This window comes from Musa acuminata, chromosome BXJ3-6, assembly GCF_036884655.1.
Source record: "Musa acuminata AAA Group cultivar baxijiao chromosome BXJ3-6, Cavendish_Baxijiao_AAA, whole genome shotgun sequence".
Lineage (NCBI taxonomy): Eukaryota > Viridiplantae > Streptophyta > Magnoliopsida > Zingiberales > Musaceae > Musa > Musa acuminata.
This window is the reverse complement of record NC_088354.1, coordinates 41,156,837-41,226,551: the sequence shown is the minus strand read 5'-3', so window position 1 is coordinate 41,226,551 and position 69,715 is coordinate 41,156,837. Positions and strand designations below refer to the sequence as shown.

The 69,715-nt window shown below is 38.9% G+C and overlaps 7 protein-coding genes and 3 long non-coding RNA genes across 14 annotated transcripts in view; 8 read left to right on the top strand and 2 right to left on the bottom strand.

Annotated features, from left to right (window-relative positions):
• The window catches only part of LOC103989986 (rac-like GTP-binding protein 3), a 4,752-nt gene extending 2,840 nt beyond the window's left edge, over nucleotides 1-1,912 (top strand). The window contains exons 6-8 of one of the 2 annotated variants that reach the window (XM_065153447.1): nucleotides 80-145; nucleotides 367-470; nucleotides 1,891-1,912. In XM_065153447.1, the coding sequence (XP_065009519.1) occupies nucleotides 80-145; nucleotides 367-470; nucleotides 1,891-1,897 (177 nt within the window). In that variant the 3' untranslated portion in view covers nucleotides 1,898-1,912. Of the gene's footprint in view, nucleotides 1-79; nucleotides 146-366; nucleotides 471-648; nucleotides 966-1,890 lie in introns of those variants that run through there. The other variant, XM_009408973.3, reaches the window with a different exon arrangement.
• A 2,927-nt stretch (nucleotides 1,913-4,839) lies between these two features.
• Nucleotides 4,840-12,504, top strand: LOC135641171 (selenium-binding protein 1-like). Its single transcript, XM_065156285.1, has 7 exons — nucleotides 4,840-5,177; nucleotides 6,907-7,102; nucleotides 9,516-9,743; nucleotides 10,836-11,067; nucleotides 11,148-11,255; nucleotides 11,352-11,624; nucleotides 12,082-12,504. Exons 1-7 carry the CDS (start codon nucleotides 5,057-5,059, stop codon nucleotides 12,364-12,366), a joined length of 1,443 nt encoding a protein of 480 aa, XP_065012357.1. The 5' UTR covers nucleotides 4,840-5,056; the 3' UTR covers nucleotides 12,367-12,504.
• Nucleotides 12,505-14,229: 1,725 nt separating this feature from the next.
• Nucleotides 14,230-15,711, top strand: LOC135640491 (uncharacterized). The gene is made up of 2 exons (XR_010497348.1): nucleotides 14,230-14,468; nucleotides 15,356-15,711. It is a non-coding gene; the product is annotated as an uncharacterized LOC135640491 (long non-coding RNA).
• Nucleotides 15,712-16,528: 817 nt separating this feature from the next.
• On the bottom strand, nucleotides 16,529-18,870 carry LOC103989988 (protein JINGUBANG-like). Its single transcript, XM_009408975.3, has one exon. It carries the CDS (start codon nucleotides 18,053-18,055, stop codon nucleotides 16,874-16,876), a length of 1,182 nt encoding a protein of 393 aa, XP_009407250.2. The 5' UTR covers nucleotides 18,056-18,870; the 3' UTR covers nucleotides 16,529-16,873.
• Nucleotides 18,871-22,191: 3,321 nt separating this feature from the next.
• On the top strand, nucleotides 22,192-26,986 carry LOC103989989 (uncharacterized). The gene is made up of 5 exons (XM_009408976.3): nucleotides 22,192-22,567; nucleotides 24,097-25,027; nucleotides 25,230-25,325; nucleotides 25,642-25,778; nucleotides 26,505-26,986. The coding sequence occupies exons 1-5, from the start codon at nucleotides 22,326-22,328 to the stop codon at nucleotides 26,689-26,691; spliced, it is 1,593 nt and encodes a 530-aa protein (XP_009407251.2). The 5' UTR covers nucleotides 22,192-22,325; the 3' UTR covers nucleotides 26,692-26,986.
• Nucleotides 26,987-27,254: 268 nt separating this feature from the next.
• LOC135639813 (protein FAR1-RELATED SEQUENCE 5-like) lies at nucleotides 27,255-31,732 on the top strand. 3 transcript variants are annotated; one of them, XM_065153742.1, is made up of 7 exons: nucleotides 27,256-27,692; nucleotides 27,911-28,013; nucleotides 28,910-30,778; nucleotides 30,848-30,907; nucleotides 31,115-31,227; nucleotides 31,386-31,516; nucleotides 31,648-31,732. In XM_065153742.1, exons 1-5 carry the CDS (start codon nucleotides 27,619-27,621, stop codon nucleotides 31,175-31,177), a joined length of 2,169 nt encoding a protein of 722 aa, XP_065009814.1. In that variant the 5' UTR covers nucleotides 27,256-27,618; the 3' UTR covers nucleotides 31,178-31,227; nucleotides 31,386-31,516; nucleotides 31,648-31,732. The 3 variants fall into 3 exon arrangements, with proteins under 3 accessions (XP_065009815.1, XP_065009814.1, XP_065009813.1); XM_065153743.1 differs by having other exon boundaries at nucleotides 27,255-27,692; nucleotides 27,801-28,013; nucleotides 31,386-31,732; XM_065153741.1 differs by having other exon boundaries at nucleotides 31,386-31,732.
• A 7,515-nt stretch (nucleotides 31,733-39,247) lies between these two features.
• LOC135639567 (uncharacterized) lies at nucleotides 39,248-39,995 on the top strand. The gene is made up of 2 exons (XR_010496984.1): nucleotides 39,248-39,470; nucleotides 39,566-39,995. It is a non-coding gene; the product is annotated as an uncharacterized LOC135639567 (long non-coding RNA).
• Nucleotides 39,996-41,879: 1,884 nt separating this feature from the next.
• On the top strand, nucleotides 41,880-42,820 carry LOC103989994 (uncharacterized). The gene is made up of 2 exons (XR_010497041.1): nucleotides 41,880-42,105; nucleotides 42,252-42,820. It is a non-coding gene; the product is annotated as an uncharacterized LOC103989994 (long non-coding RNA).
• A 3,810-nt stretch (nucleotides 42,821-46,630) lies between these two features.
• Nucleotides 46,631-47,520, bottom strand: LOC103990240 (uncharacterized). Its single transcript, XM_009409317.3, has 2 exons — nucleotides 46,881-47,520; nucleotides 46,631-46,710 (listed from the first exon to the last, which is right to left on the bottom strand). The coding sequence occupies exons 1-2, from the start codon at nucleotides 47,518-47,520 to the stop codon at nucleotides 46,631-46,633; spliced, it is 720 nt and encodes a 239-aa protein (XP_009407592.3).
• A 2,798-nt stretch (nucleotides 47,521-50,318) lies between these two features.
• Nucleotides 50,319-69,429, top strand: LOC103989995 (probable histone acetyltransferase HAC-like 1). Of its 2 annotated transcripts, none has more exons than XM_009408983.2 (17): nucleotides 50,319-50,724; nucleotides 51,304-51,691; nucleotides 54,505-54,613; nucleotides 54,864-55,179; nucleotides 55,277-55,771; nucleotides 55,973-57,753; nucleotides 59,958-60,254; nucleotides 60,359-60,634; nucleotides 62,563-62,691; nucleotides 62,832-63,032; nucleotides 63,218-63,360; nucleotides 63,450-63,762; nucleotides 63,985-64,124; nucleotides 65,453-65,531; nucleotides 65,711-66,100; nucleotides 68,641-68,858; nucleotides 68,963-69,429. In XM_009408983.2, the coding sequence occupies exons 2-17, from the start codon at nucleotides 51,522-51,524 to the stop codon at nucleotides 69,075-69,077; spliced, it is 5,172 nt and encodes a 1,723-aa protein (XP_009407258.2). In that variant the 5' UTR covers nucleotides 50,319-50,724; nucleotides 51,304-51,521; the 3' UTR covers nucleotides 69,078-69,429. The 2 variants fall into 2 exon arrangements, with proteins under 2 accessions (XP_009407258.2, XP_009407256.2); XM_009408981.3 differs by having other exon boundaries at nucleotides 50,320-50,724; nucleotides 55,271-55,771.
• Nucleotides 69,430-69,715: the final 286 nt, after the last annotated feature.

Below are 69,715 nucleotides of genomic sequence, written 5' to 3'. Positions count from 1 at the left end.
CTATATCCACTTGAGTGTGAGTTCATTGTGTTTCAAGCAATGATAATTGCAGCTTTTGATCCATGCTTCTTGATGCCAGGGAGAGGAACTCCGTAAGCAGATCGGCGCTGCATATTACATAGAATGCAGCTCAAAAACTCAACAGGTAGGCTTTGAATTTTACTCTCATCATTCTCTTTTTTTTCCTGCAGTCATTGGATATTTCACGTATTTTATAAGTTACCAACCAGACCTGGTTTCGTAATCCTGACTTGTTCATTATGCTCTGACTTGTCTCTGCAGTATCAGATTCCTAGACTTTTAATGCTTGTTGTGAGCATGCTTTTACAATCAGAACAGCCTTAAAGCTTCTTTTCCCTTCTGCAGAATGTCAAGGCAGTTTTTGATGCTGCCATCAAAGTCGTTATTCAGCCTCCCACAAAAAGAAAAGACAAGAAGAAGAAAAAGTCACGACATGGGTGTTTGATATTGTAAGCAAATCCCCTCTCAACCGTATTGGTCTCATCATGTTTTCATTTGTTACACTTAATGTAGTCGCTGATATGGTTGCTAGGTTCTATAAGTTCATAATAATGCTAAAGGAGTAAATAATAACTTCCATTTTCTGTACAAAGACTCACATCGAAACAAGCTGTGTTGCTACTGCAGGAATTTCCTACGCGGAAGGAAGCTTAAGTGAAAGTGCTCTCAGTAGTTAGTAGATTTAGGTTGAATCTCTCTTGCATTTATATCCTAATATATGAAGATTAACGATGAATCAGATAAAGTTTGATGATGCTGAAGTTCTTCTAATCTGTAACTGTGCACCTGATCATTCCAAAGAAAATGGGCATGTTCATGTTGCAAGAACAGAATAGTTGGTTTTTCTGTGGATACGAGCACATGATGTAACTGGGTCATTTTCCAATAGTTGCGCTGTATTTGATATGTAAAGGAAAAGTTAATAACATAAAAAGACTTCCTAAGTTTAGTGTCTGATGGAATAATTGCAACTTCCTTGCTGTTTACTTCTTTATATCTTGCTAAGAGAAATTGCTGTGGAACTCTCAAGGATATTTATCTATAATTTGAAGGAAGGTGAGAATCTTCAGTTTTATTTTTGATTTAGCTCAACATAACTGATACATCAATCATCTTGAAAGGATACTACCTTAAGTTTTCTTCTCTGCTATATAATTGTGAATCAGTATCAGAATACAATTTTGATTTCTACTTGAGCTATGCTTTCTGGAGCTAATGGATATGACCACCATATAATGTTGAGTAGCAATTGAGAAAAGTCGAGCAATGAATAGTATGTCTCGATTAAGTAATGCATGAGCAAATGCTCAGCTCAAATTTACATGATCATGAAAGGAACTTATTGTACTCATTGCACTTTAATCCAAAAAAACTGTAAGAATAATATGTCTTACACAGATACCACAGATAGAGCATCCTATACTACTTAATAGCACAAATGTTTTGTGCTTACCTGTTGAGTCAAGCTAATAATGCCAAGCTTGTTCCAGTTATTAGGCTTCTAATTACAGGAAGAATTGTCATCTGACTTTGAATTCTCTCCTTGCCAACAATGAATTTTCTTTCAAGCAGTAGCTCAGAAACCATTGGATCTCTGCAATCAAAATCATTGACATTGATAACTATCCTTTATTCAAGAAAATAGATTGTAGCTTCATGCATGAAAAAAGAATCATACACAAATTGTTGTACCAGAAGAAAAATGACTTCATCTGAGGCATCTCACTGAAGTAATTTAACTAGATTTTATGTTGCTTTAGTTGAATTGCTTTTGGAAACCTTCTCCTCCATGAGATCATATGTATCATGACCACTTTGCTGGTCCCTCCCTCTTCCCCCCAGTCATCAAAGTGTCTTTTGCAATTGCAGATCATGATGGCAGGGACCAAATGAAGAAAGGTAGAATAAAGATAAGACCATGGTTATCAGACTTAAGTGGTGCTTATGATGATTAAACAGAAGACCTTTATCTCAATCTGTTCAATGGAGAAGTAGGCAGAGAAAAAAACTTCAAAGCAAAGATTACTAGATAACAGACATCTTTGCAGCACATTTGAGCCTTCATCAACTCCCGTCAATGCTGTGCGATGAATTCATGCTACATATAGATCCCTCACTTGGAACACAAGTACTCTTTCTATTAACTCAAAGCTGGTCTGTAGCCGACTCCTTCATAGGATTCCCGACTTGGAAACAAGAAATAGTGGAGGTTACCTGAGGCAGATGCATAAACCTTCTGTCAACAAAGTTTCAAGTGTCTGTAAGTTTGTGGCCACGCCATGTGCTTGTGATGTGTTTGCTCATTACGGATTCCAGCGCTGTCCCCTGCGACTGCAGCACTCCCCCACGGCTTAACTTGCAACGTTGGCCATGAGCTTGTTAGCCAGCAGCAGCTGACGAGATGCTTTTGCTCTGTACGCCTCACTGCTTGAGCTGTACTGATCGGTCGTGTTATGGACTGTTGGAAAGTCTCTCGGGGCAATCAACGATAGAGGAGAAGAATGCATTTGAAGTGTTTGCTGAATTGCCGATTAGGATGAGGAATCGCACTCAAGTAATTTGACCGGGCAACAATCGAGATTAGTTGACCGGCGAGTCTCTGCACCGGTGGATGGATTCTGCTCACCTGCAGTGACAACAACATAGTGGGACTCGAGCCATTTTGTTACCAAAATAAAATATTCCAAGGCAATATATAACTGACTGGGAGGTGGTAAGCGCACCGGTGAGTGTTCGGATCTCAGACGCGCGGGTGGATTCTGGTCACCGATCTATTTACCGCCGATTGAAATTTTTTTGAAGCCACTTACGGTGAGACGGGGTACGGTAAGCTCACCCCGTTGCTTCTATTAATGGACTACCGCAACTTAGGCCTAATTTTAACGGGCCTAAACAGTTAACAGGCGTGGATATCTTACCGGGTCTGGATCCGTTAGGGCGTATGTAATGGGCTTCGCAATTTGCGGCCCGTTCTCTCTTCTCTAAAAAGACCAGATTCGGGCCACCGGAGGTGAAGTTAAGTTCTGCGACAAGAATATTCTGTTTCCCATCAAGGCATTTCAGCTTCCAGTTTTTAAAGGTGAACTTACCGGTGGGATTTTGGACCTTGTTCTCCTTACTGCCCCATGTTTAGGGCCCATATTAATGATGGGCTAATTTGAGCCCGTTGCTCGAGCCCGCCATATCCAACTGCCCACCGCAGGTGTGGTTTAGGCGGTGTAGTTCGAACGATTTCGTGCAAATATATTCGACTTCGGAGCCACCGTGTTATTTATTGAAGGGTTAAGATTAATTTTAACCTTTATAATTTTAATTATAGACCACTTAAGTTTTTATAATTTACTTATATCTAAAATGATCCTTATAATTTAAAAACGTAACATATAAGTTCTTCCCATCAAAGTTAATAGACGTTAGAGTTTGCTTACGTTAACTCATAATAAATTATTAATATAATAATATATATATAATTAAAATTAAAAAAATTATTTTAATCCTTATAATTTTGGTTATGATCCACTTAAGTCCTTATTATTTTGCTTGTGTCTAAAATAATCCATACATTTTTTAAAACATAGTGTATATAAGCCACTCTTATATATTAAATCGTAACAAGCTGAACAAATGGTTCCATCATAAGATACACAACTTATGCAGTATCAAGGGATTTCAATAGGTAAACTTATTTTGTTTTGTGTCTCTGTATAAAAGTCAATCCCTTCTTTACATACAGGAGAAAAAAGAAAATAACACAAAAGACCTAACTTAAACTTCAGATGGGTCGAGTCGAGAATCCCTCTCCCAACGTCGACCTTTTTTCATATGAATCGAAGGTCCGCTTCGACTCGTTCGATAAGGCTTCTTCCCGACCCAACCTGATTTTATCACAACATCTTCAAGATCCTAGCACTATTAATTTTACACCTTTGGGATCGAACCTAGGTGTGCCAACTTCTTTGCCACGATGTTAAATTTCACAACATAATGTATATAGCTGATTATTCTCAACAAATTTTTTTTTCTAATTAGTCAAACATTAACCAAAAGAAGGGTGAGGAGTTTTAAATGTTTATGGTAGCGTTTTCTTTTACTTCCGATAAGGAGAAGGAAAATATTTATCCGGTTTGTTTTGTAGAGATTTTAGCTTGCAACCTCATTCGATTATATGCAGTAATGATCCGATGATCGAACGATCATATCAACTTGGATTGACGGTGGTCACCATATATGGGCGGAAACCCCTTTGCCAAAGAACATCGTAGAGTGAGTTGGTGTGCTTTGACAAGTCAGTCATGAAAGCAACAGCGTTGACTACAACACTAAAGTCCAATGGATGATAGCAAATTCTACCAAGAACAAGACGGTGCTGAAAGTTCATCCTTAGGTTGCCATTGTCTACTAGTACTTAAATGTTTAGATAAAGCGATAATGATAAAAATAAAATAAAATAAGATGCCATCGAAACTCTAATCTTCATTGAGAATATTAAAAAACAACATTTAAAATATTTTTATATTTTTCTAACTAAAATAGTTTAATGTTTGTTAACCTTTATTTTTTTTTATGGATATTAATTTAATATTTACATACGTAGTTTACTTCAAATTTTATGATGACAAATATGCTATTTTCAAACATGGCAACAGTAAAAAAAAATACATATAATATCCGAAAAAACCATAATTATATATTAGCAGTGTCTCTTACCAAAATAAACCTCAGCATACCTTTAGGCAGAGGATAAATCTTCCATCGTTTTCTTGTTGTGGCCACAATTCGATCCGGAGACGACACGGCATCCCTCGGATAAGAAACCGGTGATCCCGCCGTGACACGTGCTTGCCTCAGGGTCACTACCCCACTGTAGCTGGAACGGTGTGCGACCCGCTGCATCTGAGACCTCGCTCCCATTTTGGGGTCCGTGCCGATCTTTCCTCGGGTACTTTGATCGGAATCAAGGTGTTCGAAGAGGCATCGTAAGTTGAGGCTTCGATCCGGAGGGTCCCCGGCTTGGTCGCGACCTGAGAACACCGCGATGGCTGGTGCTGCGAAGGTTCAGGGTTGTTGCGCCGACACTCGCCCGGGCTATGCGTCCCCCCTCGAAGCCATGTCGGGGCCGCGGGAGGCCTTGATCTACGTTACCTGTGTCTATAATGGTAAAAAGATCGAGCCTTTTGGTTGTTTCTCTGAGCGATTTTTGAGCTTGGGGGAGTTACTGGTTTTGATTCTGATGTGTTTTCTCAGTAGGCTGTTACGTTTTTGCTCTCCATGTGTTTAGACGAGGAATCTTCATATGCATATTCCTTGTTATTAATCCTTGCGGATTCAGTCGTCTCTTCTTTTCTTTTTGTTTCAATCGAGACGAGAAGTTCCTCACAACAATATCACTAACAAAAACAAATTCGTAAGTCTAACCTACTTAAATTTTTATTTATAATTTTATTAAAATATTTTTAGATCTTCCTCTACCTTTCCTCGTACCAATACCGCATCTAGAAATCTTAAACTATGAGTATCTCATCTTATCCTCTATCCTCAGTTGAAGCGATACTTACTTGATCATGAATAAAAGTATTTTTTTTTCTCTGTTCTAGTAACTCTATACATCCAACAACATAAATTTTTTGTATATATTTTTTTTCTTAACTGTCCAATATTCAAAAGTTTCTCACCAACAAACAAAATGAATTATATTGTTGGTTCGAAAATAAAAGGTCTTACTTTTGTCATAAATGAGAAGGAATAGGTGATGACATTTTTAGTAACTATGCACTTTTGATTTGGCACCTGATTCTGTTATTCATGCATGACGTCAGGTGTTCAGGGCCATCAAAAGCCACCTTGCTTATTGATCATTGATGTAACTTCTCTAGCTGTCAGAGGTTTGATTGAGATTTGGCTCCTTCTTTGACTGTTCAGGAGTGCAGTCCTCATGATATGTATTCCCTTTTCTTAAGGGCATCATCAACGTTTTCCAACATATCAGGAGATTTTGACTTCTTTCTTGTATTTATAATCTTGTGTGAAATACATACTCGGAACAGGGATTTCTGGGGTTTAAAAGAATAATCTTTCAAAATTGGCATTCGTAAGTTCTTGTTTTTGTTTTTTGTTCTTAGTTTTTGGGAGTTTATGGGGTTTTATTTCATGGTTGTTTAATGCTTGATCTCCATTGTCGCTTTAGCGGAATCTTGCAGGTTTTCTAGTTCATTCCTTTTGAACTTGGTAAGCATGCATGGTTATTTATAGCATAACTAGATGCATAACACCAAAAGTCATCAAATCAAGCCCAACCGGCCAATTTGATGAGACGAGGAAGAAATCTAATTCTATCATTATGAAAAAATATTGAATTGAGAATCACATTGTATTTGTTCTTGCAAAGCATAAACTAATGTAACACCCTCGGTTGAACTTATTGTAGAAGAAGCAAATTTTGAATTAATTGGATATGAGCTTACTCCTAAGGAAACTTTGTCTCCTTTCTTAAGCATTTCCCTTTATACTGAGGATCATTAACAAAGTGATACTTGAAGAAGTTATACATGATATATTAAGATGAATTTTCTTTTATCGACTGTATGATTCATAGTTAACTCTTTATAGTTTTCTTTTCCTAATTAAGAAGAACCTATTGTGGTCTATTCGTGTTTATATTTTCTACTACTTTTAGTTCTGGACTTCAGCATTAAAATATTTGTTTAATAAGCTTTGCTAGAGTGCTAATAATTTTTTCCTGTGTTTGCGCTATTCACTCTTGTGTCCAATTATAGTTCTAATTAGAAGAATCAGCCTTTTCCACGACCGATAAATTTTATGCTGTCTTAAATAAAATGTCTTTAGTCAATGGATTTTACAACAAAGATATTCTCTTCAACTACACAGGCACTGGAATAGAAAAACCGGACTACTTGGCGACAGTGGATGTTGATCCTAACTCCCCAACATATTCCAAAGTAATTCACAGGCTTCCCGTGCCCAATATTGGTGATGAACTGCATCATTCTGGTTGGAACGCCTGCAGTTCTTGTCATGGTGACCCTTCAGTAGTTCGGCAATTCTTGATTTTGCCTTCATTGCTGTAAGCCTCTGTTGTGTTTTGCTTGTTTTATATTATTGCTACTTTTACATGTCTTACTTTGATGTGTTCCTGCAAAGAAGATAATTATTTGTTAGATTATACATAAATGGTGACCAGCTTAAACGATATTCTAAGCTATTCTTTGACTATTTCAGTTATAGAAGTTCATTGTCAAACTATTTTTAGTACCCACAAATATAGTCTGTTTTATTTCATTCATGCTAACCATCACTGAGAATCATTCTTAGGTAAAGAACTAATAAGTCTGTCAAATTTTCAAGTGTATTTTACGAGTAAATATTGATCCTGAGGATTAATACAATTGTAAAGAGCTAATAGGTCTCTTTGACTATTTCAGTTATAGAAGTTCATTGTCAAACTATCTTTAGTACCCACAAATGTAGTCTTTTTTATTTCATTCATGCTAACTATGTTAGGTTATCGAGGAAATCCATTGATCAACTAGGGAGGCACATGGTCTGCCAACTTTTCAAGTGTATTTTACGAGTAAATATTGATCCTGAGGAATAATACAATTGTAAAGAACTAACAGGTCTCTTGAAGAAGATTATGAAAGTTTCCTTTCATAATAAAACTTTGATTTGATTATCATTGTCAATGAAAGTGGTGTTTTTGCCAATTGATAAGTCAACAATTGTTGTCATCGGCGTGAGCACGAGAGTTCGCGAGGAATTATCCGCTTTGGGTGAGCCTACAATTGAGCCCATTTTTGTGGCCTCTGAGGGAATAAATGTGCTTATCTATGCCCCCTAGCAGGGGAGTCGAGGCCTCACGGGCCCTCCTTCCAATGCTATATAATAAGTCAGTATTTGTCATCATCAGCATGAGCATAAGGGCTCGTGTGGAATTGTTCGCTTTGGGTGAGCCCGCACGATTTTGCCCTTTTGGGGTGAGTATAGGGTGATGTGGAGGGCTTGTAAGGCCTTGGTTACCTTACTTCTTAATTGATGTGGGACTAAATATGCTTATTAGTGCCTCCCAATAGGAGAGCTGAGGCCTCGTGGGTGCTCTTTCTAGCGTCATATGAGAAGTCAGCATTTGTCGTTATCGGTGTGAGCACGCTAAAATGTGACAACATGTGGCCAACGGATCGATCGTCCTAGCAACATGTTAGTCAAATCTGGTTGACAAGTGGCAGTCGGATCCGAAGATGCATGGTCATAACGGGTCGTATGTGGTCAAACGTCTAACCATCTGACCCTTTGATAGGTGCAATCAGACGACGTGGGCTTCAGAAGCAGCAAACATCACACCACACTCTTGCCTAAAACGTCACATGAACTCCTCTTACAATCGATGATCTCGAACATAACCATTCCCGAACCACATATAAAAGGGACCTCGAGGTACGCATTCCACATATTCTCTTGCTCAATCTCACCAACTAGTCCGACTAGTCCTCAACTCTTTGACTTCTAAAACTGATTTGATCGTCAGAGGGGTATTTGTTGGGAACGCCCTTGACTTAATCTTGTAGGGTCACGCCTCGGTGAACTACGAGTAGGACTTGAGATAGCTTTGGAATGAACGTCAATTGTATCTGACTTACCTATCCAGCTCAGACAACAAGAATCTGATGTAACACCAATAAAAAGAGTCTAATTGTTATATGTATTGATTGGTATACTTAAGATAAATTTACCTAAGAGACTCTAGAAAAAGTTTGAAGTGCTTAGTGGTATCGGTTCTTCAATTTTCTATTGACTTGAGGTTTTGCTTTCTGCCACCTCTACTTTGGCATGACTTGGTATTTGCTTAAGTGCTTAGCTCTAGGAACAGTTTAAGTGCTTAGAGGTAGCAACTCAAGTGCTAAGAGAGAGTAGAAAAATAATATATTTTGGCATGCAATTGGTGTTTTCTGGCACCTATTCTTCAAGTGACTATCAAGAGTCAAGGTCATCAGCAAATGGCTGTTTGATGTTAAAAGAAAGGGGATTGAGGAGGCTCCTTCATATGCTTGGAGATAGAGGACCAAGTAATAGTTGATTGAAAGTCAACTTGTGTTCTAGTTATCACATCTGGTTTTCAATTGCAAAGGATTGTTTGGTTTGATCTATTTCCCATGTGGTTCTGCCTTAAGGTTCAAGATTATAAATACTAGTCAATACTGCCAACATTGGTGTTTCTTGTGCTATTTCCTAAAGTTGTTTATTTTATTTTATAACTCCTAAAGTCGAGAGATTATATATATATATATATATATATATATATATATATATATATATATATATGTATGTATGTATGTATGTATGTATATACATATACATATATGAGTCCTTCCTGTGATGGCTGGTTCGGAACTACACCGAATAGCACTCCTAAGCTACCTGCCATATTATCTACCATTCATATATTTTTTATCAATGGGCCTAATCATTTTTGTGTTTTTCAGATCCAGTCGCATATATGTTGTTGACACTGCAAAAATTCCAAGAGCTCCATCATTGCATAAGGTTGTTGAGCCCACAGATATTCTGCAAAAGACTGGGCTAGCATATCCTCATACCTCTCATTGCCTTGCGTCTGGTAATATAATGGTCTCTTGCCTTGGAGATAAAGAAGGAAATGCAACGGGGAGTGGCTTCCTGCTTCTTGATTCAGATTTCAATGTGAAAGGAAGGTGTGGTGTTCACTGTTCTCTTTAATTTGTAACTTGAAATCTAGGCATCTACCTTAGTACGTTTTGATAATATCTAGACTTAGTTTGTTTAGTACATTTTTTTCTTGGTTTTAACCATCATAAAGCCACTGATGTCCTTTTCTTTATCCCATTTTATAGTAACAAAATTGGTGATGTTTTTGGTTACTTGGTAAGTCTTTTCCTCAGAATTTGATCTGAAAAATCATTATAAGGATTTTTCAAATACACTTTATGCTTTAGAATGTTTTATCCTTCCATCTGAGGAAATATGCATTGATAAAGCATTGATTATTCAGGTGGCCATGAGCCAACCCTTACTCTGATTGGCTTGCATTGTATATGATTTACATTGTATATGATAAACTCCCCAAACAATAGAAAACTGTTCTTGATTAAATTGGCAATCCCCTAAAGGTAGAATCTTGAGAATCTTAATGAAAAAAGGCTGATGTCTGCTTGAATTTGAAATTCATGATTTTGTGATTGGGCGTCCATCTTGCCTATTGGTTGAGCACAGAACAGAACGGAATAACCAATAAATCGCTCTCGTAAGAATTAGTATCACAGAAAATGAATCCTGATCACCTGGGTTCTTCTGATTTTGTAGAAGACGCTTCAATGGTAAGTTCTAACTGTATGAGGGGTGTTGGAGAATGTTATTGTGAAGTTCAAAAGCATCTTTTGTTTAATTTAACAGAATGTTGTCATGAAAACTAAAAAGAAATTTGGTTTATATTGGAAACTGTCAAAAGCAGTAACATGATAAGCAGGTCCTTGCTGCAATAAGCGAACTAAAGGTCCTAAAGTATTTTGATTTTGTCACGCAAATAAGGAATTATCCAAATCGGTTTTTGGTGCTTCTTTCATCATTATACCTGTGTTGTCTGGTTTATGCATGTGATGAATATATCAAAGTGCACTGGAATTGAGATTAAGCATTCAAATGAGCTTGGACAATCACTTATGGTGATCATTCTGATGAACGTTCATATTCATTTCTATCGATTTGTTTCACTTCACTTCCTTGCTGCCAATAATGTTTGACCTTGTTGTCTAATGCAATCCATACAGGTGGGAAAAACCAGGTCATAGTCCTTTGTTTGGCTATGATTTTTGGTACCAACCACGTCACAAGACCATGATCAGCTCATCATGGGGAGCTCCTGCAGCTTTTTCAAAGGGTTTCAACCTACAACATGTTTCAGACGGATTATATGGAAGACACTTGTATGTTTATAGCTGGCCAGATGGTGAACTAAAGCAGACATTGGATCTTGGAAATGCAGGGCTCTTACCCTTAGAAGTCTGTGTTTGTGTTGTTCTTTCTCAATATAAGAAACTCCAATATATTCACATTCTGAAAAAAATTGCTATTCTTGGCAGACACGATTTCTGCATGACCCATCTAAAGACACTGGCTTTGTTGGCTGTGCTTTGTCCAGCAACATGGTGAGATTTTTCAAGACCACAGATGGTCTCTGGAACCATGAGGTTTGTTTTGCCATTTGCTTTTCTAGCTTTTTTGCGATTCTGCCTGCTTTTCGATGGGATACCAAGTACTAAGAAATCTAATATCTGCTTTTTAAGGTTGCCATATCTGTAACTCCACTGAAGGTGCGAAACTGGATTCTACCCGAAATGCCAGGGTTGATCACAGACTTTCTCATCTCTCTTGATGATCGGTACCTCTATTTTGTCAACTGGCTTCATGGAGATGTTAGACAGTATAACATTGAAGATCCTTCAAAGCCGGTGCTGACAGGACAAATATGGGTTGGAGGTCTCCTTCAGAAGGGAAGTGACGTAGTCTGTGTGTCAGAGGATGGGGTGGAGTCACAATTTAGTGTACCTGTGATTAAGGTGAGTACCTTCTATCCGTGTCTATTTACATTCTAGTTCCATATTTAACATTTATACCATTATTCTGCATGCATCATGTGTTCATTTTGAATTACTAGTTTTGAGTCTTCATTTCTTTGATTAGAAATAGGCATGAAGTACATGCTTATAGAGGTTTTTGAGATTCCTTTGTTGCCTATGAGTGGGCATTTTAAAATGAACTGGTAACATGGGAAAATTGGAACCAATTCTTATCTTAGTATATGCTTCTGTTAATTCAAAGACTAAAAGAAGCATGACAAGCTGTAAAAAATAGAACTGACAACTTGTTTGTGTTGTAAGTTTTCTTTGGTGGGAATTGCATCAACTGTACGATTTAATATTCGAAGAACTATAGTTTCACCTCGAGAACCATACTTTTGCCGTATAGGACTGTAAAGGTTAGAGCTTGTCACATTGACAACTACTCTTTTATCAGGGAAATCGACTTAGAGGAGGACCGCAGATGATTCAACTGAGCTTGGATGGGAAGCGGCTGTACGTGACAAACTCACTCTTTAGTGTGTGGGATCAACAATTTTATGGCCCAGATCTCGTGAAGAAGGGATCTCACATGTTGCAGATTGATGTGAACACCGAGCAAGGTGGGTTGACCATAAATCCAAACTTCTTTGTTGACTTTGGGACAGAGCCTGATGGACCTGCACTGGCACATGAGATGAGGTATCCTGGTGGAGACTGCACTTCCGATATTTGGATATAGATGAAGCAGCTTCGGAGTAGAACTCGGTTATCACTGTAGCAATTTACGACATCTTTATGGAACAAGGTTAATGTACTATGTGATTTCTGTACTTGGTGTTCAGGCGATTACGAGAAAGGATTCTCACTATTAGCTTCTCGGTGCTGGAAACTTTTGTTGGCTGTTGATAATCTCTTGAATGAGTAGTTTGATGTGTGTACTGCCAGTTTACTGGTTTATGTGCGCATTACTGCATGGATGTTGGTATGCACACTCAGAAACTATTAGCCAAACATATTTTACTGTCTCTAAAGTCTGGATCAAAGGAAATGTGAGATGTATATGGGAGTGCAGTGACTGAATACATATTTTGGTCTACTTCATGGATGTTGATATGCACACTCAGAAACTATTAGCCAAAAAAATTCAAGTCCGAATCATAGGAAATGTGAGATGTATATGGGAGTGCAGTGACTGCATACATATTTTGGTCTCTTTGTGATTTCTGCCAGACATCTGTTCCTATGAACTAACTATTTTGATTAACTAGATTTTCCATATCTCTTATGTCAAGGCATGATGAGACTTAAATAAAAGGTGCTCTTGTTGTCATTGCTTTCTCTTTCCTGCTTCTCTTCACCATTCGCTCTTACTTCTGGCACCATCATTTTGCTCATTGCCAGTCTCGTTATTGTTCCCCGTCGATCGACATCTCTTTGCATCAGAGTCCTCCTCCGTCTGCCACCTGAAAGCTCAAAATTTTGAGTCCTTCCTGAAAGGAATGATCTTTGCACCTTGGGAGGATCGATGACGGATTTCGGTCGAATAGTATCCTTCCCTTTGCTCTTCGGAGCAGCATTTCGCTTCTTCGCGTTGCCATCTCTGGGAGCTCCTAAGCTTGCTTCTCCCACTCACAGAAAGGATCGGATGCCGATGTTTCCTCTCTAGAGTTCCACGACTCGGCATAATCTCACCGTCGGACATTGGTCGCTTGCTACGCTGGAATGCAGCTTGGCATTCCCTGGTAGCTCAAGATGGCCGGAGAGCCAACAGCGATTCCGGTCGTCGAGGCTGGAAAACCTTGCGGCGCACTCCACGAAGCCTGGGCATGCCGGGAACTGATCCAAATGTGTCAGGGCCAGATTGCCTGCAATAGTTAGCCCTCCCATGGCCTGAGGCAAGCGTCGACGAACGTTATCCAGCTTGGAAAGATCGCCTTTTGGAGACGAATTCCCAGAAGCATCCGTGAATTGGGACCGCGGTGAGACCTCCTCGCTCGAGTCGTCGATTCTCTGCGAACGTGCCCCGAGCTCACGGAAGCCGCAGCTCTTGGCAGGGGCAGCTGAATTAGACGACTGCGACGACATGAAGGAACTCATTGCCGACCCAAATTGGCTGTCGGGATCGATCGATGGAATGAATCCATCACATCTCAAATTTTGCTATGTGCTAACTCTCTCGTTAGTATAAATTTTGTGGACAATACCAACTTAATACCTATATTCTTACCAAATTAATACCTATATTCTTTTTTATCATCTTTTACTTAACCAATGTGATCAAAGTAATTAATTTTTAACATATTACAAGGCATGTAAATAATAATTCTCATTCTCTTGCCTCTGCAGGTGATTTAAAGCTGTATCCCCTACCGGGGGGCCTCCACCAACGGTTCTTCCCCATCGAATGGAGTTTGGCCACGGAGTCGGATTCCCGTGGGCTCCACAGGTGGCCCCGCATCCACGCGAATTGCACAGATAATGCCCTTCGCGCCAGACTTGATTTACGAAATCAGTCGCGACACATCACCGAGAACCGACCCCGCCTCATCCGCCTAACGCCCCGCTCGATATGCACCACGTCAGCCTTTCGTTGTGTCGGAAACGGAAGTCGTTCGAAAGCCGATCTCCCAATGCAACCGCGAGGAACGCCGTAGGAAGAATGGAAGGCAGGAGGAGGGTCGCGCTTTCCTCCTCAGTCCTCTTCCTCCCTTCGGCTTCTCCTGCCTCGTCCTCCAAGTTCCGCACCCTCTCGCCACAAGCAAGCAAGCGTGATCGAAGCGATGCCACCGCTACCACCACCGCCCTTTGGCTCGTCGCCCAGAACTCATTGGGCGTCCTAAGGTACTACTCCTTCCCTATACCCTCATATAAAAAAGAGAACCCTCCTCTTTATGTATCTTGGTTACAGCAAAATTGGGTAATTGTACGGTTCGAGAGAGAATTGATCTGTGAAATGAAATATTAAAAAGTTCGGTAATTAGGTCTAATACTGGAGTGCATTGAAGAACATTTAGAAAAGGCCAGATTTTGACTGGAACTGCGAGTTAATATTATCCGATTATGACCTCCACAGGTCGAGTAATAGTCTGCTGCTTAGCTGCAAGATTGGCAGGGCTCCTCGATGTGTTGGTATTCGGTTCTCGGTTCTGCTCTATGCATGAGCAGCGTAGAATGTACATGTTTTGAATACTGTGGCACTCTAAATTAAATGTAATTTTTGATGATTGTACATTGTATTATGTTTTTTAATTAGTAATCATTGTGCAGTTCGTAGTTTGATCGATTCATTGGTCACTTAACACTTCATCAAGATATCTACTTCACCGGGATATGCATCATCATTTTTCATTACTACTGTCATATTACGTAGTAGAGTGCTTCTAAAACATGTTTGGGTGTAATCTCCTTCTCTCTGTTTTTCATTTTTGTAAATCCTACTAGTTTCATCATTATTTTTATGTTTCATATACAAATTACACACAAATTGTCGAAACAATTCACTTAGTGTTAGATAACTAAGTACTTCATCTCAGCTCTTTTTTGTTTTCCATTTCCGATTACCGACTGAAATGTTTTCCACCTTTTCCGTGCTACCATTTCAAGTGACATGGGGGATCCCCATTTGGTTAATTGAATCAAACTAGTAGAAGAAAGCAAACGAGTCAACAGATTATCTGAGAGTTGGATCTTGATTTAATGTCTATAATTGGTTGGTGTGATTACTGCAGAAATGTTGTTTCATCTGATGATGAACTACTTGGTGAAGGCTGCAGCATCTCCAACTTGTATTTGACAACACTCGATCCAACTGCCAGGATGCACTGATAGATGTGAAGGTCATCTTTCACCCTTAGTTAAGTTCCCACTCAGATCTTGCAGCAAGATAGATCCGGAAAACCCTACCAGTGCAAAACTTACACTCACAGGAAAGGTATGATAAAAGATTCTGGTAAGAAAAAAGTCTCCAAATTGTTTTCTAGTTTAGTCTGCTGCATTTCATTCTTTTGTTCTTTTTTTTAAATTATTCAGCACTAATTTATTCAAATTGTTAATTATGTGGATGACAAAGAAATTTTTGTTGGAATTACCAGAGTTAAACTCTTGGACTTAGATATATGGTCATAGAAGATTTGATACAGGTTTCAAATTTTTTGTCTGATGAGGCTATACATCTGAAAACATATATATCTTTGCTAAAATCAAAAGGGCAAGTGTACCACTTCAAAGATTTATGACTTGATGCCTCATGAAAAGTTCTCACAAATGATCTTAGGGTTTCTGACTGACTCTAAAGGGAACATTTGGTGCACAGTTTTGTTTCATCAATGTATAAATTGCACTACCCAAAGTGTCTAGGTGGACACTCTACCTAAATGTCTCGGCACCACATAGGTTCATCTATGATTTATGGAGTTATTACAATGAAGAGATTATGTAATGGTTTCACAAACTTTTGGTTAATGGACATATTCCATTATGGAGGTATGCTTAGAACTTAGGTTTAAAGTTGTGGGTGTAGAAGGTCTTCACAGATTAAATTCCAAATTTATCATTCATATTGTGCCTCAACTTGATGTGAGGCCTTTGTATTCTGTAGTAAGCTTTAAGAGTGCATCTGTTAGTATCATAAAACTTTGGACATCAGGCTTTTGATTCAATCTATCTTACTTTAAAGAAAACAATCTACTCTCTCTCTCTCTCTCTCTCTCTCTCTCTCTCTCTCTCTCTCTCTCTATATATATATATATATATATATATATATATATATATATATATATATATATATATATATATATATATATATATATATATATATATATATATATATATATATATATATATATCAGACATAATTGATTCATCATTTGGGCCTACTTTTGCAATACATATGCATCACATAAAATAAACCATGAAGGGTGTGACACAGTGATGATGAAGTGACAGTACAACTAATCCTTGTTGATATGCTCCTCAAAAAGGTACCATAGTGATAGACCTCGGCCATTTTATCATCTCCTATCATCTATGTTACGTGGTTTCTGGATAACATGTGGCCTTAATGGTTCAGTTCGTTCAATTAGTATTACTTTCAACTGTGGCCAAGCCAATGGTAGATGGCCGTAAACCCTTTTTTGACTGTGGCCAGGCATGGCCATGAACGTGGTCAAGCATCCCGTGGGGAGGACGATGGAGTATCATCTTCGATCTAAGAGAAGTTGTACTTCCAAAGCCAGGGAGGTGTCCTCCTAAGAGAGAGAAGGAACTGAGAGTCTCCACAGCTTTAGATCACAGTCCAAACCTCCACTGAGAACCAGGCATGTACTACTACTGCTGCTGCTGCTGCTTTCCAGCACTACCATCGCCAAGCTCTTGACCGGCCCTCCGTGGCCTTCCATTACGGCCAAGCAGCTGTGGCGCCCCTTCTGCTCTCGTCCTCTCCTCCACACCCTCACCGTCGTATCCGCCGAGCCGCTGCAGACCACGTCCCCGGCCGCCACAAGGCACAGGATGGCCCTCCTGTGTCCCCTGAGCTCCCCGGTGGCCGCCATCCCCCCGCTGCCCCCTTCCCACACCACCACGGAGCGGTCGGACGCTCCCGAGTACAGCACTCGGTCGTCGGCGCTCAGCGCCAGCGCGTTCACCGCCGACCGGTGCCGCTCCAGCGTCTGCACCAGCGAGTGCTTCCCCTCCTCGCCACTCCTCCTCCACACGTTGATCTTGGCGTCGGCCGAGCCCGTGTAGACGTGGCCGTTCCGCGACACCGCGATCGCGTTGATGGCGTCCTGGTGGGCGCCCGCGACGGACTCTATGCACCTGAACCCGGAGGTGCGCCACACCTTTAGAGTTCGGTCCCAGGAGATGGAGTAGAGGAGCGCGCCGTCGTGCGAGAGCGCGAGGCCGGAGACGGCGTCAACGTGGTGCACCCAGGAGCACTTCTTGTGTCTGCGGACCTGCACATAGTTCTTGGGCGACAGGAAGCTCAAAAACCGGTCCATGGAGGTCGGCAAAACTGCTTTCAGCTTGTAGCAGCGCTGCTCCCTCTGGTTTATCTGCCACACGCGGATCTCGCCGTCTTGGTGAGAGCTGAACAGGTTGTCACCTGACACAAGAAGCGATTTCACCGGGCTCTCTGTTTGAGCCACAGTGAAGCTCGCAGGATGATCAGTCCTCGCTGTGGACGACGAGTCTAAAAGAACAGATGGCCAGACTCTGATCTCTTGGTCGGAGCCGCCGCTGTAGACGGACGTCCCATGAACAGCGAGGGCAGCGACGTAGCAAGCGTGAGCTCTAATGGTGGTGACGCACTGGTGGTGAAGACAGGGATGGCTATGGTAGTGAAGGGAGAGGGATTTGGGCGGAAGATGGTTGCAGTCATCATCATCATGATTGCCATTACAGGGAATGGAGCCACGAGGTGCTGTGCCCATATGTGAGAAAGAGAAGAAGGAAGCATCGAAAGGGAGGCCAAAGGAGATGCAGAAAGGAAACCTCGCCTAGTGATTTGGGGCATGTATACTGTCCTATATATATCTCATCATCCTTCTTTATACTGTAGGAAGAAGAGAGAGTGTTGCTAGAGAACAATCACAGCACATGCATCAAGCATGAGTGGGGGATGTTAGGTCAGTGTTTGCCCTTTGTCTGCTAATCTTAGGAGTGATTCATGCAACATAATGCAAAACAATCTGAAGCATGATAAACATGGGAGTCACCGGAGCTCATGGAAATCTGCTTAATCTCTTGTTGGAATCACTTAGAACAGTGTTATGGACAGTGCCACGAGTACTAAGAGCACTGCTCGGTGCGCACTTGATGTTGCCGAATTGACATGGTGGCAATGCAGCAACACGAGAGAAATATTTCTCACACTCTGGTCAAACATACAACCCCTAAAGCTTTTATGGTGGTCAAATCGCTTTCTTGACATCATTCATTCTACCAACTGTGCCACATAATTCACTGAAATTTAGAAGTAATAATTAAGTGATGACACCCAAATTTATTTCTGAAATTGAAAGAAAAGCAATATCTTTGTTCTTGAGAAGTATTTGTTGTTCATCAGCAAGTTTGTTCTTGTATTTATAATTATCAGTGTCAACACATCCTCTAAGAGGAGGAGTATGTGTTCATCTTTCAAAGTCTCTGATTGTTTCCCCCCCAGAAGAACACCAATATGCTAAGAGTTCTCATTTTGCAGCATGGCACATTTGTCAAAAGTGGTGACTTTCTTCCACTGTAGAATACTGTTAACTTTTGCTCCACTGATGAACAAATCAACTTCATTTATTTGTCCTTCAAGTGTAGATGCATTTACTTTTTCTTCCTCACAACTATCAGAAATAATTTTTGTTATATTTATTATTATGTTATGTTGTATTAGTTTGTGTATTTTTCAGATTGAGATCATTTTGTAGATGAGTTAGTCTGAGAATCCAAGTGCTAATTTGTGCATTGTTTTATCTTAAACACAAAGCCTTATTAACCCATCTATAAGATAGCATTGGTCAAAGATAATCTAACTTTGATTAGGTTAAGGACAATTCAACATTTAGCTTGGAACATATTGCTAATTTAGGAAGTTCTTTTAGTTGAGCTACTCATTATCAGGTTAATGAAATTAGCTTGGTTTGGTAGGTGAAACTCCTATCTCTCCTCTCCCCCTCAGAAAAGAAACAAAGCCTACCATTCCAAAGCTGCAGAACCATCAATTTAGCATCAACACTGTCCTCTGAGAAGTTCATCAAATCATAATCCAATGATTCCTTGTTTTGTTTCCAACGCCAATCTTCTGTCGCCAACTCAACTTCCATTAGAATGAGTTGCTCTCCACCAAGATCTTGGCATCAGGTTGCAGGTCACACTCGGTGCTTCAAGCAAGCATCTTCTCACACTGACACCTGAAAAGAGCATATCTCCCGGTTAGTGATCAAAATCACCATGAATCCATTGCTGTGATTGCTGCCAACACCACCACTTTTGTTGGCAGGCATCCTTCTTTTGCCACCAGACATGGTCAGCTTTTCTTATCTAGTGTGGAGTCCTTTTGCTTCCACTCTTTCAGCAGAAAGACTCCTCTCCCAGCCAAAGACAGGGCAGTCATGATGTCATTGCTTCCATTTTCCAATACCAACCTGCAACCTCAACTCCTTTGCACTGTTGCAGATATTTCCATGGAAGCATCGAATATAGTGGCATTGTGGCAACTGCATGAAGAAGACATAGAAGTTGTATGGATGTCGCTGATATTCCCAATCTAATATAGTATTTGGGATCTGAATGCTTCACTCTCTACTGCGTTGGATCAGATTAAGTGTTGATGATGTCTTGGATTGGTTATCCTTTAAAAAGATGTTATAATTTGAAATCCAATATTTATGCATCGCTATCCACTGAGCAAATCTATTCATTGCAAGATATTTACCTCTGCATGATTCTTGTCCTTTGCCACCAGTGCTGAAAGATTGGTTACCTCAGAGGAGATCTGAGAGCACTTTGTGCAGAAGCCTCTACCTGTGACACTTGTACAATTTTATTGTACCTAACTCACCTAAAAGGGATTTGGCTGGCCACCAGGAGAGCTGCATTCCAAAGTAATAATGGTAGAAGGTGAAGGTGGAAAGGCACACATATGGATATCACCCAGGCTAATAATATCTTAAACACAAGCCAAGTAGTAACTGTCTGAGCAGAAAAGAACATACACAACAATTAATAGGAAGAACAAAAGAATCCCCTTAGATTGGTGTCAAGAAGTCCCTTCTTTCACCAAGTGTTGAAAGAATCTGAGGTTTGTTGAAGTCTATGATGAGCCTGACACAAATGACAAGCATCTATGTAACCATTTTGTTGCATTTTGGCTCCCATCTTCTTTACTGCAATGTAGATCATAATTCTTTGCACAAGAGTTAACTGATAAGAGTTGATTCAAATATTTTAATGGTATCATGAACTGAGAAGCAGCTTAATGAACTACTACTACTACTATTACTACTTATGATGACCTTCTTTGAGAACTAAACTTGATGAATACAGTTCACTAAATAACCTACTTAACAAAAGAATTTATACTGATGCAAAGAACTGTCAAAACTTGTAGATGAGAAAGTTTGATAGTAGAAAAGGGTTTTGCTAGTTCAACAGCAAACAAAGAAATTTTTGTCATTCAAACATGGGCTGCTCTATTTTACAGTTTGACTTAATGCAATCAGGGCTGCAGCTTAGGTTGTTTGGTTTGACTATAAAATTCCTATTAAATTGTTTTAGCAGATTCTTTTTCTTGCAAATTAATGAGCCCATTCTATGCTGAATTTTATGTTCTCTCCCTTTTTTTGACTCATTAGTTGCAGTGATAGGGTGGCAGTGAAAGCAGCTAAGCTAACATGAGGAAAGATATGTTTGCTTACATTTCACTTGAAAAGAGTTGCTGGCTGAACTGAAAATTCCATATTATCTCAAACCTCAAGAAGAATGCTTGAATAAAACACAAGAGATCTTTAAACCTATGCACTAATGTAACTATTCCAAGCAACAAAAGTAAGGTTTTTCTTTTCATGTACTTTCTATTTTTAATTTCTTGTAATTTACCATTTCATTGCTTATGAGATGACTGGAGAGTTATGATTATGAAACAAACATAAAGCTCTGCAGAATCTGATGGGCACATCCAGAAGAGAGAATTGTGTTCAACCAATTTGCAAAGCAAAGATATGAGAGGTATCCTAAAGAAACAAATAAAATTACTAGTTTCTTTTGTGTGGATTTTAGTATATATATCATGTAAACTTTGGTATTGTTCACCAAAATTATCTGCCTTCATTTTCCAAAAGATTGAGAAATCTGCCAAATCATCAGTTCAAACATGCTGATGTTTGAGATACTTCAAACAAAGAGAATGCTGCATTCTGGTCTCATGTTGAGAAGAAAAAAAAGGAGAGTTGCATATAAAATTTTGATAAATAAAAAGAGAAAATTTATATATCATCAGGAATAATAGAGTAAGAAAATCAAATAAATTGAATAAATAATCTTCATCAGTGATTAATAATAATGTAAATTTAGTGAGTATCATAAATTATAATATTTTTTTATTTTTTTGAAAAACATTTAGTCTCAAATAGATTAAAGAATCAAAGTCAAAATAAATAATAGTTTAGGGTCAATGCTAATTATAGACATCTTATATGTCGTTTATTGTAACAAAATTATTTTTTGTAGTCTAAAAAAACAATAGTTTATGATCAATAGTAAATCTTATTGAAACATTAATAACATTGTCGGTCTTATTTCGATTAAAGAGTTGACTCAAAGGCTAATGGCCACATCGCCATTAACCCCTTCCTTAAACCTTGCCACCGACTAGTCCGAGGAGTATTAGAGAAAAGAGCAGTCCTTCCCCTTCTTCTCATCCGTGCTTCAGTCACCCACCTTCTTCGGCGACGACTGGCTAGCGGCCTTATGCTTAAATGGACCCACAGGCTCCTCAGGGTGGATCGCGGGTATGTTGGGTTCCAGGTAAGCAATGTAGTTGTGCTATTAAAAAGAGGTCCTTCCCTCGAGAAGAAAGCTAAGCTTCGCCATTAGCAGCAGTGAGCAGAAGAAGAAGAAGACCGGTGCCATAGCTCGCCCTGTTCCTCTCTGGCTTCCTTTTGAGGATAACGAGAGCGGTAAAGAGAGAGAGATATTCTCTTGGGTATCCCAATGGCGCGCGTCGATCCGTCCATTGCCGCCCCCGGCCGTCTTCTTCGGCTGCTCATCTACTGTGGCATCTTCCTTCTCCCCTTCTTCTTCTCCGCCTCTGTGGATGCCTCGGTGCACAGCTACGTCGGCGACAAGTTCGGTCCGAAAGGCAATGCCTTCGTTCTCCACGGCGGCAGCGAGGGCCTCTACGCCTCCCTCCCCGATCCCAACGCCACCGCCGGCCCCGGCGACGCCTTCATCCGGTATTCCCCACTTGTCCTCATTTCTTTCTACAGATCCGGGGCGCCTTTCATTCTGTTTGTGGGTTTTAGGGCTTTGTGGGGATTCGGGATGTCGAAAGACGGGAAATTGGGGTCGTTGGTGTAGGCTCGAGTTGTTCGTTCGGAGATCTGGCGCTAGGTGGTGCTTGGCTCTTGACATCATGGGGTTTCATTAGACTCAAATGCAGTTGATCTCTGGGTCGGTCAAAGACTTGCTTTAGTTCGTAGAAAGAAAGTGCAAAGAAACGAAACCGATCCGGTAAACTATCATTGTAGCTCGATTCTGGTGTGCGCAACTGATGTAACACTAATCCAAATATCAAAATGAATCATCACATTGACATGGTAGGCAGTCATATGTCGATTGCCGTCGTCAAGTTTCCATGATGCTGAACTTTTTGCATAGATCTCTAACTTCAATTATTTTAGATTCTCCGGATAGCTCTCTTCCAGCTCTGAAGTCACATTCCAGAGTATTCAGGTGTTCAGATGTGGGTTCCAAGTTGCTGATTTGATTTAGTATAATTTGGTCCGGATTTTAATGTTATTTAGAACACTCAATATTCAAGCTGTGTTCATAATGGTATGACGTGAGATCTGGGAAGGAATTTGTCATCTGAGTTTTCCAGTAATCTAGTAGTACTATTTTAAGTTGAATACTGTTCGATAGGTCCTTAGAGTTATTCTAGACCATACGAGATTGAGAAGCAAACATTGCTCTAAAGTCGCTTAGTGGTCAAGAAATGGGGAAGTTCTATGAATTGAGGGAGAAGTATTAATGATTTTTGAGAAGTGATTGGTGCCTCGTACTATCATCCTGTTATTTTCTTCCTTCTCTTATTCTTCTTATTATCTTTATGTAATTCTTTGCATAAGGTATCCCTTGTTATCTCTTCCTGTGGCCCTCTACACAATTTTATTTTCATCAATAATCGGTAACACAAAGGAATTAATGGAAAAGTATCTATATATAGTACTAATATCATGTCTCCTGATTGAAGATCTGATGAACATTAGCTAGTTCATCAATGAGAGGTTGAGACGTTTCTCTCTGCTGCCAATTTTGCATACTGGTACAGTTTCTTGGTCATTTAGTGTTTTTTATTTCACTTAAAACTTGGGTACATGCCCTAATGAAAGCATTGGCGATATTAACTGAAATGCTTCGGCAAAAAGTGGTATTATATATCTGCACCCTATCCTAGTGACTAGTGTTGTCCTAAAAGGACAATTAAGAAGGTGAGTTTTGGTGAGGCACCAGGGTTTGAGGCATAAATACAACCCTTCTGTGCATCACTGGCCAAACTTCCTTTGGCAGCAGACGTTTGTGCGGTACTGCCATTTTTGATATTATGAAGGGACAATTAGCTTGCAGGATAGGCTTCTTAGAGATTGTGATTTACTGTTTTTCTGAATATGATGCACAGAATATCCCTGTTCTGTACCACGGCAGACACATTTTGACAGTTATTGTTCAACATTCTCATGGTTTCCCTTTCTTCTGCATCCAGCTTTGAGAAGATCACATTCAGGCGGCCTGAGCAAGCTACTGAAAATAGTAAAGACACTGATAACGTTATGGTACAAGCGATTGTATTTGAGGTAGAAGATCGGGAAACAATTGGTGGGTCAGCCTATGGTGGTCAACGAGCTGTCTGTTGCACAGCAGATCTGGCAAAATTAGGTGCCTGCACTCAAGGCACAGTTATCTATCGGCCCTCCACTCAGAACCCTAACTGGCCACAAGTGCTTGTTGCTAGTTTCAGTGGAAAGGATCTTGTTGCGACACTGCCATCCCACAGTATACCCATCACGAGAACTGGGATGTACAACCTGTATTTTATATATTGTGATCCAGCACTCAGTGGCCTGGCTATAGAGGGGAAGACTGTGTGGAAAAATCCCACTGGCTACCTGCCAGGAAGGATGGCCCCTCTCATGAACTTTTATGGATTAATGTCTCTTGCATTTGTGATACTTGGGATATTTTGGTTTTCACAGTACGCGAGGTTTTGGAAAGAGGTTCTTCCACTTCAGAACTGCATAACACTAGTCATTGCATTAGGCATGTTTGAAATGGCATTGTGGTACTTTGAATATGCTGAATTCAATGAAACTGGACTCAGACCAATGGGGATTACCTTTTGGGCAGTAACCTTTGGTACAGTAAAAAGAACAGTGTCACGAATCATTATTCTGGTTGTTTCAATGGGGTATGGAGTTGTTAGGCCTACTTTGGGCGGCCTCACTTCTAAGGTGATCATGTTTGGAGCAACATTTTTCCTAGCATCTGAGATACTTGAGTTGGTGGAGAATGTAGGTTCCGTAAGCGATCTTGCTGGAAAAGCAAGATTGTTCTTGGTTCTTCCTGTGGCACTCCTGGATGCATTCTTCATTCTTTGGATTTTTACTTCTCTTTCAAAAACTCTGGACAAACTCCAGGTATTTGCAGCTTTCTGATTTCAACTCAATTGCTGTCACCCTTTGGTTAAACTTACATCATTTGTTTGTTGCATTTGCAGTCAAAATATATGTTTGATTCTCCTCGAGTTACTGTAGTTTGCATAATTTATACCAAAAGAATCTTTTGCTTGAATATGTCTCTAGAAGTTGTTTAATAACTCCTGTGTTTGTTCCCTAACAGGCAAGACGGTTGATGGCTAAGCTAGACATTTACAGGAAATTTACTAATGCATTGGGTGTTGCTCTTGTTTTGTCCGTCTGTTGGATTTGCTATGAGGTAATAGTCACCTATTTTGCTTCATGTTGAGCTAATTTAGGTTGCTTTAGACAGCCATGTATAAAATATACAACATTAGAGGGCACCAGTTGTTCTATGGTCTTGAGAGTTAATATTCTTGAATTAAAGGAATGTTAACTCAGCTCTTTGGTGTATTCTATGTTGTATGATTGAGTATCTTGGGTTTACTCTTAATATATTAAAATATTGTCTTAATTGGTTTTCGTGTACCATGCTAGGTGTTCATTTCTACGATTACAGCCTCTTTGATTGGTTGTGTTACCCCGAATGATTAGGTTGTATTGTTTTTCCGCAGCTGTATTTCAAATCAACTGACATATACAACGAGCGCTGGCAGAATGCTTGGATCATTCCTGCCTTTTGGCAGGTCCTCTCCTTCTCTCTTCTCTGTGTGATCGCCGATCTTTGGGCACCCTCCCAAAACTCAAAGAGGTAAAATCCTTGGATTTTGGGGATCCTGCAATTTGCTTTTCTTCAGAAATTTTATGTCTAGGACTTTGTTCCGGATGTTTCTCTTAATCATCTAAATATTGTCATAATAGAAATATCATTTTAACAAAAATGAAATGGTGCCTCTTGTCCTATTGTACTGTCGATGATAATACTGCCATTCATGAACATCTCTGTTTTGGAACAGTAGTATCCATAAATTCTATCATGACTCACCATTATTTGTTAGCTTGTATGAGAACTCTTTTCAACCTGAATTTAGGCTGTGCTAAAGTGTTGCTGTACACCAGAATATCTATTTAATCTTGATTTCAAAGATATGCTAAAGAATGTTTCCCTTGGGTCTTAATATTTACAGCAATGGATTGGACAAGAATGACAAGAGAACAAGATATCTGTCATCTGTTAATAGCTAGTCTCTTTCCAAATCTACAGTAGTAGTAAAGATTTTAACTGAGAAGCTGGATTGTTGTTCAACAATCCAGTAGTCTATTATTAAAAGAAAATTAGGGTTCCAGACCATATATCTGGATATTAAGGACCATGATGTTTGATTGACTGAAAGATTGCTTGCGAATGAGACCAATGATTATAATCAACATGAGATATTATACTAAATGTCTTTTTTTTTACAACCTCTGGTTTATATACACTCTTTTCTCTTTCCATTTTTCTTATAGGTACTCATCGGTGTTTTCTTCTTTGCAGATATGCTTACTCGGATGACGGAACTGAAGATTTCGACCGAGAGGATTCGCTCTCTCTAATAAAACCAGGACCAATTCCTTCAAAGGATACTCGCGGTTCTTTAGCTTCGATCGATGCTAGAGCGGCCGTGACCAGCAACACTACGACCTCAAACAATGGAGACATCGAAGAAGATAAAAGGGAGTAGCAACACAGCAAGCAGCATCAACCTGTTTTGCAGTAGCGATTTCACGTTGTCACAGGATTCCATCAGCTTCCATTACCCAGCAGCAGCTTATGTTAAAACGAATCCAATGAGATCCTCCATCTTTGTACTTTTTTTTTTTCTGTTGTTACAGGGACTGGCATCTACCAGTATGTATGATACTTGTTTTATCTTCTCATTTCTTGGCCCTTTATTTTTCTTTTCTTGTACCAAGGCTTTGTATTTAATTCTCATATTACATGAATGTTATTACTGAGGGATGGTAAGATTTTTCGGATGATGGTAGTCTCCTTCTATTAATCGTCACTGTTCATCAGATGTGCTCTCATCTGGCGCATCTCGGCCGTCGGTTCCACCTGCAACTGCGGGGCCCACAACCCGAATCATGTTTCACTCGATATAAATGGACGGTTCGGATGAGAGAAGTAGAGGGACGAGCGGTGCAGATGAAGGACACTGCAAAATCTAGTAATAGATGAGAACATATTATACGACTGGACGCGTGGCGGACGTAAGGGCGACTAAATCGTTTTCTTAAACGGAACTTGCAGCCGATCTCCTTTTGCTGCTTCTTCCCTGTCCCCGCCCCCGATCCACGGGATGAGATAAACCCTAGTTCCGTGGAAACCGTAAATCACGTGTACTTCGCTGACTGAATCCGTAAGAGAGTCTTCGATCCGGTGTAGCACATCGATATTACCGATGATTGCCGACTTAATTCAAGCTTAGGAGTTTCTCGTTCCGGACGAATCCGTCGATCGCTTTCGTTATTCGGTTGGGAGAAGAGTTCCTTCTTTTCTTGATGTTGCTGTGAGATAAAGCGAGAGGCCGAGGTCGTAGCCACCGAATGGACCACAGACGTGCCGATTGCTGAGTCCTTCCATCGGCAGCGGCCGTGACGATCCCCAGATGCCGATCGAGCAGGATAAGGACCAGGAGGTGCAGGCCGGCAATGGCGAGGATTTGGTGGAGGGCCCAGTCAGGTAAGAGCCATGCTTCCACTTCTTACCTCTATACCCTTCTAGTCCTCGAACTAAGCTTCGAGGACCTCGGCATTACGGCATTACAGTGCATAATTTCTTTTCTTTTAGGGTTTGCATAAAGAAGACCCTTATGGCTGGATTGTATGTCATGGAATTTTGTGGAGAGAGATTATCTTATGATCTGAAACCGGTGACTAACCAGTCTTCAACGTTTACAGATGCCATAATTGTGGAATCAGCGCAAAGCTTACATGCCATATGCGAAGCGGCCCAGAGGGACGACGAACACTATGCAATGCATGTGGAATTGCTTGGAGAAAGGTACACGTTTAGATTTGCTTCAAAGCTGGCTACGATGAATTCATTGTTCTGAATTCCCCTTTTCTGTTGTGTATTGGCAACAAATTGAGATTTTATTTCATCAGTTCTTAATGACTAATTTCAATTTCGCTTTTGGGGTGCATATAGTATTGGTAGCGTAAATGGTGAGCAACTATGTACTGCCAGCATAAGCATCGAACAGCTCACTTCATTGAGCTAATAATTAAACAGCCGGGTGAAAAGCTAGTTTTCATAGGAGAAGCTAGTGAAAATAAAATGTGATGTAATCACCTAGGAGGATAGACCTTGATGCTTTGATCTTCTTAGCTTCTTTAAGTCTTTGTCGATAGGTGTTCCACATACTTCTTTGGTTCTCACGTGGTAAAAGTGTAACCTGTATGCCCCATAGATCCGAGAAACACAAGAATGTTGTATGCATGAAAATGTATACTCCAGAAAGTTATTCATATGCATGTATTCTGTTGCGTGATCTTAACAAGATAGAGTCCATTCAGTTGAAGGGTGTCAATATCTTCTCCTTCATTGATTATAATCTGTGGAATAGATTTTGGTTATATTCTCATGTGTCACTTGCAATTAACTGGAATTGTCATTTTTAAGACTCATTTAATTGAATCTTTCCTTCATGCAAAATATAAAGCTTGTACAGATCTTTCGAGTCTCAATACCTATTTTTCTTAATATGCCAGAAACCCTGGGGCTTTCTTCCACCCACTAGTGCATCAAGTTTGAGCTATTAAGAGATCATTCCGATTGATCTGAAACAAATAATATTTGTCATCACTCTGGATGTCAAAATATTTTATGGCTTTCTCTGTATCTGCCTTTTATTTTTGACTTACTGTATGCCTTAATGCGGGAGTTTGGTTGAGCAGGGAAAACAGAGAAAAGTTATAGACTATGAAGTTCCAATGAAGGACTTGGTAAATACAAAAATGGTGCCAGAAGTCGATATGGAATTTGAAAATGAAGACAAAGCATATGAATTCTACAACAGATATGCTGGGATGATAGGATTTAGTGTACGGAAAGGTTGGATAGATAAATCATCTGACAAAATTACTCGATCCAGAACACTTGTTTGCTCAAGAGAAGGATTTCGTAAAGACAAAAAGGGAGCCAAGGAAGTAAAGAAACCACGACCAGAAACTAGAATTGGTTGCCCAGCACGTTTGACCATTAAACTTAGACCTAGTGGTACATACCGTGTTACTGAATTTGTGCCAGACCATAACCATCAGCCTGCACCCCCTTCAGCTATGCACATGTTAAGGTCTCAAAGGGTATTGACTGAAGTTCAAGCTGCCGAGGCAGATTTATCTGATGATTCTGGAACCACTCCAAAATCAGCTAACCAGCAAACAGGCAGACAGGTTGCAGGTTCTCGAAGTGTCAGATATCTTCCCGTAGATCACAGAATGGGTCTTCGCACAAAACGTATGAAGCCTATGCAGATGGGAGATGCAGAAGCTGTACTGAAGTACCTACAAAACATGCAACTTAATGACCCATCTTTTTTTCATGCAATACTAATTGATGAGGATGATAAATTGACCAATATTTTCTGGGCAGATGCGAAGTCTATGTCTGACTTCAACTACTTTGGTGATGTTGTTTGTCTAGATACAACTTACAGGGTGAATGGATATGGTAGGCCATTTGCACCTTTTCTAGGTGTCAATCACCACAAGCAAATAGTTATTTTTGGTGCAGCTCTCCTGTATGATGAAACCATGGAGTCTTTCAAGTGGTTGTTTAATACTTTCAAGATTGCAATGCGTGGAAAACAACCAAAAACTATCCTGACGGACCAGTCTATGTCGATAAGCAATGCGCTAAATGCAGTTTGGCCAGGTACCAGTCATCGTCTTTGCGTGTGGCAAGTCTATCAAAATGCTGTTAAGCATCTTAACAATGTGTTCCAAGGTTCAAAGACTTTTTCAAAGGATTTTGGTAGGTGTATCTTTGACTATGAAGATGAGGAAGAGTTCTTGCCAGCATGGCAGACAATGCTAGAAAAGTATGATCTTAGAAACAATGAATGGTTGGCAAATCTTTTTGGAGATAGGGAGAATTGGGCCTTGGCATATGGCCGAGAAACACTTTGTGCTGATATGAAAAGCACGCTACAAAATGAAAACTTTAGTTTGCTAAAGAAGTACCTGACACCACAACTTGACCTGCTGTCGTTTTTTAAGCATTACATGAGGGTGGTGGATGACCATAGATATGCTGAACTGCAAGCTGATTTCCATGCGAGCCAAAGTGTTCCAAGAATACCTCCTTCAAAAATGTTGAGGCAAGCAGCTTCATTGTATACTCCTGCAGTGTTTCAAATGTTTCATAAAGAGTTTGAGGTATTCATGGATTGCATGCTATTCAGCAGTGGTGAGGTTGGGACAATATCAGAATATAGAATCACTGTTGGTGATAATCCAAAAGAATACTTTGTTAGGCTCGATTCAACTGATTGTTCAGTTGCCTGCAGTTGTAAAAAATTTGAATTTGTTGGGGTTCATTGTGGTCATGTATTAAAAGTACTTGATGTTAGAAACATTAAAGAGCTACCAGAACGGTATTTCTTGAAGAGGTGGAGAAGGGATGCTAAGACTGATACAGAGTCCGACCCTGGAGGGGTTACACTTGATGGCGACCCTAAGTCTCCTGTAACAACTCTAATGCATGCACCCTTCTCCTCATATGTTCATCACCTAGGATCTCGTGCAATAACTCAATTTAGTGAGGTAATGCTGCTACTTGTCTTGGCTATTTAATATTCAGTAGTACTTATGTTAACATTCCAATAAATCCAGGAATCTCCAGCTTCTGATTCACATCAACAATTACTCCATGGCGCTGCTCAGTTAAGTCAGGTAATATCCACTACAACTAAAAATTGAATTCCATAGTGCTGAGTTGGATGGAACATGCAAGTCGTAACCAATGGTTAATTTCATAAAGCAATTAAGGATATTTTATATAGTACAATTACCATTCATGTGTTTTTTTTGGTCATCTAAGATCAAACTATAAAGTCTATACGCTGTGTTATTTAATCATTTTATCTGAATGCCTTGCAGGGTTATACAACACCAAATCTGCATTCACAACCAATTTTCACTAATTCTCAGTTGAATCACTAGAGCAACCACAACCTGGGCATAAATCTCAACTCCAGATTGCTGATGATAATGTAAATATTGCTACTCTTTTGAGTTATGACTGGCCAACTTATTTACAGTTAATGAGAATAGCATGATTTAATTTTGGCCAACTTATTTACAGTTAATGATAATAGCATGATTTAATCTCGATTTGCAATGATTTAATATTGTGCTTGTCCATTCGCAGGTGCTACACTGCAGATCATTACTTCATGATGGTATAAAATATGGGTGTCCATCTCATCGTTTTGATTTCTATCCCACTGAAAAGAGCATATATGCTGCACAACATCTGCTATATTTGATTGGCAGAGGATGGTGAGTCCCTAAATCTGATGGCTGCCTCTGTTGAGTGTGACGTAATGATGATGCTGTTTGTCTTTGTTTACATATGCTGGGTAATCATAGTTGCTAGCACTAACTGTAAGAACCAACACTGTTATGTGTAGCATTATGTGGGATGGCAGCATGCAGCTCCTGGGACAGTTGTATGTCTGTGCAGTAAATAGCCCAGTTCTGACCTTAGATGACTCAGTCCAGTTTTTGCTTCAAAAGGAAAATGAGAATATGTTACCTTCAAAACCCTATTACAAACTACAGAGCAAAAATAGGATGTTAATTCTCCATCCAAATGTGATCGACTTGGGAATATTTGGCAAATGAGGCAAGTCAGTGGACAGATGAATCGTCCTCTCTGAAGGTGTAAACTTCCATCCACTCCAACAAAAAGAAAAGGAGTGTGAAAACTTCACCAACGAAGGTGAAGAGTTCCTTTTTTTTCTCAAAACCTTTACAATTCATTCAGATTCAGTAACAAGTTTTGTTATATCCATATAAATTATTCTAAGCACAAATCCTGCAACCCCAAGCTTACAAGGGGACTCAGTGCAGCTATATTGTTTTCTTTCATTCGTTCGTTCAAACATGAAATGACCAAATGACACATGATCGATGGACTTGGCTCGTATACATCGTTCTGGACCATCATCACACTCCAGTAGATGTGGCCGAAGAGAGAAACTTCCCCTCTCATCATCACACTCCTTAATCAATCATGGTGATGTTTGGATCAATTTAACTTTGGGCTCCCGATCTAACTTTTTTTTTTTCGATGCTCTGATTAATCACGACACGAAATGAAAAATAAAATTTTTTTAAATAAAATAATAATAATTTTTTATTATTTTATAATAAATCTAACTGAAAAATAATATTCTTTTAACATTTTTTTATATATTATACTGGGATGTTCGAGTCACGTAGATCATTGCATGACCTGTAGTACTCCCCCGTACTAACTCTGCTTGATAGGGATCAATACTGTTTTGGAATAACCCCTTAACCTCCTCTAAAACTATATATATATATATATATATATATATATATATATATATATATATATATATATATCTCTTTTATCGAGGAGCGTCATCCAACTATAATATATATCAGTGCCCTCATTGTGGCTTCTAATTGCAGCATGGTAGCATCGAATCGACAACCTTCTCTACTTTTGCGAATCCTCAGGCATCCTTCTCACTGTTATTATACGTACAACCATTTGCTGCTTGTTTACTTGCAACATTTGCCTCGCACACTGTTGTTCAAAGATGTAAGCAAGAAAAATGAACAAAGATAAATCTGCATCTGATGCAGACTATTTCTGTATCATTACATAAATACATTTTATTTATTTTTATATATATACAAACACACACACGTTAAAATAAAATGTTACATCTTCTCCTTTAACCAAAAAAAAAAAAGAGAAAAAAAAACGGATTATTGGATTCATAACATCTTCTTCAAACTTTCTAGCTCAATAGAAGAATTCTTTAAACCAGTGTCGGTATCCTCCTGCTTCGATCTGATTCGCCAATCTCATTGCCGGCACGAGGTAGCTTCGATCTCTCCCTTGTTGCCACTTCGAACTCTCTCCGTTCATCTAGTAGAATTTGGCGAGACCGGCATTCTTCACTGCAAAATCCCTTATCTCCCCTGCAGTATTATCTCATTCCAATCACAAAGAACACTTTGATAGATTCAAAGGTTTCATTAAATAATACATACATACATACATACATACATACATACATACATACTCAGAGAGAGAGAGAGAGAGAGAGAGAGAGAGAGAGAGAGAGAGAGAACCTGTACATGTAAACATCATTGGCAGGGCTCAGCTCCCTCCTGCACAAGCAGCATTTCTTCAGTAAGGCCAACCATGGCAAACCCTTTGGAAGATGGTAAGCCTGAGAGTTCAGATTGCATGTCGTCGTCGTCGGCATCATCATCATCATCATCTTAGCTTTCACCACAACATTGGCTCCTTGCTCCTTGTGATGTATGAGAATGCGAAGGCCTTCAATGCCCTCCGATGGCTGCTGTTTCATGTACCTGAGTCCTCTGTTGCTAAGATGGAAGCTGCTGTCATCTCCTGAGAGCATCTTGAGAGGAAGAAGGTGGGGAAGCACAAGTCTCTGAGCATGAGATGAGGGTTGCAAGTGGAAGCTATTGTGGATATTTGTGACCACTTTATGTCCACAAAAGAATTCATCACCTCTTTCACATGTCACAATAGACCTCTACATAGCTTTGTTGTGCCTTTCGTAGCCATGGATGCAAGACTAGAATAAGGCTGCTAATTGCTTGCCATTATGTGCCTCATGAGCCACGTGACAGGTACTATTTAGATATAATGATGTATATTTGTGTGGGTTGGTTTTGCGTTGCTTGCTAGATTTCATTCAATAGCAAAATCTTGTCCACAAGTGATGAATATAATAATGATAGGTGAAAGACTTAAGCTATGTATTAAAAGAGCCAACCCAAATTAAAGGGTTATCGAATATTTTGTGCTTGATGAATTAATGATGCATACAGGTAAACTAGATAGAAATTTTCATTTGCATTACATAGAAATTTGCAGAGTTAAGAAAGAAGCAAAAAAAAATTCCGATAGTGTTACTATCAGATTTGATTTGGATCTAATTTTTTCAAATTGGTCTTAAGGTAAACTCCTTCGAACGATACTCGAATCCTACAAAATTATATTGAGGGTACCGCGAATGATATACCTTCGAAGCTTAAGTCAATAATCAAGTCATTTGGATTTTTTTAGTATCTTAAGATATTTTTAGGTATCTCTTTTATAGTGGATACTTTGGATCGTTACGTTCAATCATTGTGCAACCCGTGTACTAACGGGGGTATGAAGTTCAATCGTAACCACCTCAAACTGTATCGAATCCGAGAGTGTACTATCTATTTTCACGAGGTTTTGACAGGTCATGTGGAGCTCGTTGATCGTTCATGTGAGACTGATGTATCTTCCAAGCGATATCGATAAGTCGATCGCTTAGGGTTGGCTCATCAACCACGTGACCTCATTAGATCGTATGGATGATCCAAGATGAGGCTAACAAGCATGATGCTGACATATCAGCTGCGTCATTTTTCCCATGGATAAGAAGATAAGCTAAAGGAAGTCTCTTTACTGCTACCAACTCATGAAGAAATCTGAATGATACATCAGAGCATAAAGTGCGGAACACACTGTGCCTCAGACGAGAACAGCAATAGACTGTGCATGGAGTTTGGAGTCTTCTTCCTCTTTGTCACACCCTTCTGCCCATCAGTGTCAGCAGTGGGACAAATGAGAAGTGGAGCTGTTTCTCTCTCCGATGGACTCATGTGTTGCAGCCGCACCAAGTTGTTCTCGTCTCCCTGTAGGATTTGAGTCAGGTTGTCGAATCATTTACATGGCTCATCACTATGATTTGTGCAAGAATATCTCATTTCCAGATTTATTAGCAGCCTTCGCGGTCGAATAACTGCTAAAGCCAAACTTGCCATTATTTTGAGCTCCCATAATTATGGAGTTCTTTATGTTAGATTGAATAGTTGATAGAATTTTCTTGTTTGTAAAGAGAAGTTTGGCGACTTATGATATCCTAAATAAAATGACAATAAAAAGTGAATGTTTCTTTAGGATTTTCTGATAATTATCATTAGTCGAGTAAGATTAGAGACGAGAGTATATTTTTTTAATTAAAAAAATCTAAAGTGTTTCAACCACCTTAGTATAATGATTTAATCTCCTACGGAACTTATATACATTTAGAAACTCAAAATGTGACTTCTAACGTACCTAAATATATTATCAAAAAAATTATTTTTTCATATAATTCTTAAAAGTTTTTAGGTCAACTAATTGATGATTTTTTTTCCGAAAATAAACTCCTCTAAAATCCTTTGTAAACCTAGATGGTTCTTCATCATCTACTAGATCTCAATGTATCATTTCACAATAATAAATTAATAATGTAAGGTTTGAGGTTTGAGATCTCCATCACCTGTTTAAGGTTTGAGATCCTTCAGCATCCTACATTTTAATGAATTTGTGTTACTTGCAGCTGCTGAAAATATTCAGTTCATCCATTCAGATCAGCTAAACCTAGTGAATCCTGGCTGGATTAGGCTTGATCTGTAGAACCCAGATATGAAGCCCAAATAATTCCCAACTACAAACTCACAAAGAAATTTCAATTAATAATGGAATGAAAGCAATTGATTTACCATCATTTTACTAACATGTTTACAACACATAAAAGTATTTTTTTTGTTTAATTTTGTTTCCAAAGGATAATTTCATCCTGCAGTGAGTTGGATGTTAATTCATCAATGAGAGACTGACAAATAACAAGAGAATCATCAGTTCACTGAAGATATAATAAAAGAGGGAGGAGTAAAGTGTGTCAGCATCCTGTGAATTTGGTTGCACCTAAAACAATAACTAATATTTTTCTCTTCCAGGAAGTGGTCCTTCCATTTTAAATGATTTAGAAGCACATCAATGTAGCTAAAGTTGAGATTTTGTAGAACAATAACTAACATTTAAGGTATAAATTCCATCTTTTATGCCAATCAATCAGATGCATTATCTCATATGCATACATCCACCTAACAGTGACAAAGAAGATGCCACAGACAAAAGCAATCAATGCACAAAAGGGGGAAGAACATAAAAGAAAAAGAAGGAACTAAGTTTGAAGTATTAGAACCACATTCTTGATCAATATTTTAGGTGGAATGACATCCCCAGGAAAACAAATGATGCTTGTATGCATCCATAACATATGCAGCTTTGCAACTCAGTATCAAAAAGTACTACTGTATTATCTATTTGGAGATGAGGAGGATTACAGCAGCAAACACCTCCAGTTTGTGGAAGATGAGATCAGCAGTGGAAAAGTATTGAGAAGTCTGAAACAAGTCTTCCCACGATTTCTATTAAAGATATGCAGGGAATAAAACCTAGTCTCTGTCTTATCTTGTTCCTCACCAGCCAATTCTATTCCTTCTGCCAACTTTCAGCTTGGGCCAGCTCAGTCCAGTTAGAAGAAAACCAGTTACAACCATCAGAACTAGATTCTCTCTCTCTCTCTCTCTCTCTCTCTCTCTCTCTCTCTCTCTCTCTCTCTCTCTCAAGAAATTGTTGTTGATGCTTATAGAATGCAGATGTGCACACCTTTAGATAATATGTAAAGCAGATAAGATGCAAGTTTAGAGTCCAAAAGAGAGCCACATCAACCAGAAAACATTTGGAGGAAAGCACAGGGGAAGTTATTCATATATCCTTCCATGTCTAATTCTGCTTTCCACATGAAAAACTAAAGATGCTCATCTTTGGCTAAAGTGGCTAGAGATCTTTGTGAAGGGGTATGATTAAGAAACATGTGAATCACATTCTTTCAAGTTGAGGAGAAGTCTCTCTGGGTCAAGCTGTTTGATGCTAGCCCACTTGGATATCCTCACAAAACAAATAAGGCTACAATGAGGAATCCTTGCAGCAGATCTCCATTTCATTTGGTAGTCTAGAAAATTATTCAGGATTAGCTTATTATAATTCATATATATAAAGGCTTGAAAACTTGCAATCTTCTTTCTAATTCTTAAAAACGATAAATATTTTAGTTCAAAAATTATATCTTCTAATCTATTGAACAATGAGACTTTTGCAATATAATACCATTGGTTTACCCAGAAAATATTTTTTTTTTTGAAAGAGAAGCTATGGTAGCTAATGCTTCTCCTCCCCCTTTCTTAAAAACTCTATTTTACCCTCTCATCGTTCCCTCATCTCTCATTTTCTCTTCCTATGTCCATTTTTTATTCTCACGAAGTTCCAATATAGTCTCGTCTGGTAGTCCCCCCTATACTTACATCTTAAGCAATTTTTTTTAAAAAGACGAAGCGAATAGGAGATGGACAAGTTGATCCTATACTTGAGGGGCAGCTCTGTCAAATCTTGAGTGAAACTTGATAGTAATAAGGTCTTTTCTGCTTAAAAAGACTAACAAATTAGCTTATATGGGAAGTTCCTCGATAGATTTCTGTGCACTTGATATCTTCAAATCTCTTTTTCCTAAGATCTAAAACCTCCCTACTAGACATGACATAATAAATATGGCTGGAGATTTCTTCTGCTTTATGTTTCATTTTGTGGAGAAGAAAATAATATTGTTTTAAGGAGACCATGGTTCCTGAAAAGTCAACCTCTCACCCTAATCTAGAATGAATAACTAGGACATTATCACCAAACCCAAGAGAGACCTCCTTACAATTAAAGATCTATTTGCTATTTGTGTGAAACATATTCTTTCAATTCTTAACAAAGTTTGACACTCTATGGGTTCATATCTTATTTTAAGAGTCAAATATGGGAATCTCCACCCCTAGGTTGATTATCATTCCATCAATTTTTCTGGATCTAGGTGGAATATTAACTCTTTTATAAATCTCGATTTAGAAAAATGATCAGCGATGAGAAAATATATGGACCATCGGATAAACTCCCTATAATAATAATAATTGGGGGAGAGATGGCATCTTGTTCTCGTATCTCTGGTCTTCTGGACTTTAATAGTTGGATTCTCTCTAAGCTGGAATTGTTGTTTTGAGGATTTACTTTTTTTTTTTTCCATATAACTATTCAGTAATGATTTATGGATATGATATTCCAACTATTTTCCTCTCTACTAGTTAGTTAGTTAGTGGTTGAATCTAAGGAAAAGAAGTGGGCATGGCTAAAACATTTCTTATGGGAACTTTGTTGGACGTGTCTCCTAACGCTTGGATCTCTTTGCACACATCCTCAAACATTCAAGTGAAAGCTGTAGCGTCCGTCATCTATTTGAAGACTCCTTTGTTGCCCCTCATCTCTTTCATTCTGGACTCTTTCGTCAAAACAGAACTTGGCATTCAGGCATTCAGGCTCATGGCTGGATGAATGTGAAGGGTATTCTAAATGATGAAATCCTCAGCCTCATTTCCTATTCTTCTTTTTGGCCTCTTTGATTCGATAGTAATGAGACCTGACAGTCCTTGTACCTTAATGTTTAGGGCTTTAGCCCTTAAGAACGAAACCATGGAACCATCCATATTCACCGCCTGAGGAGACTAAGGCCAAGAATTCTCAGAATTCCTCACCTGTCTTTACAATGAAACGTGAAGGAACCTTTCTTTTGAAGGTATTGGCTTCGCCTTCTTTCCACCTGCTAACAACACTTTGATGGCAGCTGGCTGCTGTGACTGCCAAATTCACAACCCATCCATGGTGGAAGCTTTAGCAATCTTTTGGAAGCACTCAAGACTGCTGAAGCACAAACAAGATGGAGGAGATTTCAGCTCCAAACTGATGCACAATCCATTGGTCACAATGGTCAACGGCCATTAGTAGCTGCAAGCCATCATTTCTGTCATACGACTCTTTTTGGCTAATTGTAATGTGGTGGAAGAACGAACCTCCGGATTCTTCAAACTTTTTGACTCTGGACGACTTGGAATAGAGTAGTCATCGTCGGGTCCTCTTGTTTTCGTGAGAATAGTAAATGTATGGTTGTGTTGTAGATTCAAACGATTCAAATGCCTGTAACATCACACACATGGTAAAACCAAAAGGAAAGCCATGGATATGTTCAAAGGATGTGAGAAAGAATCGAGTGTGTTTCCTCCCCAAAACACAAAAACAAAAGGAGGAGAAGGGAATCAAGCTTGGATAGAAGAGCTGCGTGAGTCACCTGGGAAAAGCTTATTCCTTCCACCCGACATGCACATCAAACAAAAGCCGCCAACCGATCGACTTCCCTCGTCTCCATATAAACACCCACCACCCCTCGAGTTCCCTCACCACCACCACCACCACCACCTCAACCCTCAACACCACCGTCGCCATGTCTCGACTTCCCATGACCACCATCCTTCGCCTCAGGTGAGCTTCAGTTTGCACTCCCACTCCTCTAATGATCAAACCCAGCAACCCTAATACTTCTTCTTCTTCTTCTTCTTCTTCTTTGTATTTGACAGCCGGCGGTCGTACGCCGTAGTTGCAGCGGAGGCGTCGCGTGCACCGGCAGTGGATGAAGAGGTTGCGAGAGCTGCTGTGGTGGCCGGGGAGCAGGGCGCAGCGACGAGGGAGAAGGTCTTTTGGATGAGGGACCCGAAGACCGGGAACTGGATGCCAGAGAACCGGTTTGGCGACCTCGACGTGGCTGAGCTCCGTGCCCGATTCCTCAGCTTTAACCACGGGAAATGAACATCGACACCTTCACAGATCGAGAGTCTACTCTTGCTACTGGAGTCGATCTCAAGTTATGCTTTGGTTCTCTATCTTCTAGTTTCTATGAACGCTAGACGATCCTTCACTATCTTGCTGATGTTGTTCGTGAACAACATTGCAGCATTTAGTTGAACCGTAACCACGACAAATAAAAGATCTACCGGAGTTGATCTCAAACTATGCTTTTGACTCTTCATCTTCTAGCTTCTGTAAACTTCTGATGCTGCAAGGACTTTTGTCAAAGAACAAGAACTACTTACCAGTGTTGTGAATGAACGCTAAACAATCATTCACCATTGCTGGTGATGTTCATGAAGAATTTTGCAGCATTTAGTTGATGCAAAGGCCTGATTCAGCTAAAGCTCATCCTTTCTGACACTGGGATTGCTGCAGTCTATGCCAAGCTTGCATACTACACCAGGAAAAAGGCTACCAGCCAGAACAATTTCCATCCCTTAAGATTTGAATGTTAGATCTTGATCTTACCCACAAAAAAAAAAGAAGATCATAATGCCATAATTTGTCCTCCCTGATGCCTACTGGGGTCTGCAACTTCTACTGCAAGTGGGCTAATGGGAGATGTGGTTTTCAAGCAGAGGCTGATGGAGATGGCTGTGTGTGTATAGTGTTGGGCCTTCATGCCTATCTTGTTAGACCATTGAGATGGCTTGGAAATGCATACTCATTCATGAGTTTTATTGAGAGAGAGAGAAAAAAAAAAAAGAAAAAAAAATTCTTAATTTTGCTAATATGTTGGTAGATTATTCATTTTCCCTTTGTTTGTATCCTCATCAATCCTTAGTTTTGGGTCAAGTTTACAAAAACAAATAGCCCATTATCAAAAATTAAATTAAATTAACTATTTGATATATATATATATATCATATATATATCATATATATAATAGGTAAAACCATCAATTAATCAAGTTTCCTCCATCAAGATTATACTTGAAGATTCCGAGACAGTAACAAAAAAATCTTGATGTTTTACTTTCCTGTTCATATGTCTAGGCTATGCTGGAATTAGTTTGTTTCTTCCCTTGGATATAGTAGAAATTTGTCTCTTTTAATGATGCTCAGCAAAGCTGCATTGTAATTCTAATTACATCATTAAGTAAATCAATTGCATTGCTAACTTAAAAACCTATCAAAATAAGAGGCAATGATGCAGATTCAATTCATTGACTTCACATATCAGCATAGGGATTTGATACAAATGCCCACTATGGAATATGCCAAGTTGCTGCTGCCAGCCTGAATTCTTAGGTCATGGATAAGATTAGCACATAGAAAACACTGCCAGGAGTACCTTCAAATAAACCTGGTTGCTTCATGCTGGATCTTTGTCTTTGATCAATCACAGCCTTCATCTCAAAGACCTTGTGGAGCCCCACAAATTGTGCTGCAATAGTTAACAGCACAAATTTCTTCCAAAGTCGTACAACTGTCACAGGTGGCATAAGTTATCAGAAAATGGCTTTAGGTTTAAATCACAAATGCAGCACAAGAAACATAGATAAGTTTTTGTATTAAAAAAAAGATGGATACTTTTGTAGATTTAGTATGCAGAAATTTCTTGGCTACAAACAAAGGCATTGAACAAGAAGATAAGACCTAGAGGGATTTGGAATATGATAGAGTTAAGATAATGATAACTAATAGGTGAAGAAATAGACCTCTCAATCAACCATAAGTTTTCACATTAAAGAAACAAAAGATGTCAGAACAGGTTGGATCACAAACTTCATTAAAACTACATAGTTTACTCTCAGAAGACCATTAAGAAGAAGTCTAAATTGAACGATTATATGACTTATTAATCAAATTGGTCTCTCATCAATTATTGGATGAGTACCGTAACTTTCCAAGTATAATTTATGATTAAAAAGAATTTTACCTATTAAAAGAACATAAAACCAAGCAAATCATTATCCTATATGCTGCCTGCATTTCCTTTGTTTCTCCAACCACAGACAAGATTTGACATTATGTTTTCACAAAGATGGCCAATCAAGCAAGCCATTCATCTAAATAGAAACTTACCTTGCCTTCAGGGAACCTCTAGCATTCTCTAATCCTTATTCCTCAACAGCACCACACCTATAAAGATTGGAAAGAGAAGAGGTTCAACAACCACCATGGCAATCAGATATTTTCATCCAAACTCTATCCTTCCAAGAGACCAGACAAGAAAGACCATGGTGAGAGCTTCCCTGATCTACAACAGCCAAATATCACCCAAAACATCAGTTTCTTTAAGCAATTTCTTCAGGATCAACAACAAGGTATGATCTCTCTTATAGCTGTAGTAATAACATTGTCATCTGAAAATTTCAAATACGCTGTCCTTTGGGTCTTTTACTCTCAGGCTCTGAAGCCTGAAATCAAGTCATAGATATCAGCTTGCTATTCTACCTATTACTGTTGTCAGGTCTACGAAGATCAAGTGAGGGGTATAATATGCTACAGAGATGAAAGAGGAGAAATAATTTGTGAGGGATATGATGAAGGATCAAGACATAGTCACCATTTATATTCAGAAAATGGAAAAAGAATTTGTGAGGGATACAATGAAAGACCAAGATATCATCTTCGCTCACCAGCACAGGTAGAAGAAACTGTTTGTGAGGCATATGATGACCAGGTGAAGGGTATAATCTGCTGCAGAGATAAAACAGGAGAGATTATCTGTGAGGGAATTGATGAAGGACCAAGATACAGTTACCGGTCATCATCACAAAACACATATGAAGCTAGGTACAGAAGAAAGCACATCAGTTCTAGCATAAATTCCAATCACATGTCGCATTGAGAGGTAAGACTAAGGATATACAAGCTTTCATACAGATGTCAAGGTACTTGTTGGTACTATCTGCAAGTTATTCAGGTTTCTAAACATGAATTCTAATGTGTTCAGAATGAGTAAATGATAAAGTTGAATGTTGCCAGCATCAAATTCTGTTTGTGGGAGTTTATATCTAATAAATTTACATTTAACAATGGCTGGACCATGAAAGCTTAGCATCAAGGTTCTCTGATTACCAAAATATAATCACCAAGAAGTAGGAAATATGCATTCAAAATTCAATGGTTTACATGACTCAAGAAGCGATTCAATTCCTATTTGAATGAATCCAAAAACAATCCCAAAAACTGCCTGAGAGATAATGTTAGCCAAGGCTCAACAATGTTTACCAAAATCTACCTGAGAGACGGTGAAAACGAGAGACTTCCTCATTTTCATAATAACCATTAACCATTGCAAGTGTTGCTTAACGTCTTTCTCAAAAATAATTTTCACTCATTTCATCCTCAACTAGAACTTCCTCTAGTGTTTAACGAATATAAATATTAGTATATCTTTTCTAGTAAATACACATGTCTGTCAACTAAATTAACTTTTTGAATATGTATCCTAATTGGCCTTACATTCAGAAAAATATAGTATATCAGGCCTTTCATCTACCAGATGTGTTCTTTTCAAATTTAAGAGGCCCATGACAATCATACATCATTCCATCTGACTTCTTCCATTTTAACTATCTCAGTTTAACTCTGTGAATGATATCAATCTTTGTTTCAGATTGAATCATACATCTAAGATACGGAAACTTTTTTACCATTAAAACTACTTAACCATTTATATTAACTATACCTTCAAAACCTCTGTTTGCGTTTATAGGATAGGACTTATTAAATTAAGACCTTGGTTTCTAAATTTTTCTCCATAGCTTAAGATCATTCCAATTCGATATTTGAACAATCAAGATGATGTCAACAACCAATAGTCATCTTCGTTATAACTTAATCACCACAACAAGCAACTGAGACTCACAACTATGTGAGATTGGCAACATGAATCCTGTTTTCCTAGAAAACTTACAGTGGTAAAAGCTCATTAGGCATTTCACCTATTGTATCTTCAAGTCACCAACATATACAATTAGACGACTTCATCAAATCCCAAGAAGGCGAAATTCCGCAGAAAACGGCCATAAAAAGCACAGTTCGATCGGTCGAGTCGAGTAGATGAGAGCGTCGGCTGGGAGGAATGGTGTCTGCCTGAGAACTTGCTGAGGAAAAAGAGGAATGAGGATTCGATTTAGGGTTCTTACCACCGACGGGGCCAACGGAGACGAAGAGACCGCGCGGGCGCGAACTGAAGAGGAGGAGAACGTGGGAAGGTTCGTTGGCTAAGAGATTAAACTGAACCCAAACATATTTATAGTCCAAACGAGGCCGAGCCCAAATTTTACCCGATTCGATTAGGCTCGCATTGTTGATGGCCAAATCGTAATACTCTGCATGTATGCCCTGCCACGTAGTACAAATTAATTGGCACTTATTCCTATAAACGATCTATTGTTATGATTACATTTTCAAGAGTATTTTAGATATTTTGTATTATTTTGTTTAAATATAAACTATTAACTGATGAATATAATTAATAGTGATTCGAGGAGGGTTGAGATAGGACAGATTGTTAAATAATAATAATAATAATAATAAATGTTATTTCTTCTCCTTTAGTTTTGAATGCATGTTCTATTTGGCATTGGATTATCCCACATAATTGAATTTTTAAATTTATGTTTGTTATTGTATATTTTGATTATTCGATTGGGATATTAATTCAAACTCGATCTAAGATCCTATCTATTGCTTTATCTTATATAAATGTCAGCAAGTGCTAAACTCACTTGATTATAGATACGATAAATCTTATAAAATCGCATCGAAAGATATATTCAACTAATGTCGAGTCTATTTTTGTGTCTGGTAAATTTGAGTTTAAGAGTTTTAGAGAATTAGAAAACAAACATGATGCATCTTTTATAGTGGGGTTTCGAAATCGTTATGTTTGAGAATATACCTTAATATCAAGATGATTACATACCTTTTTCAGTACCAAATTTAATCATGTTATACTAAATTTGAATATTGTAGATCTCTTATAAATGAGATTGTATCGAGATGATAACACTGTTAGTCATATGATGCTAAAGTGTTAATCACTATTATCCAAGCATTAGTCTCATGATGTGAGTTATTGGTCACATAACTATAGTGTTGATTGCATGGTTTATCCATGCAACAGTTAGGTGTCAACCATGTCCTCCCCATGTCATGTTCCATTGGAAAAATCTAACTAAAAGGATATAAAATATAAAAATATTAATCATATCAATTTAGGGAATTATTTTAATCTGCATATCACTAAAAAAAAATATGTGCAGCAACACAAGAGTTTAAAAAAAAGACCTAATTTATAATTCTATAGTTACAGTCCTAATTTAGGATTAACAAGGTTTTTAGTGGTATAAATTAATTAGATGTGGTGCCTCTTAGGAAAGATCAGCTCACTCTTGACACCTTATGCCACCCTTCTCAAGGAGATGCTATGGAAGATGTACATGAGCTGTGAAGATCCAAAGAGATGCGAATCCAAATCCAACAGTTGGCAGGTCGAATCCAATGAAATGGCATTGTGTTGACATGTTCTACACTCTGTGATATTAATAACTATTTTCCTAGTAGAGATTGAGTTTATAATTGCAGATGTGGGCATCAATCATTTGGCTAGCAAGAAGAAGACAACTATTAATCCATGAAGGGTCAAATCAAAAAGGTCCACGGAGGGAGAACAGTCAACTTCAAGTTCCCCAGAGGTCAACCACCAAGCTCAATATCCTCGTAATCCACCAAATCTTGACCTACTTTAATGAGCAACCTTCCTCTTCTCCGCTAAGAATCCAAATAGTTCAACCGCACGAAGCTTTTTTCCATGTTCACGTTTCCCTACGTCAAGAAAGGTCTTACATGAAGGCCCAGGCTTGATAATGTATCAGATTCAGTAAGATCATCATCATCATCTTCTTCTTTGCGGTGTTCGTCCATCATGGTGGCCGGGAGACACGAAGTTCCACGGTCGAACAAGGGAGGAAGAAGGTCTCTCATGAAGGAGCTGCGGGCGAGGGGCCTACATCGCAAGCCGCTGCTGCGCCACCATGCTACTCTGCTGGCGTATCCATGGAGCTGACTGAACAAAATGCTGAGTTCATGGCTTTGTTACAGCACATCGATCCTTTTTCTTTTTCTTCTCCCGATCGATCGCGCCACCATATGGAAGGATGTCCGTGTGCTGATATCATGGCCTTGCCATCGTAATGCTTCTTCCTCGTCCATTCATTCTTCTGGAGTTGTCGTAGCAAAGAAATGATCACATCGCAACCGCAGCAACGAGAGGATCAATGCATCAACGTAGCAGCAACTCCTTTTATCTTTGTGTGTTTGACACGGATGGAAAGTTTCCATTGTTTATTCTGATATGCATGACTCCTATTAAATTCATTGTTCCAAGTGGAGCGCACACTCTCAGATTACAAGATTTAAATGTGCATTTAGAGTTTACTCGCATGCATGCATGCATGTCAAAAATTGCTGGTAAATACCGTCACCTTCCCTCCTCTGAACTTTGAGAAAGAACATGCATTCATTGGTCACGAGAAACAACAAAAAAGTTCGAAAAAATCACGGTGGCTAACGACGCCTGTAGAAGACGATTGATCAGAAGACGAAAAACACACAACTATCAATCCTCATTAGTTTGCTAATTTACACCATCCTCCAATTACTCCTTGCTGCTGCTGCTGCTACTATGGCCGGATTCTGAAACACGATATGACCTCAAGTGTCTAAAAAAGAAATAAACCTTCGTTGACCCCTCCCTCTCTTGAAGTCCAATCTTTGTTATATACAGAAGATGTGAGATCCGCTCAGATGATACTCCTCTTCTCCTGTCGTTTGCCATCACCAGCTTTGTCTCAGAGAACAAGCCACCGCCTGTGCCCAATGCCGCAATCTTGTCTTCACGTGCTGCGGACTGTCTCCTGTTACAGAAAGATCATGACATCCCAGCCAACGCCAAGAACCATGAGTTGTTATTAGAATCATCAATGCATGTTTCAGCTCAAGAATCTCGACCATTTCGTAATGCGTCGACAGGTGAACGCTAATTGTTAAGCGTGCATTGGTAAAGAGGAGAGGAGGATTACAGCACCTGGATTGCAGATCTTCCAACAATCTGAAGCTCCTGACTGCGACTGTTCGTTGGGACTTCGCGGGCTCGGGAGGCCGTCCAGAGCGGATGACGAAGAGGTGGCGGTCGGGGTGGAGGCCGGGCTCGGCGATGATTGAAGCTTGGGGTCGGAGAGCTGGCGGTTGACGGCGAAGTATAGGTTGAGGGCGGGGAGAGTGTCGCAGAGGCCTTGTCCACCTTCCTCTTCGTTGAAGCCAAACCCAAGGTCGATGGAACCCCTGAGCTCGTCGAGGTCCTCGTCGGTCAAGCTCCTCGTCCTTTCATCCAACCGCCTCTCGCTCCCCTCGGTCGCCTCCTCGTCTCCTCCTCCTTCTCCGCGGCCGCCTCCCTCCATCAGACGCCTCGTCTGCAGTATCTGCCTCCTCCTCTTCTCCCACTTGGCCTCCATTCTCGTCTCCCTCATCGACAACTGCTTCGAAAGCAGCCTCCTTTTGTTGATGCCGAGGGCAAGGCCAGTACTGATGCCGTTTGCGGGGTTCCATGCGGGCGGAGGCGCTTGCTCTTCGATCTCCACCACCGCCTCTTCCTCCGCCTCACTCTCCGAAGACGACGACGACGACGACACTTGCAGCAGCTGATGCACCACCGTGTTATTCTTCATCCGTTCTGCCATCTCCGCACTTGTTCGATCCTCCTCCTGCCTCAGGCCTCACCGTAAAACACATCTGACGCCGCCGCTGGACGACGGCCGCAGCAAGATGAGGCAGAAGAGGAGAGAAGGATCGGGAACTCCTCCCTTCTTTCGTGAGGAGTGGCTGTTACCTGATGAATATATAAGGCTTTGTTGGAACGCCATCTCCGACCACTAATCATCCGAGATGCAATGGACGCCGCTCCTATTAATTCACATTACCTATTTTTTTCCTGGGGTCTCTACTTGTGCTGTACGTGGAAGGAACGAAAAGGAGAAGATTTTGGAGTCTATACATAGAACGTGACCTTCCATTTCTACAGATCACGATCTGGAAGCAGATTCGCCTATCTCCTCCATTCTACAGATGAAATGTTCTTTGTATCATAGACTTGGTCACCATACATTTAATCTGAATACAAGTGATATTCGTAATCCATTGACTTGATGAACGCAGCGTTCTTCTGCAACCTCAAAGCTTCGAGTTACACTCTCCTGCAAAACTCTGCTTTGCTGGATCAAATGAGTCGACATGTAGAGGACTTGTTGATCGAGTAGTCAACTTCGATATGTCATACGAAAGATTATTCCATGACTGATAGTCGATGGTTGATGGTTTTAGTTCCATCTGATGTCAAATTATGTCTTCTGTATAGGCTAAGTTTGATATCGTGTGCAATCATTCATATAGAAAAAACAGGATGATAGCAGCTCTCATGTATTCTCTGTTCGTGAGCCCAAAGAATACTCGACAAAACATGAGAATATATACACATGTAATTCATGAGCTTCCACATTCAAGAACTCTGTTAATTAGACTGATGCATTTATTCCTGGACACCATAAATTTCCTGATTGTGTAGGAGTTTATCTGTACCATTTCCTCTGCAAATTCAGTATCTTCTGTACCATTTCACTGCAAATTCAGCAGTGAAATTGCAGCTTTATTTTCTAGCAACATCGCCACAACAATGGACACTTTTGACACCCAAACAAGTCAAAGTTTAGTCAAGAAGAATGCTCTAAGCCATTTTCTGTCTTCCTTCCCTATTGATCTCTGGTAGACACAAGATATGTAGACAATCCTAGCAGCAGTTGCTTCTTCGACAAAGAGTTGATTATTGTGATCTTACCTTAAGGTACTGGATTGTGCCCCCCCCCCCCCCCCCCACCCCTCCCACAAGCACAAGCATTCTTCGCCTGTGTGTCGTTCGATATCCTTGAGTTGTCCGTATCTATCTGTATCTGCTTTCAGTTGAAGGAACCTATGCAAATTTATGCTGTCCAGTCCTGTGAACATGCCATTGATAACAATGATATATCCTTTTGTCCAAAAACCTCTTTTGCCACCCCCATTACTGGATCTCATCATGCTTGATCCAGACTGCTAGTAGTAGGGATTCAAAGTGTTCCTAAAAGCGAAGAAAAGCAACACAAGAACTTTTGTTTCCCCTTTATATTCACTAATCTCACCTTTAAATGTGCCCTTGAGGCCTCTGTTCTCTCCCCCCTTCCCTCTCCTCCTCTACATCCGCTTTACTTAGCTTCAGAAGCTTTGGCTGTCTTCCTTTCTCCGTTGCAGAGTAGAGAAATCTAGCTCATTCTTACATTGATGCTGTATCTGTATCACCATAACATAGTAGATGAAATGAACATCTCGATGAGGTACCATCACCCAAATCTGGTGTTGGGTCGTCTCTTCTCAGAGGCCCTTCCCGGCACAACTCCAACCTATGCGTCTTCTCCGTGGCTGCTGCCACTGAGAGGGCTTCGTAGACCCTCTCGAGGGATGTATGCATGAGATGAGATGCTGTATACGTAAGTTTTACTGAGATAATATGGATTACAATCGAGATTTTTATGATACTTGCATGAGTATGAGTTCTCGAGAGTAGCAAACACATCCCCACTTGTCCTGAGTGTGGAATTGTTGATTACATGATCCTTTTGTTCCGTTCCATTCCATTCCATTCATCTCCTATTTTGATATTATAAATTTATATCTTGTTTTTCAGTTCATTAAATATTCAAAATCTCATCTAATAAATTTAATTATTATATTAAAAAAATTCAAGATGAGTTGAACCTTAATCAGATTCGATACATTAATCTCGCTAACATGTGTTAATGAGAATCATCCTCGCAACATAATATAAAGCGATCGAACTATATAGGTTTGATATAAGATATTTTTATTAAAAATATTTTTATATTAAATAATTATAATAAAAAAACAAACCTCATGGGAGACCTCTCACTCACATCAGCAATCATTAAATCATTTCGAGAATGGTTTACCAACTTAGTAAAATAATATATCGAATGGTATCTTTTTCCTTTTCAGGTTACTAAATACGTATACATATGATATGAAGGTAATAAATAAGGTAATGTTACATACATGCTTCGAATTGTTGCATAACCTGCAGCGAAAACGTGAACGCCACAGAAATACTAATTACGTACTATCCAAATGCGCATCCGCTGGAAGCATTGGGTGATTTATACGGTCGCAGACCGCAGACCATAGGTGGGGTCCGGGGTTGCTCTGAGACTCGCATATAATCCTCCTTGGCTATCTAGTACTCGTTTGAATACCCGTATTGTAATTGGAGTCTGCCAGGTCCAGAAATGGGACCCAGGTGGGATCCGTCAACAAGTCGAATCACAAGGCAGGTGGCTCGGCGAGCGTAAATAAAGGGTGGGCAAGGTGACGTTTGCCCCTCATCGATTCGATCCACTCGGGGCTCGACGACTGTAGAAATTGCCTTCGTCCTCGATCGGGCTTTTAATCGGCGCTGCGCCACTACCAATTAAAAGGAAGAAAAAGAAATCCAAATCAGGGGACAATAAAGAATTAATTGGAGATTTCGTTTCGGAAGATCGAATCGCGGAGATCGGTCGAGAGGGAGCGTTAATTCATTGAAAGCCAAGCAAGGAATTGGTATCCCAAGAAAGGGCTTCGATTCGGCCGCCGCTGGATGCCTCCCCCCTTCCTTCCTGTCGTCGGATCTTCGGTTGGTAATTAGGGTTTTTTGGTCCAGGAACCCTCGGGGTTCCACGTTTTCCCCTTCCGTCGCCACCGTAATTGGTCGGGCAGCAGATGCGACGGCGACGAGCGAACGACGACCGGTGATCGCCGCCGCCGTGGGATCGCGTTCCCCTTCTGCATCGGTTAGTTGGGCTTGTTGCTTCTTTTAGGTTTGTCGATTGAGCGTGGTTTCGATCGATGCCGGACTGCTAGGGTTTCGTTTGGGGCTGGTGACGCGATTTGTGTTGGTTTACCTCTCTTTAGCACCTTATTACGATAGGGAAAAGAGGGGATTCTGATACGCCCGAACTGTTTTGTGATGTATCCCTGGCCGGAGTTCATGATTCTTATGCTTACTGCATGGGTTGGGCCTTCTCATAATGTCATGGCGGCTTAATTCTATCCAATTTAGGGCTCATTGATTTTTCTTTGGTATTTGTTCCAAGCGTCTAGGTTCATTTGCTGGTGTTGATAGTTGTAGTGAAGTCGGAAGAAAATAGGATCATGATCTTCATCTATGCCACAGGTGTTTGATTGTGGTCAGCTTCCCGAGGAGTAAAGACACTATGAAAATAGGAACACCTTGCATATTTATAATTTATTCAACTTAATTTTTTGCTTTCTTTTCTGGGCACACGTTTCTGTTGCTAAATGACTTACTTTACGACATGTTTTCATTTCTTTTGGTTGGATGTTCCATGCTGAATTTGGTCATTGTGCAGATCACTTATCAGGAGCCGGATGGCGTGATCAAAAACGTCAGGAGTGACCTTTCTTATTCCCAGTTATTGGGAACATCGTGTCTTCAGTTGCAATCCTGTGTCCTTTCATACTGTATGACGGTTGTATAGTGATTGGTTTTGGAGTCTTGACAATTGGGCTCGTAACTGATAAAATCTTGGCAGAAGATATCTGTGTGATTGTACCAAAAGGAAGGAAGATGAATGCACATGCTCATTTGGCTGGGCAGATCACCAATCAGATGTCCAACCAAGTGTCTGGTCCACCTCAGCAGATTGGAAATTATATGGCACCCCAGATGCAGAGTCTCGGACCTCGACCTGTAGATTCTGAACTTCAGGATCCTCGCATGACCATGCAACACAAGATGTAAGCAGTCATTACTTGGCATTCTTTCAATCATCTCACTTTCTCTGAACCTTTTGTGGAGCACGTGTTCTCAATCTTTGTCATCCACTCGCCTTGGCGGCTCAAGGTGGTACATGCAGCCTATACTAGGCGGTTTCTTGGTGATGGATTTAGAATAAAGCACTCGTTTCTATTCAGCAGCTCGTTATAGTATGAGGTTATATATCTTAACCGACATCTTCACTTGGATGATATCACACAGGCCAGCTTTATCTTAGTTGGTGGGCTACCTTCACCTTAGTTCAAGGGTTGGGTCTTCAATCCCTTGTAGGTGCTATATTCCTAGCTACATGCAAACTGTAACGTCGTCCCCTGTGGGTTGAAGAGGGCAACAAGCCTTGACGTTACAATTAGGTTCCTTTCTTGGAACCTCGGTGACTAGGGTTTGTGTTTGGATCATGGAAACTTCTTTTTTTTTTTTCAAGAGTCCTCTCTGGATCCCGCATTGATGAGAGCCTTGCACAATGGGTTACCCTTGTGGCGTTTTGATTACTCTCCATGGTTTTGTGGGCTTTTGTTAGTCCTTCTACCTAAAGCTTTGAACTATGTGTCCGTAACAAAAAAAAAGAAGACATTTTCACATATCCAACTGAGTAGTTCTGTAGCATATCTTAAGGCATGCATGATATAAGTCATTATAATTGCCTTCAAATTTAAAGTATAATCAGTAGACCTAGCATGTATCTTCCTGCCAAGCAGAACGTGTTGCCTTGCTTCTTGATTGTCCATCATGTGTTTGGCCCAGCCCAGTTCACTACTTCAATGATATTACTTATTTGACAAGTGTTTTTGTTTGTTTGTTTGAGATACCATGATGTAAGCTAATAAAGTTGTCTTAAAAATTTAAATTAAACTTATAAACATAACATAGCATATCAGCTAGCATGTATCTTCCTTCTAAGTTCATCGTGTTGCTTGGTTTCTTGGTTTCCCATAGAGGTTGGTCCAGATCAGTGAAAGACTAATTGTGGTGTCATTTATTAGACAATATTTTTTTCTGAAAATAATTTTCGTAATGTACCCTTTACTCTGTAATATAAAGCTTAAGTGTCTGATGTTGATTTATTATTACCAGAAGAATTTGCAAATTTTTTTAAATTTATATGCTGCATGCCTGTTACATGCATACATACAGAGTAAGGGATATTTCTATTGTCTATATGCTTACATAAGTGGATTTATATGGTAGATCTTCTATGAGGTATGCAATATCTGTCTGTAGATCAAAGCCAACATGGCAAAATGAAAAACTGCTACAACAATGCTATTGAAATGAACATCCGGTTGTTATAATGTATTTCCATTTTTGGCCTACTTTGATCCAGCACATTGTCTTGCCATTATATTGTCATCCAATCATATGAACCTGCTGGATCATTTGTGAGCAATATTTTGGGCATCTCAACCATAGAAATAGAACGAAATAGGAAAGGGAAAGTGTTACCTGTTAAACAAGTACAAAATGGTATTGTTTGGTATCTTACTTGTGTAATGAACATTAAACTGCAAGTTCGTTAGTTGTCAGAACCTTACATTGTCATAATCTTACAGCAGTAGCATATGGCTATGACACAAGCGAGTGTTGCCATCGTACTATGTTGTCAGTTACAAAAATAACCTCTCTGCTTGTAGCGATTAGATTGTGTGCTGCATTCACTGGACCATTGCGTTGATAGAAGTCTCATCCACTGGGCCACCCTTTTTACATGGGCTATAACACTTTATAAGATCAATGTGGCTTCTTGTATAACGCAACCTTGCATTGTCCATGTCAACTTTATAAATTACATTGCATCCAAATGATACGAAATCCTTTCTTTATAAGTGGGCATCTGTTTTCTTGTCATATTCAATTGTGTCAACAGGAGTCATTGCTACATCTGACATAACACCAGTACTGGGTTCTCTTAAGAGTAAATACTATCCAATTATATTGCCAGAAGCTAATCTTGATCTTTTCATCGAGCATTGTTTTTGAATTTGTCTTTATTTCTTGTGGTACAATGTAATAATTGGCGATATTCCTCAACGCTTAATTGTGGATGTTGTGCTCAATATCCTAGTAATTTTGCTACACTCACAAGTTGCAGAATATGGATGCAATTAATATGCTTCTACCCACAACATCTATGTGTCCATTGCATGTGATAAATTAGTGTCTTTGCCACTTCTGCATGTAAATCCATTTTTTATGCCTTGTTAGTTAGTTCTAACTTTAGGCTTGCTACTCAAGAATAAATGGAAAATATTAACTCTGATTTGGCATTCTAAACTTGCTTTACAAATTTGAGAAATTCACCACTTGGATAAAATGGAAATTATTCTTGTGGCTTGGTATATTTTATCTTAGTACACTTTTTCCCCAAAATATGTAATTTATTTGTGCTTCATGCCATGTTGGGAGAGCTTGCAATCAACATGCTGTTGGCTCTTAAGTTTTGTTGGTCCTTAGTGTAGTGCTGATTTGAGGCAAAGTGACTGCATAGTAGATTATCATGAAACTTAGAAAACTAGTTCACTGTAAGATAATCTAGCATCATCGTAATTTGTATAGGCTATAAAGGACTTTATAAAATTTTCCTATAATTGAAAAGAGTCTGAATTACCATGAATATGACTGATTTCGACATTGAAAGCTTCATTTACTTTCTAGGATGAAAAAATACAACATAAGTATCCAGTGTATTAGTATTGAAATTATGTAGCATTCTCCAAGTGTTCACATATGTGCTTCTTGATTTGTTATGACAGTTATAAATGTTTGGATGTTACAGCTACAATATTCTTCAAAGACGAAAACAAATGTTCCCTGATGAGTGGGTACGGAGGCTACCAGAGCTTGTTAAGCGTTTAGAGGAGCGTATATTCAAGGATGCTACAAGGGTAACTATCTCATTTACCAATGTTTTTTTGCACTTCTGTGGCAACTCTTTTATTGTTCAAATGCTTCATTAATCTGTTTGCTATTTTAGTCTGGAAAATTCTAGTTTAAGTGCTAGTGAGAAAGTTTCAATTCTAGATTGTTCTTTAGTTTAAAAGTTTCCTTCTTGAGGCAGCTTCACATAATAGGTTATTTTGTTCCTGCACTAAAGTCTTCACTGGTTATTTAATGCACGAATGTGTTTATGATCAGGAAGAATATTTAAATTTAGCCTCGGAACCAGTTGAGATTCGTTTATTCTCTATAATAAAGAATGTCCTCAACCACAATCGACCTTTATCACATCATATTACATCTTCTTCCACCGTAAGTACAATGATCCCGACTCCTGGTGTACCAAACAATGGCAGCACTCATGCTATGATTCCGGTTCAGCCAGAGAATCCTACAATTGCCACCAGCAACACAGCTATTGCATCTCAAACTGCAGCAAACACAGGAAACTTACTTATAAATGCTAATGGCCCAACTGATGCGGGAAATAGTGCCTCCTTTAATGCTTCAGATGGTAAGTTCTGGGTATAGTTATTCTTGTTAATAACCTTTGCATATCTTCTGTTGCTGTTGATTGATTTGTACTTCTTGTACTTATGTTGTAGGAACAGTATCTAGTGGCTACCAGCAGCAATCTGCGACTTTTACTCTTGGTTCAGGTGGAAGTAATATAATGTCCTCAATGGCTTCAACCAACATACCAAGACAATTTGGTCAGATGATACCAACCCCTGGACTTAATAGTCAGCAGGCAATATCTGCAAACTCTGACTGTTCTAGTGGAGCTGGATTTTCTAGCAATGAGCCTTCTGTGGCTCCACAGTCAGTCCATCAAAAGAAATATGTTTCCAGTCAAAACAGTCATATATCACATAATCTTGGTGCTCAAATTGGTGGTGGAATGAGATCCAATGTCTTGCACAAGGGTTCCTCTTATGGATTCTCAAATGGGCTTGCAAATGGTGCATTGGGATTAATTGGGGACAACATGCAACTAAGTGGGCCTACAGCATCAGATGGTTTCCTAAGTCCTGCTCCTTATGCTAGTTCTTCAAAGCCTCTGCTGCAGAACTTTGATCAGCAACATCATCAATCGAGGATACCAAGTAATTTCTCCCTTAATCATTAGCAACTCAATTTATACATGTTTACTTCTCTAGCTAGCTGCTGATGTAGTTAGTTTCCATCAGATGCCTTTTAAATAAAATATCTTTGTTTGTAGCTATATGTTAATTAACCTTTCTACTATTAATCTGTGAATTTGATAGTTATAACAAACTTAGAGGTGTAGCTTTTTTTCTCTACAGCATCATTATCACAGCAAATATTACCTAACATTGATGGTAATACAGCAAAGGCAAATGATGTAAAACACTCTGAGACCTTTCATGGACCTGATTTATCTGGTTTATCTGCTATGAGTAACATGAGTTCTGTAAATTTGCATCCCAAGGCAAGAACAAACTCAGGGTTTCTAAACCATCATGCTAGTTTACAATCAATGAGACTTCCGCTGAATGTGAGACCCCAAATGACTGATCAATCAGAGAATATAAGTTACCACTCATCACAGTCAGCCAGGGAACATCTACTGCAATCACAACAGCATGTGCAGCAATCTTCGCAACAGCCTAATCAAGCTTATGCACCATTTCCTCAGAACCAGCATCAGCTACTGCAGAGACATCAGCAAAGTATGCAGCATCAACAACTTATAGTAAATACTGATTCTTTGAGGAAGTCCTTGGTAACTTCTCATTTTGGTGAGCAGCTAATGCCTGGTTATGCGGATGTAACCTGTTCTGACACTTTGATTCAGTCAGCAGCTCAACAGGTCCGACCTCCAGAAGTACAGTCTCAATACCAGCAGAATTCTTCTTCCGGAGATCATTCTAAAAGTGCTCAATTACTTGGTCATTTGCCCAGCTCTCAAGATTTTCATGTCCCAGTTTCAGAGGGTTTACAGCAGTTGCATCCACACCTGCAATCTGATGGATTTTCAAACAAGTTTGGTCGATTATCTAGCGGATCGCAAGCAGAAGAACTCCTTCAGTTTGAGTGGCATCCACAGCCACTACAAGCACAGATGCTAGACAAACCACCAGGCCAACAACCACAGGAGGAGTTTCATCAAAGAATAGCAGGACAAAATGAGGCTCAGCTGTTGCACCTCTCTGCTAGAGAATCGGATGCTGAACATGGAGACTCTATAAAACAACAAAACTATTTGAAGCAAATAAGGTGGTTACTATTTCTGCATCATGCTCGCAGGTGTCCGGCACCAAAAGGACTATGTACAGAAACTAATTGCATAAAAGTTCAGGAGTTGATTTGCCATATGGATACCTGTAAGAGTGAGTTGTGTAAGTTTCCACGCTGTTCCCAGTCTAGGAAACTTGTCAAGCATATCCGTACTTGCCAAGCAGCCGATTGTCCTGTCTGCACTCCAGTACATGATCATATAGCAGCAAACTATAAGGCCCATGCTCGTGCTTTATCTAATACTAGTGTGGTATTTGAAATTAAAGCTAATTCTGATGGAATGAAAAAAGACACAGTGCCTACTGAAAATTCCGAGGACTGGCAGTCTGCATCAAAGCGCATGAAGGTTCAACATGCATCTCCTTTTTTCCCTAAAAGTGAAACTTCACTAGTCTGTGCTCCTTCTGGGAACCAACCTTATGATTTCCAAGAGGTGCAGTCCTTGGAGTGCAAACAAACCGGTCTGAAAATGTCTGCTAATTCTGGGGTCATTGTAAAGATGGATGGAACTTCTGGCTCTGGACAAGAAAAGATACCAGTCTTTGGCAGTGACATTGATGGGAATATGAGTTTGCCAAGCTGTGAAAAAGATCCTGATGTTTCTAACACTGTTGACTCTCATGTCAAACAAGAAATTATGGTGGTTGATGAAGTTCTGGATCAGGCTGCTGCTGGAATCAAGCAGGATCCAGATAACCCTCCAACAGATCAAGTAACTGCAAGTAAATCAGGGAAACCAAAAATAAAAGGTGTTTCATTGACTGAACTGTTCACCCCAGAACAAATTAAGGAGCATATAATTGGTTTGAGGCGATGGGTTGGTCAGGTTAGGTTTCTTGCATTACTTATCCAAAATTTAACTGATAATTTTCTTAAGCTCAAAGCTTCACGAGGCATATTATTTCATGCCCCCTTTGATTGTTCTTCGATGGCCATCTGTTGTATAACAACAAATTTGTTTATTTTTTAGTTTTTTTATTGATGATTGTTTTAGATAACTATAATAGTCTTCACCAAATTGTTTCTACCTTTTTTCGATTAAGAAGATTACATCTTATTGATGCATAAGCCTTATATTGTTGGCTATTCAATACTTTACAGAGCTGCTGAAATGTTTGTTTTGCTACTGTAATGCCTTTGACTTCTAACCTTTTGTTTTTCTGTTTCCTGAGCTAACAGATCTTCAATGTATGTGATATTGTTTACCTCAAACAATTATTTTAATTGTGACATCAAAAGCTGAAGATGTTGAGCTTACATCTCAGTGTGTATTTGTTTTACATGGGAGTAATTGGATGTTTGATATGATTCATATGTTTGCTAGTCAACTATGACATGTGCTTACTTATTGGACTGTAAATGCATCTGTACAAACTTTGTGAATCTTTTATCACAACTTCTGCAAACATCATCAGACTATTGGTTGCCAAGGTTTCTTTAAGATTTTCACTTGACGTATATTATAGATGTTGGATTTGTTTTTAAAAGGTTAACACTCAGTGCTGGAACTGTTGAAAAATAAGATATAAACAAATACTTTTAATGTTTGGGGTACTTATATTTGTTCCACCATTCTATTTTCTGGGCAAAGTTTACAAGCATCTGTTGCACCAGCTTATTCCAACGGACCAGCATGGACATAAATGGATGCTGTTTTTGAAGCAATCATTGCTATTTTCTGGAATAAAAGTGTGCTGATACCCTTTTGCCACAGTATAATTCCAACCAACACTGGCCGATAGGCGGAGGCCTGCCTTTGGCACCACCAGTACGATTCCAGTGTCATGGGTTCCAACTTGTTTTCTTGGCTAAGTTGTGCCAGTCGGCACAACCATTCTTGGAGTGACGTGCTATAAAAATGCTATACCAAACATTCTAACTAAAGAATTATAAATAATATCCATATAGGCTTAAGATATTTGTGCCAACCTACAAGACATGGGACTTTTTTTTCTCCCTCTTTAGTTATCTCTTTGAAAATGTGAGTTGATGAACTTAGCCAGTGTAGACAAGTCAATAGACTGTTCTACTAGCAGAACCAATCAATATTTCAAGTCTGTAAATGAAATCAAGAGACACTCTGGCTACTGCATGCTTATGCATAAATTATACACTCACTTTGTAGTGTTTTTGTTCGACCAGGTTGTATTATATTCATGATAAATTTATCATGTGACTTGTATAGCTTGGAGTTCGTAGTAGCACTGATTATCTATGTTTTCTCTCTGACAACAAATACTGATCCAAGATTCTTGATATAGTTGGACAGTAGTATTTTTTATATGTTATATTTTATGATGTCTTTTTATACTTATTGCAAAATTTTCTCACCTTGTACTACATAGTTCCTTGATTTTTAACAATCTGTTTAATCGAGGAGTTTCTTTTCTCATTAATATATTCGAATTTATGCAAATTAAGAAAGTAAAAAAAAGTAGAAAAGATAATGTAGAGTTGCAGTTACTGTTCAATCAAAATAAAGTTTTTCAAAAATCGCCAGGAAACTTGTATTGGAAAACTATGGTGGAGTTTGTTCTGTGTTATGGCTTATCCATTCTGTTGAGCATTTGAACTCACCAATATTCAAAGTTAGCATTCCACTGACTTGACAGCATTATACATATGCTACATGGCATCTGTGGTGGATGCTTCATTTCTTTGGGTAAGGCATATAAGGCTGAACTGGTCTCACTTAAATGATGATGGATTCATCGGAACGGAGTTGTAATTAGTATGTAAATAATGCACTTGAAACAAGGAATTTAACAATATCTATCTTCTACTTTTCGTCATTTGTCAGATGCTGCTTGGTCCGTCTTCCTTTCCCCACCCATCTTTCTTCTCTTTTCTTTATTTGTGGACAGTATTATGGATGTTATTGTTTACATGTGTATGAAGGTATTTTGGTCAATGCATGTTGAAGTTGCAAATTGATTAACTTCCATCACAAACTCTTTGTGACCATGCTAGGAACTGCTAGTATTATTTTAATCAGACATGAGTAAATATTATCAGTTTCTTGTTTGGCAGAGTAAGGCTAAAGCTGAGAAGAATCAAGCAATGGAGCGCTCAATGACTGAGAACTCGTGTCAGCTTTGTGCAGTGGAAAAGCTCACTTTTGAACCCCCTCCAATATATTGTTCTCCTTGTGGTGCTCGAATAAAGCGAAATGCATTTTATTATACAATTGGAAGTGGTGAAACTCGTCACTACTTCTGTATCCCATGCTATAATGAGGCTCGTGGTGAGACTATAGAAGCTGAAGGATCTACATTCTTGAAGACAAAGCTTGAAAAGAAGAGAAATGATGAGGAAACTGAAGAATGGGTAAATCTCTGCTTTGTATTTTCATTTTATTTTCCTTTTTTTTCCTTTGAGATTTAGATTCTGATGTGTGTGAAAGCTCAAACATACTCTATGTTTCATTATAGTGGGTGCAATGTGATAAATGTGAAGCTTGGCAACATCAAATATGTGCTCTATTCAATGGTCGAAGAAATGATGGAGAAGCTGAATACACTTGCCCTAATTGCTATGTAGAGGAGATAGAAAGAGGTGAACGCAAGCCCTTATCTCAGAGTGCTGTTCTTGGTGCAAAAGATTTGCCAAGAACCATACTCAGTGATCACATAGAACAACGGCTTTTCAGACGGTTGAAGCAGGAGAAGCAAGAGAGAGCCAAGCATCTGGGGAAAAATTTTGATGATGTGAGTAGAACATTGGTTTTGCATTTCCTTCTTGCATAATATAGTTTGATCTAAACTTAGAAGGGACATGAAAGATATTCTGATAACTAGAACTGAAAATTTCATTTCCTTGTATGTTAATGATGATTCATAAACGGTGTTGAAAAACCTCCATTTGTTTTTGGACAAATTCTATGAAATTGTCAACAGATGACATCGAATGCCAGTTGAGCTACATCTGGCCATTGTCTCAGTTCCTTTTCTCTTTGCTTTTTGATGTATTGCATCTCTTCTTATCCAAATCTTTGTGTTATTTTTTATTATATCTCAGATGCAATTGGTTGATATAGGCATATAGCTACCGTCCTTTTTTCCAGATAGACATAGCTGCTGATTACTTTGATTAAACCTTAAGATCTTCTGGACCAATCATTCTGCATTTCACATATCATCTTTTTTGTGCCTGCAATAGGTTGTACTATTGTTTAGAACTTATAGTAAGACATCATGTTCTATTTTAGATTAGTCTGATGCCTGATAATATTAGCATGATTTTCCCTCTTTTACAAATTCCTACCATTTATTCATCAGATGGCTCACTATTCTATATCAGTCTATTAAAATTTGACCTCAATTGGAATTCTAAAATTCCTGCTATAGATAATGTGAAAAAGATTTAAGAGTGACTTGGCCTCCTTTAACCCTTTACTAGTCAACTTGAGTAGACATAATTAGAGTAGAATTAGGGCGCTAAATAAGTTGATCTGTGATGTCCACTGTCTTGTACAGTGGTTGTCAAGACTAGTATTCAACTCCAGGTCAGACAAGGATATCTTGTCTAGTCTTATTTAGAATTCAATGAGATATATAAATATACTGTTGAAAACTTACCATATCTAAACTAACATTAACCGAGTATTATTTAAATAAAAAGACAATACTAAGACATTAGAAACACTCAAGCAAAAAGAAAGAATGCTTAAAAAATAATTATAGGACCTAACTACTCTGTATGGAAATAAGACCTAATCTAGACCTATACTGCACATATCCAAGTCCTATGAATACTGTGCACAAGACTCCAATGCAACCTGCAAAAAAGTGATGCCTTTTTCAATATCATGAATCATCCAACTTCCAATATAACTGCCTTGCCATGGACCATCACTCATCCAGTATTTATCTGGCATTGCAACCATTATCTATATTGTATGTAGCTTAATCAAGGCATTCTGACTGGTCTTACTTAGATCTTGTGTACCTAAATCTGAAAATGTTGAGATATTTCTGCCTGGCTGATTTTTGCTGAAATCGTCTGGTCCATGAACATTGGTCGGACCAGTCAATACCCGTCGTACCATACTGTTTCAGCCGAAATCACAGTCTTTGCTTTCTTGTTCACATGTCAATCTATTACAAGAAGAGTTACTGTCATTTTTTCTGAGTTGATTGTCTATTTTGTGCCACATATATGCGTTGGTTTTCTTTTTTTGAGTTCTATTTCATTTTTTATATAGACATAGAACTCAGTTTTATTATCCTGGTATAATGGAACATATTCAGGTGCCGAATTCGATTTACTTTTTAGCTGCTTCATGCCAACATATATCTATTTATTTCTGTAGGGTCAGTTTGTGACAATGAGAATTATGCATATTTTAATTATTGTTTGTTGTCCTTTATGAATGTATTTATTTAGGTGTGATCTTATCAACCATTGTTTTTATGGAGTTTTGCCTAGGTGATTTATTATTATGCTAAGATCTTTGATTATAGTTAGTATTGCAGAACTTAGTTTTTAGCTTCTTTCTGAATATTTAATGCATCTTCTCATTTATGTGACAAAAAGTTGTTTTCTCCCTTTTATTTGTTCCAATACTTTTATTTATATTTTTTAATTAAAGATGGTAAATTTCTTTATAAGTTCATACTTCTTTTCCATACTTTAGGTGCCTGGGGCTGAAGGGCTTGTAATTAGAGTTGTATCATCTGTTGACAAAAAGTTGGAAGTAAAGCAGCGATTTCTAGAGATATTTCATGAGGAAAATTACCCTAAAGAGTTTCCTTATAAGTCCAAGGTACAAAAACTGCATTCTCAATAAACTGCTGAAACATGTGCTTCTTATTGTTTTATGCTGAAGGAATTTACCAAACTTCCAAAGAAATAGTTCATCTCCATGTTGAAATCTGCAAGCTCTAAATTTGTGTTTTTTTCCAGGCCATATTATTGTTTCAAAAGATAGAAGGTGTAGAAGTATGCCTATTTGGGATGTATGTTCAGGAATTTGGTTCAGAATGCTCTTTTCCTAACCAGCGGCGCGTCTATCTTTCATATTTAGACTCTGTCAAGTACTTCAGGCCTGAGATCAAAACAGTGACTGGGGAAGCTTTACGTACTTTTGTTTATCATGAAATTCTGGTACTTTGACTTCAGTGGCCTTTTATTTTTTTCATGTTATAAATATAATTGAAAAAAGTTCCATCATATATTAATGATCACATGTTTGTTTTCTCTAAAAGCAATGATGACTGTGTACTTTAGTCTTTTTTTTATTTCAATTTATTTTTTAGCAATAACATGTTTCCATTTATATGTCGCTCCAGATCGGATATCTTGAATACTGCAAGATACGGGGGTTCACCAGCTGTTACATTTGGGCATGTCCTCCTTTAAAGGGTGAGGACTACATATTGTATTGCCATCCTGAGATTCAGAAAACTCCGAAATCTGACAAACTCAGGGAGTGGTAAGCTTAAAGGTGTTCAAATCATTTCTTTTCTTTCAGATTTCATTATTTGCTATGCACTGCATTATTTGTTTTTTTTTCTTTATCAGGTACTTGACTATGCTTCGAAAAGCTTCTAAGGAGAATATTGTTGTCGACCTGACTAACTTGTATGATCATTTTTTTGTGACAATGGGGGAGTGCAAGGCTAAAATAACTGCAGCTCGTTTGCCATACTTCGATGGAGATTATTGGCCTGGTGCAGCTGAGGATCTGATCAACCAGCTTCGCCAAGAAGAAGATGGTCGCAAACAAATGAAAAAGGGAAAAACCAAAAAGACTATTACGAAAAGGGCTCTGAAAGCTGCTGGTCATTCTGATCTTTCTGGAAATGCCTCTAAGGATGCTTTATTGATGCAAAAAGTAATTTTCTTTTACTTGGTTATTCTATTATTTGGTAACTGAATTTTCAAGTATCAAGTATCATCTTACAATAATCTTATAAAACCTTGGTTGTGGTTTTTTGCTGGTGGTCTCAAAATGATCATGAGTTTTATTTCTTGTATGCTTAATTATTCCAGAACTTTTACATTTGTACTGAACACCACTTTCCTGGCTCTCTTAACATTTTGTTTTCTTACACAGCTTGGTGAAACCATATGCCCCATGAAAGAAGACTTTATAATGGTCCATTTGCAGCATGCTTGCACACATTGTTGCATGCTACTGGTATGTGGGACACGATGGGCTTGTAGTCAATGTAAAAACTTTCAACTTTGTGACAAGTAAGTATCAATCCACAAGGCAGCATTTTTTTATTCTGATGAACTAATATATTATGAAAATCAAAGAAAAAAGTGCAAAATTAAGTGCCCTTCGTAAAGTGGTGGCAAAAATCCAGGAAGTATAGGTGCTAGAAGTGAGATTTATATATAGTCTATATGTCTAAGATGAATTGGATGTTGTTTCTCAATGCTAGAATTGCTGTTTTTTATCTTTGTTAATGTGCTTGTCCTCAATACATGGGTTATTTATTATTTCTAGAAGCGCAGGAGATAGTTTGTGAAGAATGTTGTTTTCCTTTCTGTTCCTCCATGTCTTGTCTCTTCTCTCATTGTTTACTTCTTAAATTGCTAGAGAAAAGAAAACTATTAGTCAAATGGAAAATTTAACAAATCAATGTGCTTTTAAACAATTACTTGAGTTTGAAAGCTATACCACTACTTCATAAATGATCTGCTTCTATACTCGTAATCATAAGCATCTACCCTTTTTTACTATTGAGTTGATTGCTCACATATCATGACTCATCATTCCTTCAAAAAGAGGTTCGGCCTTGCCTCATTTATCCTTGTTTAACTAATCATTTATGCAAGGCCAGAAGTTTGGAAAATACAGAAATGCAATCAAATAATTCTATGCAACAATGTTGTGCAGATTGTGCTCCTATGATATGGTAGAGGCTAGAAAGTCCTTGTTTATGAATTTCGGATGACATTGCTATTCCTTAAAATAATACTCTGTCATTGTCCTTCTAAAATTATTATACTTAATTTGGTCCTCTTTTTAAACTACCAGCCTTAAAAGTGCCTCTCTCGTTTCTTATTTTTAATGCCATTCTATATGATCCTTCTAATAGAGTTGACAAGCCTTCAATTTTCAATCGAATGATTCCGGACTTCTAGTGACTCTAAAATTGACCAAATTTGTTACTTCTAAATAGGAGGCAACCACATGCTTGATGCTTGCACACTAATATGGTGTCTGGAAGTTCAATTCTGTTTTCCTTTTTAGTTCTTTTACCCCCTCCTAGTCATGCCTTTCAAAGTTAACCTACTTGAGTGAATGATTTTTCTCTTATTAGTATGGTCCATAGAGTGGTTTTGGACCCTAATGTGGGTATCTTACCGGTACAATATAACACAAAATAATACTAGATTGATGTGATTCATACATTAATCATGAACTAGTGTGTGGTTAAAAGTCTAGTTGAGATTGGTAAAGAGTTGCTCTAATTGACTTTCTTGTGTGCAACCATGTGTGGTTATATTAATTATTAAAGGAGCTGAATATATTGGAGTTCTCAATTTGATTGGTTTATATCTGATTGTAGGTGTCATGAAGCAGAACAAAGAGTTGATGAAAGAGAGAGACATCCTACTAACAGTAGGGAAAAGCATATGCTTTATCCAGTGAGTTCTTGTGACAGAAGTCTTACTCTAACTGTTTTCAATTTTAAAATTTTCTGTGTTCACGCGTGCATTTCTTATAAAGCAACATGTGTATGTTTGTGGATAAGTTGGATGGCTGTGTACATATGTTTTGCTTATTTTACGAGAACTTTGACCACTAACATATGTATGCCCTGTAGGTTGAAATTAATGATGTCACTCAGGATACAAAGGACAAAGATGATATCCTAGAAAGTGAGTTTTTTGACACTAGGCAGGCATTTTTGAGTCTTTGTCAAGGAAACCATTATCAATATGATACTCTAAGGCGTGCTAAGCATTCATCGATGATGATCTTATATCACCTCCATAATCCTACTGCGCCGGCTTTTGTAACCACATGCATTGTCTGCCACCATGATATCGAAGCTGGTCTGGGCTGGCGTTGTGAAAGTTGTCCGGATTTTGATGTATGCAATGCTTGTTATCAGAAAGGTGGTATTGATCATGTTCATAAGTTGACTAATCATCCATCGATGGCTGATCGTGATGCCCAGAATAAAGAAGCTCGGGCAAAACGAGTTTTACAGGTAAGTTTTATTGATTAAAATTTTCAAATGTATTTTAGATAACATCAAGTCTTAGGAATATTATTTTTTTCATATTAGTTCTTAGTTACTGTTACACTGTTGTTTCCCTATTTTGAGATTGGTCATAACCTTTTAGAGGCATTATATTATTGTGTTGCTTTAGTAAGAACTTCTACAATTTGTTTTAGTTTTGCTTATTGTAATGACATTGTTAAAAGATTCAATAGTATTTTATATCTGATAATTTTGATATCTGCATGACTGTCTGTTAAAGAGGATTTGCAGCAGCTTCATTGCATCATTTTTTATGTACTTTTGATGGCATGCTTAACTTGTACTACTACAAAATTATAGGATGCATCTTCTTTTTTATAGTCCATAAGAACTGATAAAATTCTATCCTCAGAATCAATTATTGATCAACATTACACTTTGTCCTAAATTTTGCAGACCATTATCCTAACCTACAAATCAAGACCAATTTACCTGATGTAGCTTGCTTTTGATAATTATGCATGTTGTTTACAAATGCCAAGTTTGCATTCCTCGTGAAAAGATGTTGATGAAAAAATTATTTCATTGTGTATATTAGATCTAAATATGACTAAAACATAATAAGCATATTCTTATACCGTGGTCTTATGCAATTGAAGTTAACATTTTCTTCAATGTGGAAAAGCATTGGTATATGTCAATGGTTTGGTCATTAATGAGATGATTTGCAGTTGTTAGAAAATAACTGTGGACACTAGATTGTTAGATAAATTGATAAAGCCAATGGAGGCATGGATCTTTTTATAAAGATTATCTTTTTTTAGTTGCTGAATTTTCTATATCTTTGAGATGAGCAAACAAAGAGGAGTTGTAAATTGTCATGACTCGACCTGATGGGTTAATTGACATGTTAACTTCGTTGAGTCTGAATCATTAGTTCATAATACTTAAGTCGAAGTTAACTATAATACACTCAACCTTGATAAGTCAATCTTAGTATTTGTCCACTCTCTATGTGGTCCTAAATTGTGATGCTATAATCTCCCTTGCTTAAGGCTTGATGTCCTCGTCAACATAGCCCAGAATTATACCCTAGTACGGTGCATATGAAGCATGGCCCTGTGGTGGTTCTAGTCCATGATGCGTTCTTTGACCCTTCCATGGGTAATCCTTTCCTACTCAAGCCTCTAATCATGCCCTAATACAGTTAGATAAATGACATGTTAAGCATATCTGGCCTATTAACTTTGTTGAGCTTGAACCATCGGCCCAAAATACATAAGCCCAAGTTAATAATAGTACATCCATCAACCTGTTATACATCTATCTGAGTCTTAACCTACTTTCGCTGTGAGACTAAATTAGTGTTGGAATCTTCCCCATTTAAGGGCTTGATATTTTCGTCAAAATCCAACTTAACCCAAAATCAAATAATAACATGATGCATGTGAGGCATTGTTCAGTGATAGCTTCATGCAATAACATGCACTCATGATCTCATTTACGGGGAGTCCTTTCCTACTCGAGTCTCTCGTCATGTTCTAGTACTAAGTTGGCTCTAAGACCAATTATCACGATCGACCTGATGATGTAATTGCCTTGTTAATTTTATTGAGTCTGAACCACTAATCCGAAATTCTTAAGCTGAACAAAAATACTTAAACTAAAGTTAATAGTAGTACACCCATCAAATACTTGTAGGCCAATCTTAGTATTTGCTCACTTCCAATTTGGGAATAAATCAGGGTGTTAAAATGTAAATAAGCAACCAAATGCCTTAAGCGTTCCTCGCTTTCTGCATTCATTCATTATACATTTTATTTGTGTTGTCTTTAGCTCTCTCAAGAGCAAACCATGCTTAACTGAGATTGTTTGACTCTTTCTATCATCATGATACCCCTTTCGTCTAGCATATATATATTGTCATGTGTTTACTAAATCCTGCATGGTCAACATTTCTGCTTGCTAGTTCTAGTTCTGCAATATGCATATGCAAAATCGATGCGCAAACATTTTGCACATTTTTTAGTGGCATCATCTTGTGCATGTGTGCAAGCAAATAAGCTTGCCGAGGAAAACATGTATTGTATTTTCTCATACTTATTGTTTATGTTATCCAGATCCACATATCTGTTTCCATTTACAGGATCTGACTTTCCCTAGACTGTAAACATAAATAGATTGTGTTGGCCAAGGTTTGTTCCTTGCAATTGAAGGCCCAATTACTATTACCTTAGAGAAACTCTTTCTAAAATTAGTAGCCTGTCACTTTTTTATTTAGCTTGCTCAATGACCTTGGTTGATTTATTATTTTGGTCTACATCATGCTTCTACTGATATTGATTGGCAATTGCTTGTGCATCATGTAATGAAAACATCACTTAAAAAGCAATGGATGTATGACTTGCAGTGCTTAACATCAACTGTTGTGGCACTACGAAGTTATAAGACTGCTCTTAAACTGTAATTGAAGTTCTCTGTTGTTTGGTTTGAGTTCAAAGAGTTCTGCACTGTTATGTGCTCACTTGTCTTCTTCTGTACCGCAGCTTAGAAAAATGCTAGATCTTTTGGTCCATGCATCGCAGTGTCGGTCTCCTCAATGCCAATATCCAAACTGCCGTAAAGTCAAAGGTCTTTTCCGCCATGGAATACAGTGCAGGACGCGTGCTTCGGGAGGTTGTGTTCTATGTAAGAAGATGTGGTATCTGCTTCAAATACATTCCCGCGCTTGCAAAGAATCAGAATGCAGTGTACCACGGTGCAGGTACCTTTGATGACTCGATATGTTTTATTCTGCTTGATCACTTGGGTGCTGTTGCTTGCCGTTGGTACCATGGAAAAATTGACCTCGTCTTTTCAATTCTCCAGGGATCTGAAGGAACACTTGAGAAGATTGCAGCAGCAATCTGATTCCCGGCGGAGGGCTGCCGTAATGGAGATGATGAGACAGCGAGCTGCTGAGGTTGCCGCCAATTCTGGATAGCAAACTGTACAGTAAAGGTTTTTGTTAGCCAGGGATCAACAGGAATGTAGCTGCCAGTCGACGAAGATCCGCCGTCTGAATGTGCCAGCCAGCGATGGTTTCACAGATCTGAATACGACTGACGGACCGATGTGCATGGCATGGCATGGCATACGATCAAAATCTATAGGAGTGGGAAAGCGGACTGGCTACAGAAAGTTTGTTTGCTGCGCTAACCAAATCAGCTTAAGGTAATTCTTTGATTTAACAAGCAGCAGTGCTCCACCATACATGGAGGTACGGATGGATGGTGGTTGTATTATAGATGTTCTAATTAATCGATTTCTGAGCTTTAAAATCAGTGTTTTATTTATTTCTCCTGTTTATGTGTCCGGTTGGATGGAGGTGTCCTTTTTCCCTTTGCCCTTTGGCCCTTTGGCCCTTTGGCCCTTTGCCCTTGTTGTAGGTAGGTAGGTAGGCCTCTGCCCATATTTTGTAGAATGTATATTTGTTGCTACTTTGACCCCCAAAACACAAAAAAAAAAAAAAAATGTCCCTAAAAATATTCATGTCACATTGCTCAACCCCATCCACGCATTACAATCCTGCATTGATTGATTGGTGAGTCATGGTTTGATGGCGTGAATTCACTCGTAGAT

Excerpts from the sequence above, each read along its gene's own strand:
- LOC135641171 (XM_065156285.1), top strand. The coding sequence starts at position 5,057 with ATGGCTGGTGCTGCGAAGGTTCAGGGTTGTTGCGCCGACACTCGCCCG. Across the intron at positions 11,068-11,147 it reads CAGGGCTCTTACCCTTAGAA|ACACGATTTCTGCATGACCC; the intron begins GTCTGTGTTTGT and ends TATTCTTGGCAG. Across the intron at positions 11,625-12,081 it reads TTAGTGTACCTGTGATTAAG|GGAAATCGACTTAGAGGAGG; the intron begins GTGAGTACCTTC and ends CTCTTTTATCAG.
- LOC103989988 (XM_009408975.3), bottom strand. The coding sequence starts at position 18,055 with ATGGGCACAGCACCTCGTGGCTCCATTCCCTGTAATGGCAATCATGAT.
- LOC103989989 (XM_009408976.3), top strand. The coding sequence starts at position 22,326 with ATGGCGCGCGTCGATCCGTCCATTGCCGCCCCCGGCCGTCTTCTTCGG. Across the intron at positions 25,028-25,229 it reads AAACTCTGGACAAACTCCAG|GCAAGACGGTTGATGGCTAA; the intron begins GTATTTGCAGCT and ends GTTCCCTAACAG. Across the intron at positions 25,326-25,641 it reads TCTGTTGGATTTGCTATGAG|CTGTATTTCAAATCAACTGA; the intron begins GTAATAGTCACC and ends GTTTTTCCGCAG.
- LOC135639813 (XM_065153742.1), top strand. The coding sequence starts at position 27,619 with ATGCCGATCGAGCAGGATAAGGACCAGGAGGTGCAGGCCGGCAATGGC. Across the intron at positions 27,693-27,910 it reads TTGGTGGAGGGCCCAGTCAG|ATGCCATAATTGTGGAATCA; the intron begins GTAAGAGCCATG and ends CAACGTTTACAG. Across the intron at positions 28,014-28,909 it reads GTGGAATTGCTTGGAGAAAG|GGAAAACAGAGAAAAGTTAT; the intron begins GTACACGTTTAG and ends TTGGTTGAGCAG.
- LOC103990240 (XM_009409317.3), bottom strand. The coding sequence starts at position 47,520 with ATGAAGAATAACACGGTGGTGCATCAGCTGCTGCAAGTGTCGTCGTCG. Across the intron at positions 46,711-46,880 it reads TTGGAAGATCTGCAATCCAG|GAGACAGTCCGCAGCACGTG; the intron begins GTGCTGTAATCC and ends TTTCTGTAACAG.
- LOC103989995 (XM_009408981.3), top strand. The coding sequence starts at position 51,522 with ATGAATGCACATGCTCATTTGGCTGGGCAGATCACCAATCAGATGTCC. Across the intron at positions 55,772-55,972 it reads TCATCAATCGAGGATACCAA|CATCATTATCACAGCAAATA; the intron begins GTAATTTCTCCC and ends TTTTCTCTACAG. Across the intron at positions 66,101-68,640 it reads GGGCAAAACGAGTTTTACAG|CTTAGAAAAATGCTAGATCT; the intron begins GTAAGTTTTATT and ends TCTGTACCGCAG.